The sequence below is a fragment of the Ursus maritimus genome, unplaced genomic scaffold (assembly GCF_017311325.1).
Source record: "Ursus maritimus isolate PB19 unplaced genomic scaffold, ASM1731132v1 scaffold_34, whole genome shotgun sequence".
Lineage (NCBI taxonomy): Eukaryota > Metazoa > Chordata > Mammalia > Carnivora > Ursidae > Ursus > Ursus maritimus.
The window spans coordinates 26086950-26159038 of NW_024426008.1; the positions used below are offsets into that span (position 1 = coordinate 26086950).

At 47.2% G+C, this 72089-nt stretch overlaps 1 long non-coding RNA gene across 2 annotated transcripts; it reads right to left on the minus strand.

Moving 5' to 3' along the window:
* Positions 1 to 30837: 30837 nt before the first annotated feature.
* On the minus strand, positions 30838 to 40425 carry LOC103663188. Of its 2 annotated transcripts, none has more exons than XR_568694.2 (3): positions 40272 to 40425; positions 32236 to 32433; positions 30838 to 31113 (listed from the first exon to the last, which is right to left on the minus strand). It is a non-coding gene; the product is annotated as an uncharacterized LOC103663188 (long non-coding RNA). The 2 variants fall into 2 exon arrangements; XR_568693.2 differs by having other exon boundaries at positions 32217 to 32433.
* Positions 40426 to 72089: the final 31664 nt, after the last annotated feature.

The following is a 72089-nucleotide window of genomic DNA, read 5'->3' on the forward strand; positions in this document are numbered from 1 at the left end:
AGTTAGAAATCCACATATATTCATCAGGGATCCTGGCCTATAGTTTTCTTGCTAGTGGTGTCCTTTTATGGCTTTGGGATCAGGATAACGGGGGCTTGTAAACCGGGTTTGAAAGTATTCCTTCCTCTTCAATTTTCTCATTGTGAGAGATTTGATTACTGATTCAATCGTTTTATTACTAATTGCTCTATTAAAGATTTTCTGTTTCTTCCTGATACACTCTTGGTAAGTTGTATGTTTCTAAGAATTTTTCCATTTCTTCTAGGTTATCGAGTTGTTGGCATAAAGTTGTGCATAGTGGCCTCTTATGGTCCTTTGAGTTTATGCTCTATCAGTTGTAATGCCTTCTTGTCCACTTACAATTTTGTTGAATTGGGTCCTTTCTCTTTTTTCCTTGGTTGGTCTAGTTAAGGGCTTGTCAAGTTTATCTTTTCAAAGAACCAACTCTTAGTTGGGTTAATATTTTCTACTGCCTTTCTGTTCCCTATTTTATTGATTTCTGTTCTGATCTCTATTATTTCCTTTCCTCTGCTAACTTTAGGCTTGGTTTTTTCTTCTTTTTCTTGTTCATTAAGGAGTAGAGTTACATTGTTAATTTGGGAGTTTTCTTGCTTCCTAACATAGGCATTTATGCTGTGAACTTCTCTCTGAGAACTGCTTTTCCTGCATCCCACGTGTTCGGTATGTGGGTCTCCGGATACTTTCCTATTTTCCATATAATTTCTTCTTTGATCCATTGGTGGTTTAGTTGAGTGTTTTTAAAATCTATTTATTTATTTAATTTTTTGGCTTTTGCTTCATTTCCATGTGTTTGAGGATTTTCCCATTTTCCTCTTTTTATTGATTCATACATTCATGCCATTGCGATCAGAGAAGGTACTGGCTATGATTTCGATCTCCTTGAATTTGCGAAAACTTGCTTTGTGGCCTAACGTATAGTCTCTTACAGAAAATGTTTCATGTGTGCTTGAGAGGAATGTGTATTCTGCCGCTGTGTAGAATGTTCTGTGTATGTCTGCTGGGTCCACGTGTTCTGTGGTGTAGTTCAAATCTGCTGTTTCTTTAATGATTCTCTCCCTGGATGATCTGTTCACTGTTGAGAGCGGGGTGTTAAAGCCCCCAGCTCTTACTGCATTCCTGTTTATTTCTCCTTCTAGCTCTGTTAGGTTTTGCTTTTTGACATTTAGAAGATCCAGTGTTGGGCACATAAACATTTTCAGTTGTTATATCTTCTTGGTGGATGGACTTCTTCATTATTATATAATGACCTTTTTTGTCTTTTTTTTTTTTTTTTTTTACCATTTTTAGTGTGAAGTCTGTTGGTCTGATGTAAGTATCTCTACCCATGCTGTTTTTTGGTTAGCATTTGCATGAAATGTCTTTTTCCATCCCTTCACTCTCAGTCTGCATGTGTCTTTAAGACTAAAGTTGAGTCTCTTATGGGCAGTGTATTTAGACCTTTTCAAATTATTCAGCCATTCTGTGTCTTTTAATTGGAGAATTTAATGTGTTTACTTTTAAAGTAGTTATTGATAGGTAAAGACTTACTGTTGCCCTTTTTGCTAATTGCTTTCTGCATGTTTTATTGATCTGGTGTTCTTTGTTTCTTATTCTCATGTCTTTTTTGGTGTTTTGATGTCTTTTGGTATCAATGTGCTTTGCCTTGTTTCTCGTGTTCTTTTGTACAGTTGCTCTAGGATTTTCCCTTGTGGTTAGCATGGGGCTTATATAAAATGTCTTAAACATACAACACCCTGTTTTAAACTGATAACAACTCGAATAGAATTTGTAAAATTTACACTTTTTCTTTTCCTTCTGCTCACATTTTAAGTTATTGCTGTTACAATTAGGTGTTTATATTGTACAACCAATAACAGGTTATTGTGGGTTATGGTTATTTTCTTTTTACCACTGGAGGAATGAGAGGCTCAGGTGAGACCTCATGGCGTGCTGCTGCGCTGGCCTGGGGGAGGGGCGATGTGGTCAGTGTGTAGCCATGCCTCTTGCCCTCCTGGTGCAGTCTGTCTTGGTCTCCATGGTGCAAGGGGTGCATCAGCCTCACCCCTATATCCTGATTCCTTCAGAGGTGTCTTGTTCTTGAATATTATTCATTGTTCTTGTGAGGGGGAGTGGGGTCAGGAATAATCTTTGTCACCATCTTGAGTCCCAAAGTCCAAATTAGACTACCTAGGTGGTAAGTATTAATAGGGAAAAGAGTAAGGACAAGGACAGGTCCCTAAATGATTGAAACATATCTAGACTGGGCACAGGAAGAGGATCCATAAAGATGGGGCAGTATTCTGTGGACAGGAGGAAATCCAGGAAGAACAACAGCCTAGTGAAGAACTCATTCCAAAGAGAACGTGACTCATTATGTCACATGCACCTGAGATGCTTGTTACCATGAGAACTGAGAAGCCGCCATTAAATTAAGCAGTTAAAACAAAATCTTTTCCCAAATCCAGTGCCACTGTTCTCCTAACCTTGAACTACAATCTGCCCGGGAAATGCCACCATTGCCATGGCCCGAAATTCTATCTACAGACTCGTGAACGTCAAGACCGTCTCTCCAGGGGCAGCCTCTCGTCAGCCTGAGCGTCTGTGCCTGGATATCCATCAGGTCTTCAAGCTTAGTTTCACCAGAACCATAACACCCTCTCTGTCTCGCTGCTTTTTATGCCCTCTCGTTCTTGACATCATTCAGCAGTAGGACCCTCTCTTTCCAGGTTAGAAAGCCCAGCATCGTTCTGACCCCCTTCTCTAATCCCCCTCCCAAGCCCAGCAGTTATTTAGCCCATCAGTCCTCCGCTTTCTATGTCATAAATCTTGGAAATAATTCCAAGCTTAAGTTCCAACATTTATCATCGCTTGCTTCTATTCTTATAAGAGGCTCTTCAGTGATTTCTCTATCACTATTCCCTTCGCACTCCGGTTTGCCTAATGCATTGATATCAGGGTAATACTGAGTACATTGAGAAGAGCAAAAACCTGGTGGATTTATAATTAAAATCTCCAGGATCAATCTTAATCCTTAAAAATTGTCTGTCTAAACAATTAAGTAACATTTTTAAAAGATAAATTTTGTGAAGGGTCACATTTTAAATCATGAGCTGGCTACACAGAGTGCTTTATGATCCGGCCTGTCTTCACACGAATCCCCTCTCCCGCCTCACCATCTCTTCTTCCCCACATGCCGTGACCCGCACCAGTTATGGAAAGAAAGAGGGGATCTTTTACTGTGCTCCTTTGCTTTAAAGTCAGTTCTCCTGAGTGCTCGGTAAATTGCTCCTGCTCCTTATAGACCCAGTTGAAGCAATACCTTGCTTGCCCTCCCCGGTGCTTCCAAGTAATTAATTACTCCATCCTTGTTGTTATGACAACTCCTTACTTTGACCACATTCACTTAAGAGTGCTCCGTAACACCCCTGGGCACCTCACCTTGTCCTCACTGGACCGCTGTAGTTTTGTATTATCTATGTTTGTTTCCCAGCGAGGGCTGCAAGTGCTCAGTACATATATATATATATATATATATTCAGTGAGTGTGACGCCACTGAATAATACATTGTCTGGTGAGTAATAACTACCAACATGATATTCCTAACGCAGCACCCACCAGTGGTTAAGAGCCCTGAGAGTGAAGTGTAGGAATTGACTTTTATACAAGCACGCCGTCCATCATTGCTCAACAACCGCTCACAAAAGCAGAAACAACAGCATGACCTACGCTGTCTTACCACCTTATTCTGTCTTTCTTCTCCACAGAGTCCAGGTCTGCCTGGAGATCTCACGTCAGTATCTTACTGGATGTCTGGACACTTGTTTTCCTTTTGAACGCTTTTATACTCTTAGGAAATCTGGCAAGGAGATGACAAAATTGTGCAGAGCTGCCACCGAACCGCTATTAGACTTGGACTCCATAGGTAGAAACTGGCCATGAGAAAGCCAGTATTCCTTCATGCAGGTTCCCACTCATTACCATGATTGCGAACGATATATTATAATACCACGGTAGAGTCAAAGTAAATAGACGTGCAAGGTTGGTCCTTTAATGACACGATCATTATCATTATGACTAATATATGCCAAACTAATTTTTGGCAGATTATTAATGTCTTGTTAATTCTTCCATTTAATCAAGTAACATTGTCTCTCTATGGTCTACTATCGCATACACACATGGAAACAGGAAGAAGAGTGCATGCATATTTCTGTCGATGGTCTGTTCTGTTCGCATCGATCCATATCTGAAATGAACGAACTGCAGCCTAGGAAGAGGTCTCTTCGGTAAGAACAGCAGTCAGCCTCGGGTAGAACATTTCCGCTAGAGCACAGAACTTACACGAAATAAGGAGAGGTTTAAAAAGATGTAAATGCAGATTTTACAAATGCAAAGAAATATGCAAATGGTTTCAGATACAGTGCTGTAGCATTTCTTGAAATTCAATCAGTATCTCAGCCCATCCCATGAAACAAACTGGGGGAAACTGTAGTTTCAACTAATATATGCTCAATTTAACTTTTAGATCTTGTTAATTCTTTGCTTAATCCTTTCATGTAATCAAATATGAATTGTGTAACTGCTGTAAGCCAGGCACTGAGGAAACAGAGATAACCTAATAGAAAATTCTGTTCCTGTCTCCACTGCTCCCACGTGCTGGTGAGACGGTCTCGACATATCAGCATATAAATGGATAATACATTAGAAGGTGGTAAGTGCTTTGAAGAACAATAGGAACTTAACCTGCGTGAGGCAGGACAGTGAATTCTCAAGGCTACTTGGCCCCAGCCTGGTCAGAGAGAGGATTAAACAGGTTCTTTGTAAAACCCGTGACCAGTATCAGGATGGGGAGGCAGAGGGGCAAGTGGGCACCTCACAGGGAGAAACTCACCTGTGTCTGTGTGGTCCACACGGAAGACAGTATGAAGTGGAGACGTGAGGATAGATCCCATTAGTCGGGAGAAGGGAATAGTGTGAGGACCCACACCACAGCCGAAGAAGTCCGTGGGGAGAGACTGGGCATCCAGGCTGAGCCGGACTGGGGTTGGTGATGTGGTGAGGTATTCTGCAGGTTTGGGTCCCCTTGAAGCTGCCTCCAAGAGGTGAGCACTGGAAGGAAGGCTGGCATGGAGCCACGTTCTGGGGGACAGCAGTGAAGGCTCGGGCTGCGTGGAGCGCCTCCCGGGGGGGGGGGCGTGCTGTGTGAGAGGAGAGCAACCAGCCAGCCGTCGAGTCACACTTGACGTGCCGAAAGAACAAGCGTAAGTGGGGGATTGTTAACGTTAAATACAAAATACAGACAGGACTTGACAATTCCCTGAGCAGACAAAACCATTTCAACCCCATGAACAAAACCAGATCTAACTTATTTCATGAACATATGGGAAACTTGGGTTATCTTTTGTAAATGCCTCTGAAATTGTAAGAGAAACTCCCTGAGTTTTGGACCAGCCTCTGGAATGGGCTCGTCCTTCTAGTCCTGGGCAACGTCAAGATGCCAGTGCTCAGTGTTCTTAATTGTAAAATGGGGAGGCTTGATGAGTTAATTGCTTAGTTCAAAATTCAAAGACGACGTCACCGTGTTAGGACACTCGACAGCATGACAGAACTGTTCAATCTTCTCAGAAGGATACACGAGAATCCATTGTTTGCATCTCAGACATGCTGTAAAAAATATTCTTCCAGAGAACTGGAGAGAAGACAAAATCGCATGTGTACATGTGTGTGTCGGTGTGTGTATGAGCGTGTGTGTCTGTGTGTTAGGAAAACACATTAGCGAGTATAGAGAAAGATCAAATTAAAATATGCAGAGACATTACCCACATAGAAACCTGATTTAGAATAAAATAAAGTAGCAAAATCGGTTACTGGGAAAATATTCCGATTTATATAATTTGCTTCACTTCTACCTATTTAAGGATATATCAGCACATAATGAGAAATATAATTACCAACTCACAGAAGTTTCTTAAAATATTATATGAATCTTCACCACGACAAAAAGTTACATGTAATAATTTAGCTGACTCTTCTAACAAAAAAAAAAAAGGCACAGCCTCCAGAATGTAGTGATAAGATGATACTTTAAGGTGTAATTTCTCATCCAAAATTTGTATAGTTTCGGCGTTGTAAATGCCCAGCATAGGTATTCAATAATTATTAAACTGTTATCACAACAAGGTGTTTGTAGCATAGACAAGAAGCTATTAATACGATCCAGATCTTCAGGATACGGAATTCTACAGACTAACCATGTTTTAATGGTTTGGGATAATTTTTATCAAAATAGCAGTGGCCACTGTAATGCTGTCACTTATTAGCAAGACCGTCTATTGACCTGGGGACCTGGAGAAAAGGCCAAACCTGTTCAAGAATCCCTCGGGTTCTGGGAAGCACGGGGTCAGCCCCACAGCCGTCAGGGCGGGGAGGAGCTCCCCTGGCAGCTGAGAGGCTGACTAGTGGTCCCCTGTGCTTGAGACCTGGGGGACAGTCCACCAGGAGAAGTGAGAATGGTCTGAGCAGCAATGGCAACTTGGGATTTCTCAGGTTCCAGATATAAGCCTAAATCTATCCATGTGTTATTGGAGAATAAGGTCTGACCCTGAATTCCAGTGCAATATTTGGGTCAGGGAGATACGTTTGGTTGTATGAGTCCCTCTTAAGTTCCTCTAGGGCTCGCAGAACGGTTAATCGAGAGTTTATGCCTTGGGGTTGCTTTTATGAACCATGGACGTGTAGGGCTCACGGGCTCTATGCTCTTAACCGCGGCTCCTGTGTTCCTCATTTGGTTATTGGGACTGATGTCTCCGTCGGCTGATTTCATCATCGAGCGAAATATTGAATGTGTGTTAATCACATTGTTCTGTGTCATTCAGCGTAGGGGAAATGAAGCTAGAAAGGGTGGCCACTTCCCAGGCCCTTGGGCGGATCAACAGAATTCCCACAGGGCCTGGCCCACGAAGGCCTCCACAAACGTTCGCCGCCTGGAAGGAGCAGGGCTTTGCGATGAGTTCTTCCTTTGTGGTTGGTGTGTTTGTTTTGCTCTGTTTGTTCTGTAGGGACTTATTAGTTGTTCTTTAAAAAAAAAAAAATTCCCAAATCGCAGGTGACTTGTGTGGGTGTGGGACCCTGGACATTGAAGAAACGTCCTGCTCTCCGAAGCCCGCACACATTTCTCTAACGTCAGCTGGCCCTGGGCCAGTGTTCGCGTCGCGCACTGAGACGGCGGCCCGCCTCTTACTTCCACGCTGGGGATTGTTCTGGGGCTGAAAGTTTAGTTTTGGTCGCCGTGAGCTGCAGGGAGTTAACCAGGTTATGTTGCAGGATTAATCTCTGTGTGAAAGAAAGATCTGGTTCCACAAACTCGGTGCTTCGAGGAAACTTTCTTGCTTTCCTTCTCCGTCAGCCGTGTTCTCTGTTTCACGGCCTCCTGTCCCTGACACGGGGCTGGTTCTGGTGTTTGGGGGCTCTTTCATTTCATTATCTTCCAAACTGCTTGACTTTCTGTCTTTTGCTTTCCTGCATGAGCGCATTCCCAGGAATGCTGGGTTTGCTCCTTGTGATTTTGCACACTGCTGGCGGTGTGTTTCCTTCGCTCTATCCTCCACGTTATTCTGCTCGCTGTCCCGTGGCCTGCAAGCCCGCCGTTCACTGCCTCGTCTCCGTCCTCGTGAGACTGTCTCCCAGGCTGGAGTACGACGGGGGATGTGCCTCTCTTGCTCGGGTTATGGCTTCTTCCACACGAAGCTCCTGAGCCCCACGCTCCTGTCCTGCTTCTCCACCTGGCCCTGGGGCTCTGTAGCCAGGACGTGCCTCTCTCGTGGGAGCCAGGCTGGGCCGTTCTGTCCACGTGAGGCCTGGGGCTCAGGTTGGCCCCCGCTTCCGTGGCTCCCTTCATGCTTTTCCCGCCGAGTTTCCCGTTCCAGATGCTTTTCTGTGGCCTGAGGAAATGGGGGCGGGGTGAGGGATGGGGGAGAGTGTATCGTGGGCCCAGCAGTCAGGGCCTTCCCGGCCCGTGAAGTGAATCTCCGGGTTCTAGAGAGTCGGCTGGAACCTTCATTCACAACAGACAGAGACATAACCACTCACAGCATTAACGTCCCCCACCCTGGACTCTTGCCAGAAAATATGCACATGGACATTCTTCCCAGATTCGGGCATGAGGGAGTCTTCCCTGAACGGTGTCTATGCCCCAGGCAGACAGAGTCAGGGCCAGGGTCTACACGAAGCTGCTGTGGACTGAATCGTGTCACCCCCGATTGACCCACGAAAATTGTGACCCCCCCATGTGGCTGTATTCATGCTAGTGCTTGTGGGGAGGTGAGTAAGGTTGAATGAGCATAAGGGAGGAGCCCCAATCCCGTAGGACGGGTGTCCCTATAGGAAGAGGAAGGTGTCCCTCTCTCCTCTGCACATGGACGGCCAGCAGGTGGCCGCGGGCTCTCCAGGAACGGAGTCTGCAGGGGCACCTTTGTCACCATTTCCAGCCTCCGGAACCGTGAGCACTGTGGTTTGAGGCGCCCAGGCTGTGGCAGAGTGTCACGGCAACTGAAGGGACAGCCAGCCTTGTCCCCTGGGCTCCATTTCAGGCCTGCACACAGAAGCAACCAGAAGGGGTGCAGCTCCTTCCTCCAGGCCGCGTTTTATATTTGGCTTTATATTTTTACTTCTGAAAAAGCTTGCTCATTTTAAAGGCGATGCTAAACGTCCTTGACCTGGAACATTGAGCTGTTATAATATGCCCAAGTCCAGATGAATTAAAAAGTGCAGGTGAGCATTTCTGCACTTCGCCAGGGGTTCACACCTGCCTGGGACCTGCAGGGCGAGCTGGTTCGCAGCTCAGGGACTCAAGGTGTCTGTCCGAGTGGACACAGCTTGGCGGCTCTCCACCTGTCACGGGGAGCGGAGAGGTGCTGCCAACCCCCTCCGTGGGCTCCATGGACGCGGGCGCTGGCAGGGCAGGGAGCTGGAGTCCTGCAGTTCCCATCATTGCCTCTGGTTCCTGATTTCAAGTTCCATATGCAGGCTGAGCAGGAACCCTGCCTCTGTCACCTGGCACTTGCCAGAGCTCTGAGTCAACCGTCTCCTAAATGTAAATAAGGCTGAAGTTTCAGCAGTATTTGCCTGTTAATGAGGGATAGGCTGGTGGAGAGAAATGTGTGCAGTTTCTGGTTCACAGAGAAGTGACTTCGTAGCAAGGACGGTTGAGGCCGTTGAAGATGCCAGCGAAGTTTTCAAAAGCCCCTCGCTTCCTTTTCAAAAACGTTGATGTAACTTTTTTAAAAGTTCCATTTCATATAGACTAAGTGCTTTTGTCTCTTACACGTACCTTTAGAGCTCTTGCCTTCTCATAGTGAAGCGGCTGCAGGAGTTCTGGAGAAAGGACTTTCCATGACTTCATGCACATTCTTGAGAGAAATCCTACTGGGCTCTCCATTTTAATGGAGCACATTTCTTTCAAATGATAGCCAGGATCTGCCAGGGTTAGAACAGAAATGCTATTTACATTTAAACAAAAAATGTGTAAAACTTAAGCAAATGTCATTTTAAAGAGTAATTGTAAAAAGTCCGCGGAGGGTAATCAGAGAGCTTTGGGGAAGGCAGTAGGTGGGGAGGGAAGGCTTAACTGCCGAAAGCACACAGGGGGGCCTGCTAAGGGGCCGTCCAGCCCCTGAACCCCAGGACCCTGCAGCGGCTGGAGGGTGTCCTCGTTGGCCACCGCCTTCCCCCATCGGCGCCTTGCCCCCAGCTCCCGGGTCTGCTTGCACCCAGCATGGGCAGCTCTCCCCACACCCGAGCACTCCACCCTGCTGGAGGGTGGCCTCAGGCCCCGGGACAGCACCCAGGAGATGTCCTCCAGCAGCAGGGACAGGACCTCCAGGGTGCTGGCGCCTGGCCTGACACTGTGGTCTTGCGTGTTCTCTGCTGTCCCCAGAGCCTGCGGGTAAGGAAGAGTGGGCTTTCTGCTCTCCTAGGCGACCCTCTTGGGCTCCCTGTCCAATACAGCTGCTGCTGCTGGCAGGGGGTTTTCCATGAAGCCTGGAGGCCAGGAAGGAGGCGCGCTCTGTGCATCGGAGGAACCAGGACCCCGTGATCCGGGCCACACAGCAAAATACTCCGGGACTCAGCCCGAACACCTGGGACTTGTGGCAACGAGGGGCTTTTGCTGCCCAGAGCTTTGGCAACCAGCTATGTCCATTCTTTGATTCTTTGATCCCAAACTCACAGTTTTGCGTGCCCAGGGCCTCCTGACAATGTTGGGTTGGTGACCAGAACTCCTGGCGAGTCTCCAGCTCCACAGACAGGGTGACCCTCCCCCCGCCCAGCGGCCTCCCTCCCGAGCCCGCGGCCCTTCGGCCTCCCTGGCCCCAGCCTGGTCTGCATTTGCCCTTCGGTTCTTTCATGAGAGCTTTCCTGTCCTTTCTCTGGCTCCCCTAACCCCTAACACAGGAGCCCTGACTCGGCCCACGCTGGCCCAGGGACTCCGTCACAGAGGACGGCAGGCCACTCAGCTCACAGTATGCATGCGTGCTAAAGATTCATGTCTGACACGCGGACTCCCGCAGAGAACCACGAAAACTGAAACAGTCCAGAGCTGAGGCTGAGAACAATACTTGCAAATAATATATAGGTAGTATCCCGTACCAGGTAGTGTCCTGTATCCAGGACCTCTGTACAAGCCAATCCTTTCCATCCATCGTACTCATTGCGAAGAGGCGTGTCCTCTCCCTTTCTCATTTGGGTGTGCATGAAAGCCAGAAGAGGTTATCCAGCCACAAAACACTCGGCAAACTCAATGGGGCAGAAAGCTGAGGTGTGTAAAGACAAGAAAATTCTCCAGGGGTGGAATATACAGACCAAGCTGCCATCGGCAGGAAATAAGCATGGACAGTGTGTTGCAGGGCACATGGGAGTCAGATTTCCTATTGCCTGATTGCACGAACTGCTGCAGTAGTTAATAAGAAACAGCAAGGGCTATAGGAAAAATAATACTTTGGAGACTTTTTTTTTTTAACCGAATGTATGGACCTTTAGGAATTACAGACAGAGCTACCAACACCAACTTGGAATAGATCTGAGAGCCCTGATATCACAAAGCACCAGGCACACCACAGAACCACAAGGACACGAGGTGTCTTCTTGACATTGAGCCTGGATGATGCTAGCAGCACAGGGACGGAAGTCTCCTCTGACCACACTCAGCTCGAGTGCCTTTTGCCACCGTCTTCGGTGAGGCAGGAAAAGTTAACCCCAGTTAATGACAAAATATTACATTTGTTTTATACATACTAATGCTTCTTTTATCTTTCTCATAAAGTGCATTTATAAAGTCCTCATTCCAAAATATAGGCTCAGCCCGTTCACTCTCCATTAGTATTTTTGTACAAGAATACTTTCAAACATTGTTAAGGGTCCCTATCCGAGACTCTGAGAGCAGAATTTTGTTTCTAATTCTGCCTTAACATTTTCATTTTAGCAGGGCGCGTGTCCCTAAATACACACATTCATGTGTGCATGTGTGCGTGTGTGTGTGTGCGAAGACACACACACACACATTTGTCTTATAGGATATGCGTCAGTTCTGTAAAGAGACTTTGCTGTTGGGTTTGCTGTTGTTGGAATTGCTTGGTTTGGTTTTTCTGGCTGAGGGACTCTGAACACAGCAGGGCTGCAAAGGCTCCTTCTTTGTCCCACTCGTGTTCCTCAGACCCTGCCCGTCACTCCATAGAAATCCTGCGGACAAGGCAGTGCAGGAGAGTCCTGTCGTACCCCCACGGCCGACTGGCTCACCCGGCCTTTGTGGACAGAGCTTCCCCAGCCCTGGATCTGCCCCCGGGCATTCTTTAATGCGAATCACACATCTGCGGCAGATTGTGAGCTGGAATCTGGATGTCCCTTTGGTCTTAGGAGCTCTTTTCAACAAACAGAGTCACCCATCCACTCATCTTAAGATGACCTCAGCAGTCAAGGACGGGAGAGGTGTGCCAGGAGGGGCATCTCTCCCAGGACCCGTTAGTAAAGGAGGCATGCAGGCAGCCGTTTGTGGGCGGGAAGCAGGGGTGACCCATGACTCTTGGGGACGTCACTTTACCAGAGTGCTGTCAGCCTCTGAGTAACGGGGACGATACTGATTTCTTCCACTTACAAATACATGAGGTTGCCAGTCTAAAAAGAAAGAATTCATAGCGGCGGGGCCACCATAGCCCAGTGGTGCTGTGGTCGGCTTGCGCCGGTCGGCTGAGTTGGTTCCTTCCTATCATACAGCCATCAGGAGCCTGATGTCGGCCACAGAGAATGACATCGTGAAAATCTAGAACTCTTTCAAATCACGCTTTTACCTTTATATTCTGCGCTGGAGAGAGGGTTTCCTGGGCAGCAACTGGCCCTGGCCTCCAGATGCCACACTTAGAGGTCACTACTCGGCCTCCCTGCACTTCTGCAGAGCCCAGGGCCGGGCGTTGCTGGTCCCACAGCACACACCCTCCCTGAGCCCGTCCCCCCGGCCACTCCCCAGGGCACCCAGGCCCCAGCCTTCTCAACCCAAAGACTCAAGCCCGCTTCCTGGCCCCACACAATCCCTCCCCTCTGTGGGTCCCTTGGAGGACTTGGGTCTACTCCCTAGGGGGGTTTTGGGCAGGGAGGCACCGCGGCTGGCATGCCCGCTGGAGGCTCTAGGGGGCACAGGGACAGGAAGCCTGGCGTGGAGGTGTGCTGAGTCTGCAGGGAGCACAGAGAGTCTGCAGCACGGGCTGCCTCCTCCCTGCTTCTCCCCACAGCCCGCGCCTGCCCCCCGACTGGACCATCACCCCTGCTTCCTCTCCACAGCGACCTAATGCTCCCTTCGCAGCTTCTTAGAATAAAGCAGGATGGTATTAGCTATCAGTGTCTCGAAGAAACATCTGCTTTTTCCTCAAATCCATATTTAATCCCAGGAGAAAGTCACACCTTTGAAAAGCTAAGAAAATGGTAAAATGTGAAAAATCACTTGCAACCACATTATTCTAACACAGAGCCTTAGTATTCCGGTTAACTCACTGCCAGGGGCATTGTTAATACCGTCATACAAAAATATAAACGCACGTGCACGTCCGTGAGTTCCTGTGGAAAGGATCCGTAGGGAGACTGCACGCCTGCGCACGTATGGGGTGTGGGGTGTCTGTTGTGAACGTGTGTCTGTGTGTGTGAATATAGACTCATACTCTGTTGCACAGTTCTGGTAAGTGATTTTTGTTTTTACTTTTTGGGGTTTAAATTTTGCTTATATCATGCAAGAGAGGTGCGTGTGTTGGTTTTTTTTTTTTTTTAAGTTTATTTATTTATTTTTAGTATTCTTTACACCCAACATGGGGCTCGAACTCACAACCCTGAGATCAAGAGTTGCACACTCCATCGACTGAGCCAGTCAGGCCCCCTGGTCCCTTTTTTTACTGTTAACTGAGCAAATCATTTAATGCCGGTACAAATGCCCGGCTTTAACACCAGCAGAGTCTGCGTGGTACGGCTAGACAGTGATGGTTAAAACCAGTAATATGCCCGTTTCCTTACGACCTTACAGCACCGGGTATAAATGATATATTCCCCAAGTGGAGCCCGGCATCCTATGCTACATTCCCCTGGAAGAGCTTTCCCCGCTGCGAATAAAGCCTCTGTTGCCAAGGGAACAATGTGCAGCTGAGAGTGGGGCTGGGGGGGGGGTAGGGCCACCCATTGGGAGGCCACCCTTTGCTTATCGGTAATGGTGAACTGAGAGACCAGAGGACCAGAGCCGTCCTTGCTGCCCTCAGTTGGAGCCTACCGCCCAACTTTTGGTTCTTCCAATTCCTGGAATCTTGAAATTTCCAGGTATCCCTCCAAGGTTCTGTCTGGGTCTTGTTCGATTTCAGCGGCCTGCCTGCCGTGGGTGACCCTCTCCTTCCCGCACTCCTTCTAGGGCATGGACCGAATACAGTCTTGACACACCATCCCTGCAAGTCTGCCACTCTCCGTTGAGGTTCCACTCACTAAGAGCTCCCTTCCAGAAGGTTCTGCATGTGATTAAAACGAAGAATGTGTGAGTGTGTTACACTCAGTTTCTCACAATAAACCGGTGGGGCATCCTGCGTGGCTCCCAAGGTCTCTGACCTACCTGTCACTCCTTGTGTTTCTTAGTTCCGCGATTCACCAGGCCGCTGTCGCCTCTTGCCCACTCCGGTTTGTTTTAATTTTGGTGATGCTTTAAGTAGCTGTCTCTTCTCAAATTCTTCCTTATTATTATTATTATGCGTCTTCCTCCTTTTCTTCTTTATTCCCCATGCCTGTCCCCCTTCCTTTTTTTGGTTTAATAGAGCAAAAGTGTTACGGTTTTCTTGGTCATACAGATCTGCCTTTCCCAGTTCTCAGGATGAAGAATTATGTCCACGTACGTACTAATTACTCAAGGCCGTTAACATGAATGCATGTTATCGCATTCGAGTTCTGCATGTGCAAAGGACACACAAATTCCATTTTAAAAGCAGAACAAACGTCAGTCCCTGTGCTAACACCTGGACCTGAATTCAATTTTCCAGGAAAAACGATCCATACTGTTCTTAATTACTGTGCTTTCTTCGGAGAGCGGTTCTCTGTGTTACCGCGTGCACCCTTCTGTTCTCTGTGTGTCGCCCGCGCCCGCCCATCGTTTTCGTATTCGAAGTTTCTACAGGTTGTTTGCTCTTTGACCCTGAGCCACACTCCCCATCGGGTGAAAAGTAAGCATTCCTCAGCCGTTGCCTGGATATTCTGATGCAGGTGGTCTGGGCCAGGGTTTGGCCCTGGGTTCTCTGATTGTCAGCGATGAAGAATCACCCCCGCCAACGCCCTTGGAAGTGACACGAAGGCCACCAGCATTAGCCTCTGAGGGAGGGACTGCATGCCTCCTGGTATGCCCGCGTCTCAGGACCCGTGACAAGGAAGGTGGCTCTGCTGTGCGAAGCTTGCTAAGGTTTGTTGTGTCACTATAATTACGGGGTGAACGCAGCGACACCCCCCCAGTGCAAATAAAGGCGTCAGAGCCCACTCTGCGGCAATTGTTCCCCATTAGGGAAATGTTAGGTTTCTTCTTCTGGTGAACGGCGTGACACAACGTGTAATTCCTGGGCTGTGATGTGAAGTTCCCAAACCAGAAGCGCCACCTCCCAGAGCCGGGTCTCCAGATCGAGAGTTTCCTCTCTACCTTTTGCTTATGTGAGGTCATGCTTCTTGCCAGGAAGCTGGACGAGGACAGTCCCCTGCCTCACCTTCTCCCTAACACTCGGTAACCTGTAAGTGGGAGGGTTACAAAGGCGTTAGACTTCATTAGTCCTAAAGAAAAATGTGGGTTTTTTTCCCCCCTTAATTGTTTTCCCTGAAACCTTTAAGTACTGTGGCTAATTCTAGCCCTAGAGGTTTTGTAGAAATGATCTGAAGATTTTCCATCTAAACCTTGGCGTTGATGGGTAATTACAGCTCTGCGGCTCTAGTGGAAACATTCACCTACACACAGCGCTTCTCTGCCTCTCTCTGCAGTTGCTGTTTTCCTACACACTCTCTTTCAGAGTTTTATCCCCCACAAAAATACAGGCCTATTAGCTTCACACAGATGCTTCCAAAAAATAACCAATCAAAATGCCGTCAAGCGTTCAGAAATAACGGAAGCAAAACCAGTGGATCATCGTGGTAGCAATTAATAAGAGTTTACCATGCACACACTCAGACAGTCCGCAAACCACGAGCACTCAAACCAGAGCACGGAGTGAGGCTCGGGGGTCGACGGTTATAAAGCAGCTCCTAGGGGGAGAAGTTGGTGACTGTATTCTTCCCCGGGATTGGTCATAATGCTAGAATGTTCTCAAGTGATAGGGAACTGGTCAGTGGTTACCTCCTACCAACCTTGGGAAGCAGTTCACGTTTTGCTTGTGATTTCCAGAGGCACAAGCGAGGGATGACCCAGGTCCAGTCAGTCTTGCAAAATAAGCTAGATTCAGTTTTGCCTGCATGACTAAACTGGTTCTGTCTGCTCAGGGACTTTTCTTTCTTTTTTTTTTTTTTAAGATTTTATTTATTTATTTGACAGAGAGAGAGAGACAGCCAGCAAGAGAAGGAACACAGCAGGGGGAGTGGGAGAGGAAGAAGCAGGCTCCCAGCGGAGGAGCCTGATGTGGGGCTCGATCCCAGAACGCCGGGATCACGCCCTGAGCCGAAGGCAGATGCCTAACGACTGCGCCGCCCAGGCGCCCCTGCCCAGGGACTTTTCAAGGCTGGTCTCCATTTGTCTTTTACTTTAACAATATAATGATAAATTCATGGGAACTTAAGTCAGCCTAAATGTGGGGAGATGCACAATTTTATGGTAGAATCCTAGTACATCCTTGCTTTATGTTTATGGTTAAACATGTACGAATAAGTGAAGAGGGACAGCAGCGGGAGTTGTAAGGTGGGGGTGGGAAATAGTAGGGCTCAGTGCCCCCACCCCTGGCTATGGCCAGCTGTCCACTCGGGTCACGTTTGTGTGAACCCCTGATTCTGACTGATGGGGACTTACCTCCCACTGAAACCAGATTTGCCATTTCACGACGTGGTGGTGCATGGGAATGAGAACAAGGGGTTGTTTGCCTCCAATTTGCGGAGAAAATTGTTTGGAAAGACCTTTACTGACTGTCTGAGAAATTGATTTCCAAGAGGATTGTCTTGTCATTCGACTGGGTAAGTGCGGGTTGGAGGTTGTCATTTGGAGCGTACAAAGAGTCTCTGCTGCTAAGATCGTTTCCCACCCCAAGCTTACATTGTTGCCAGGGCAATCAGTCCAAGGAAAGAGTCATTGCAAACAAAAGGTCTTTTAAGCAAACCCTTCTGAATACCGAGAGCAGAAAACTGGGGCGGGAGGCCCTGGAGGAGCAGCAGAAAGCCCGGGAATGGGGAGGCGCGGGGACATAGAAGAAAATGCTGATTTTGCTGCAAACAGCAGGGAGCCAGCTGGCTCTGGGGTCTTGCTTGGTCCCTCGCTGGCAGGTGATCATAAGGATTCTAAGAGTACCCAGGAAATACCCTCGGGGTTTCCAGAGCTATCTTAAGAGCTGCAATGCTCCTCCAAAGAGGCTGGGAGCGGAGCCAGAGATAGATTATTTCTACACACCATCTATAATGGTTTCTACATACCGAACTGCTATGTCATGAAAACTGTTTGCATATTTTAAAAAAGTAGATTTTCTACTTTGCATTAAGTACAAAAATTTCTGCAGGAAATAAAAGCTATTTGTGACATAATTACCAAGGGTCTTCTTATCTGTATTGGTGTGTTTGGAGCTTTAAAAACACCCTGTTAATTATTAAGAACCTGACTTTTATTCAGTTCTATTTTAGAACTCTTTTAAAATTACTTAATATAATTTACTACATTTGCAAAACATACATTTTGTTAGTACAAGGCAATATCAACACCTGAAAAAAGATTTATAACAAGGCAAAAAAAAAATCACATCTTCTATTAGCAGCGGACAAAGCATACGTTTCAGACTCGATGATTATTGAGTAACGCTCTTACCTCTCCTTCCCCCCCACCGCACACACAGATACGCACAGAGTTTGTTCAGTACCTGGGAAGACTTCAAGAACTTTCCCCAAACATTGTGTGTGTGCCTGTGAATCTTAGATTTTTCTTTCAAGTTCTTTTCCTCGGACACTGTGTTTCCTAAAAGAGTATCATGAACGACAGCAGTGCACAGGGTTGGCCTTGATGGACCCCAACTTCAGCACGCTCTTTGCTATAGGCCGTTTCTGTCCCTCCTCCCAAAAAAAATCCCATGTGTTGAAACGTAGCCCCAATGTGATGATAGAAGAGGTGGGCGGGGCCTTTGGCAGGTGCTTATGTCATGAGGGGGCAGCCGTCATGGATGGGATTAGTGCCCTTATAAGAGACCGTGGAGAGATCTTGCCCTATCTACCGCGTGAGGACACGGGGAGAAGACAGCCAGACACCGACTCTGCCCTTGCGTTGATCCTGGGCTTGCTAGCTTCCAGAACTGAGAAGTGAATTCCTGCAGTTTTTCAGCCACCTCATCTATGACGTCTGTTATCACAGCAGAGATGGACAAGGAGAGTTCCATTCCGGGCGTGGGGGCCCCGTTCTCTTCCCACCCTGCCCCTCCAGCTACCCCCCTTCAGTTTCTTTGGATGACTCTCTTCTTTGACTTCTGGGCCTCTAGAACCACGGCTCCAGTGCCCGGGACTGACTCTGCCTGTAATCTCCCAAAATAATCACATTCCTTCTTGTGGCCAGAAATGTTTTCTCTATGCTGACAACTTTTAAATTCATGAGAGTTATTCATGATTATATTAATCCGTTTAACAATTTTTTAAAAATGATATTTTAAGTACCGTTCCGGGGCGCTCCTTTTATAAACTTAGAATCTATAGGCAGACGTTAATCACAGTAACCCTAAATTAGATGGAGAACTGCCCGAGTGAGAAGCACTGTAATAGGAGGCCATGGGTCCTGAAGACACGTAAGCTGGGCATTTGATTCTAAAGAGCAGGTCAGGGAGGGCTTTCCTGAGGTTCTGATGGTGAATGTGGAATCTGAGGGATGAGACTGAATTAGCTGAGAGGCCCAGGGCCAAGCAGTCCCCTCTGAACGTGGGGGAAATGTCCCGTGTGCAGGCACGGTGGCTAGGGACGCTGGAGAAGGTTGGCAGGTGGGAGGGTGGTGTCCCATCTCGCTGGGATTTGGGGGCTGGCCCTGCACCGTCTGGTTGCCTGCGGCCGTGTTATATTCCCCGGAGAGCAACAGCCATAGGAAGCCATGGGTATTTCGATGGGAATGGCAGGAGGGCTGGGAAGCTGATAGAGCAGTGTTTGCATCCAGACAGCTCAGGGGGAAGGACGCAACACGTGTGAGCAGTAACACATCATGATGGACCCGTGGGTTGGACCAGGGAAGCAGCGGTGCTCAGTGAAAGTGAAATCCGCCCCTCTGCCTGCGGGTCCCCTCCAGGCCACCGCGTGAGCACCTCTCCCCAGCGCTCAAACCTTAGTACCAGTATGTGCACCTCAGAAAAGCCCCTGGTGACCCCTCTATAAATTGCTGTTTCCTCTTCATCGCCGTTGCGTGACCCTTGGCTCTGAATGTTTTATTCAGAACACTTTCTGCGATCTGAAATTCCAATGTGTTTATTGTTTCTGTTGGTTCATTTTTGTCTTCCTCCCTAGAAAACCATCATCGGGGAGACAGGCAGGAGTCTCACAGTGTCCCCAAGCACAGGTGACATCTGGGACCCGTGGACACTCGATGGTATTTATTCCATGAATGAGCAGAGACGGTAGCACCTTCTGGAGATGGGGGGGAGCTGGAACAGGTGCAAGTCAGTGATGGGTTGGCTGCAGCGGCAGAGGAAGGGGTCAGGGTACCTCTAGGCTTCTGGGTCCCAACACGGCAGAAAGGAAGTGAAAAGATCATTTGGGGCATAAAAGACGGAAGTGTTTGGATGAACACATGGATGAGCGGGTGAATAAGTGAATTAATTTTGTTCCTTACGGCAAAATACGGGTGGGTTAACATGTGTGAGCCCTGCTCCAGGCCAACGGTCTGGGGTTTGGGCATCACAACGTTCCAGTTTCAATCCACTCACCGAGCAAGACAAACAGAAAGGAGGCGAGGCGCGTCCCCGCTTTCTCGCTGGGTCCACTGCGCTCTTGCCAGGCCCCCGCGGCAAACGATCTGCACGGAGTGCTCTGTGTTCTCAGGAGCGAGGCCTCCGAAGCCACTGGATTCTGGAACATGTCACTCCGGCTGATTGAATCCTGCAGCCTGCAGAGAGCCCGGTTGTCTCTGGCCGAGTGCCTCCTGCAAATAAAATCGGGAAGAAGGGCTCAAGCAGAGCTCTTCAAGGAAGAAAATGCTCTGCTGTCCTACACCACGCGCGAGAGAAAACACTGCCGGGTCCCCGATAAATGAAAAGACGGAGTTGTTTTGATTCTCCCTCGGGGACTATTCACCAGATGAGTTTGCCTATTTTTTCCTCTCCTAAACAGCCAGTCTGCCTTGAGGGAAGCAGGAGGTCCTGCTCCCTTCTGCCAAGAGCTGTCTCGGTAACAAGCTGCTCTCTCTGCAAGCACATCGAGGATACGTGGCGACATTCTTCCGGAGGCGTTTGCTTTGTTGTCGTTAGAAATTGTGCAAAGTATGAAAAAATAAACCAGGAACCAATGGAATACTGAAGTTTTGCTGGTTTAAAAGCAAGGTCTTTAAAATTCTATGTATGCAATTGCAGGAGAAAGAGGAGAAGGAACTGATTGATATGCAAAGCTAATCCATGGTGAAAAAGAGCAGAAGAGGGGTCCTACTGGTGGTGGTTGGATGGCACCAGAGGGGCACGAGGGAACCTTCTGGAAGGATGTAAAGTTCTGAATGTGAATGGGGATTTGGGTTGTATAAGGTGTATCGTTTGTTGAAACATGAAATGGTCCCTGCAAGATTTGTGCTATGTAACTTTCACCAAAAAAACAGCAGATAACAAATAGTGAACTCAAGTCAATGACATGAGTGCCAACGTTTTTAGGGGTGAAGGGGAGTGATGCCTGCAACTTATTTTAGAATGCATAAAAAAATGTGGTGTACAGATGCTTGGATGAACAGGTACTCTCGAAAACAAGTCTAGTAACTGCTAACAGCAGAGCCTGGATGGGGGTGCATAGGTGGTCACCCTGCAATTCTTTTAACTTCTCTGTGTTTGGATATTTTCAAACTAAGGCAACGGGGGGAAATGTACTGTTTGGGATTGTGCCAAATGACTATTTCCTGTTCGTGTTAATCTCTCTTCCCTTCTCAGGAATGTGGGATTAGGATCACAAAAAGTCTTCCTCTTTAGGGGGCTGACCTACATAATGCGTATGTCCCCCACGAGCCCGCTGGCACGCTGCCAAGGGCAGGGGCAGGCTCTTATTGTGAAGGGACGTGAGGGTCACCTGGCCTCGTCTATAGTTGGTCTCTAGCAGCCCTCCGAATGCCAGCCAGCCCCTCCTTGCTCACCCTTTCCATTCTGTCCTGGCCCCTGACTGTGGCCGCCCTCACTCTAATACGAGCTCTCTAAGCACCTGCTCTGAATGGCCTGACCCAAGGCTTTATTTTAGTGAAGATATATTCCGAAGACTCGCGCACAGATCTGGCAGTTTGAAGACATTCTTTTGAATGTCTTCAGTCTAGATTCATTTACATAACTCAGCAGTAATCACGTTCACAATTAAGGGTAATGAAACTTTTCAACAGCAGAGCATGGATTACAAAGGTAGGTAAATATAATTACTATGTAGACATTCAGAGGCATGAATAGAATTCATGCATCTAATTTTACGTTTGCGACCCTGATTGGCCCAGAATAGCCCTAAAAAATCAACCTTTTCCCCCTGCCCTGCTTCCTAGGATGACTATTCTCTTGGTTCAGGTATCTCCCTGCCAGAAACCCAGGTTCTCAGCCACAGTGCGTGCAAACTGACTGCAAAGGAACAGCAATTACTGTGAGCAGTCATGGAGAGGATGTCTTTGCAGACGTTTGGGCCAAAGTATCTGGAATGAGAAAACCAGTAATGACCCCAGCAGCCAATGGGAGGAAGCCCACCATTCCACCAGCTGACATGGTAGGTGCTGGTGGTGAAGCATTGCAGTCAGCCCTTTGCATGCAACGAAGGAGGGGTGGTCCGATGGGAGCCACTCAAGCATCTGCCTAGTGCCCCAGAAGGATGTTCAAATATTCCGGTGCCCAGTTGGCACCCTCTGAATACAACCGGCGGAGGCAAGGATGGCTTCATGGGCCTGCAACAGGGCCAATGGTCCCGAGAGAGTCCCTAGGCTTGGCTGAATGTGTCACTGTTGTTACTTGATATAATTAATAATTTTTTCTTTGCACCTGTATCTTTTAGGTGAAGTACGGAGAAGACGTGTGAGCAGAGGATGGAGGCTGTGTTTATACGGGGGGCTGTGTGGGGTGCCTGGGGCTGGGATCCTGACTCCTTTGCCGGTAGTGATTGGCAGAGACCCTAGGCGTGAGGGGGGGTCCTCACGGGGGCGGTACAGGGAGCTGAATAGGAACTTCTCGGCTCAGCCTGTGGATTTCGTCAGGAAATTATTACAGATCCCAAGTATGCTCGTGGACATTGCAATAAAGCTTTCCAGGGAGTCCCAGGGTTTCTTCCAAGATTTCAGAATCCGTAGTCTGGAGAAGTGCTATAGCTTTGCACAGCAAACACCCAGTCTTAGAAATAGAGGTTAAATGTGAAGATTGTCACAAGGAAGGGACAACTGTCTTCATAAGGAGCTCCCACGGTACTGCTTATGAACAAGGACCACAGTTGTAGAATTCGCTTTTCCTTATAATGGAAGACACAGAGATAGAAGGCCCAAGCGGGCACTTGAATTATATACAGATCCGTGAAGCCACGTGGGCTATTTGCACGCCCTCCACTAGCTGCAGAGATGGTCTGAGAACACAGTAGAAGGGCTCTGCGTTCACACGTCACTGTGGACCACAGGGAGCATTGGCCCGGAGAGCTGCCCCGTTCAGAAGATGTGCCCTGTGATGTCATCAGCTCTAGATATAAATAAAAACATTACCAGAAATGCATCCCAATGTCGCTTCAGCCTGCAAAGCACTCAACAGCTGCACCACCATTTTTGTTAACATAAAGAGCGTCTTCAAGCGTAAATGATGATGGAAAATTATTTTGCTTCAGGGGCACCTGGGGGGCTCGGGGCGGGGGGGTGAGAGTCTGACTGTTGATGTCAGCTCAGCTCTTGATCTCACGGTCATGAGATCGAGCCCCACGTAGGACTCCACCCTGGGCATGGAGACTACTTGGAAAAAAAAAAAAGGAAAATAAAAAGAAAATTATTTTGCTTTTGGAAGTAGCGACTGAGCTTACTTTCCACTATATCGAGTGTCGTAAGTCGCTAGTTGTATACATTTTCATGAGACAATGAATTTCAGGAAAAAAGCAAGCCAGAAAAATCCTCTGATAAATCAATTTCCATTAATAAAATACTATTATTTATTGTGTTATATGAAATCAGGACACTAGTTCATGTATACTTACATCACACGTATCTTTAGGGCTAGGTTCGTAGTAAGTGTTTGTTGTTAACTTGTGTACCCTATCACCCGAGTGGGGGTTAATTTTAAGCGTCAACTTGACTGGACCATGGGGTGCCCAGATATTTGGTTAAACCCAATTCTGGGTGTGGCCGTGAGTGTGTTTTGGGGGCATTAAGATTTGAATGTGGACACTGAGTGAGGCCGACGGCCTCCCCACTGTGGGTGGGCCTCGTCCGGTCCACGGAGGCCTGAGTAGAGCACAGAGCCGAGGAGGAGAGCCCTGCCTCTCTGCTTGCCTGTCTCCGAGCTGGAATATTGGTCTTCTGTGGCCTTTGGGGGCGGACTCACACTGGAACCCACACCACTGACTCCCCTGGGTCTGTAGATGGAGGACTGTGGGACTTCTCATAACCGCACGGTTTTCTGAGAAACCCCTGCTCCATGACCCCCTTGACTTCTTCCCTTGACCCAGCCCTCCCTCCAGCTGCGCCCGGGCCTGGCCTCCACCTCTCTCCTGCCAAGTGTCTGGTATTCATCGTTGTCCGGTTACTTGCGGAGCTGGCCTGGGATGGGGCAGGGCACGTGGCACTCTGTGGCTGTGGAATGAGGGCAGAGGCCCTTGGTGTGGTTGCGCATCAGAGGACGACCTAAGACATTTACAGGAGAGGATTAAATTCTGGAAAGTTCTGTGCTACTGTGATGAAAGCATGCCCCGCCCCCTGCCTCGTAGTCTGCCTCCAGGGGCTTCATCAAAGACCTTTCTTTTCCCCTCAAACGTGTTTCCTTCCATCTCAACAGTCTCCGGATGCTCCCCTGGTCTGGAGAGGTCCGGGTGAGGAGCGCAGAACCCAAGAAAGATTGAACTATGACAGCTGTGCCGAGCTGGAAGACCTCTCCCTGGGACATAAGCAAAGCGACCCATTGCAACAAAGGCATTTCTTGGTTTTGAGACAGAGTGTCCACGAATGTCATTTCTAAGGATTCCCGGGTCTGCGTCATCTCGATGCCGGTGGTTCTCGTGGGCAAACCTCCCACCACATACAGCAGGTGCAGGGGTCAAATTTCTAAGTATCTTCAATCACTTTGTCCCAGGAAGACAGACACCTCCATTATCTTTACAATCATTCCCTTCTGTTGTTCAAATTCACCAGCACTGAGGGGTAGCATTTCCCAGCAGCACCCATTGTTTCCGAAGCTATTTTGGGGTGCTGTGCTGCTTTGTATAGCAGTCTGGTATTCTCAGGGCTTCCGGGGCACAGCCTTCGTGGCGGGCAAGTGGATCACAGCCATCCCTTCTCCAGGCTCGTCTCTGTCCGTCCTGAGCCCAGGCCTGGCAGCAGGAACAGGCTCAGGGTGACGGGATCCAAGACGACCCTCAGTGTGGCCTCTGCAGAAGGTTCCAGCCCTGGACTGTTTGGTTCGCTCTCATGGCCCAGCAAGGTCCACATTCATGTTAGGGAGGGTGGCCGTGAGGCACTCGCTCTCCGCCTGTAAGTGGCTCACCTCTGCTTCCGGGCCGCTCTGCCGGCTGACAGGCTTATTTCATGAGAGATTATCAGGGCTCTGGGCCAGACAGCCCCCAGCCAGCCATGGGCTCTCACTCTTGTCCCTCTATAATATACAGCAGCGGTTCTCAAAGTGGGGTCCCGAGGCCAGCAGCCATGGCATCACCTGGAATTTGTTAGAAAAGCAGACCCTTGGGCTCTCCCGCAGACCTGCTGAGCCAGAAGTCCTGGGGGTGCCGGCAGCCTGGCAAGCGTGCTTTAGCTCTGATATGCCCGGTGAAATTTGAGAAGCACTGATGTACATAGTACCTCTTTGGCTCATGACCACTGGAGGTCGGGCTGTGGCCAGAGTCCCCGGTGAGGTTGAGCTTGGTTCAGTTGGGGGCCCACCTCGGGCCCACCCTCACCCTGATGGGGTCTAACGTTCCTGAATTCCAGGCCAGGGGGAGTTACAGCATTGAGGAGGGGTGTCAGTTAGCTAGGGGCACCCAGGGCTGGATGGGTGGGGATGCGGGAACCTTAGTGTCCATAGCCCCTGGAGCGTTCCTCTGTGCCCAACCCAGCCTCTGTGGGCATTTCTGCACTCGGACCATGGCACAGACACACCCAGGGCACGCCACGTGCCCACAGTGTTAGTATCAGTGGCTTTGTCCTCCGTGAACAAATTAACCAGAGCAGGGACAATTCTGCTGGTCTTGAGGAGTGAGCGTGCAGCCTGATGCTGATCAAGACGGCTTGGCAGGAATCAGTCAAGATGTGCGTGGGCCGTCCTCCAGGACTGTGAGTCCTTTCTGCTCTGGCCTACGGCTGCCCGGTGGCCAAGAATGCGACAACCTTCCTGGACACCCTCTGTCCCTGCCTCACACAGTAAACAGGTGTTTCACCCTGGCCTGGGGCTCTAGAGAATGAGCCTGGCTCCCCAGCCTTCCCCTCCAGCTTCTCCTCCTCCCCACAGAGCCGGCCCATGCCTGTCCCGCTTGGGGGCCTGGAGCGAGGCCACCTCCCCGGCTTGTCGTCTGACCGTGGCCACCCCAGGTCCCAGCCGGCCCGGGGCCCTCTGTGGGCTCTGCACGGACGTCTCCTTCAGTGCTGTCTTCTCTGTACGTTGAGGTGGGATTATGGACCACCTCCCTTATGCTTCCTTATGAAATCTCACCCAGAATGTGGCTCAGTCAGCTCACGTCCCACAGAGCCCTGATCCTTGCTCAGCTGTGAACACGACTTCTCCCGCATTGGCTGCCCCAGCACCCCCGCGGGAACACCTCCATCCCCAGGGCATCCCCCTGCTCCCCCTCGAAGGGGGCAACAAGCCTCAGGACTGCTCTCTGGCAACATTGCTGCCCTCCCCGTGACATAACCCTCACCCCAGCACCGAGCTCAGGGTCACTCTGGGGTCCACGGGGCACGCCTGTGGACTGGCCTCAAGGCACGTTATTTCAGACGGCCAGCCTTTGACACGTCCCCGATTAATCTTTATCTTAGTCCTTTTTGTTCATTACTGTGCAGAGAGCAGGTCTCTGACCTCTGATGTGTGCCCGGAGTCCGGGGGCCTTGCAGCCGCTCGGACAATAGACACATTTTCACAAAGGGAGACAGATGCTCAGTGGAAAGGTCATAAAGATAATGATGCCCCCAGGCCAGGGGTTGCTCAGATTCCAGAGCGATCTGGGAATTTCCTGCATGGGAGGCGCTCCCCGAAGCAGCAGACACAGCTCGCCTCTGGCAGGCTGGTGACTAAGGGCGAGGGAGCCCATCCGGACGCCGGGGTCAGCGTGGCTAACTACCCTTTGATTAACGGGGACTTCCAGGCAAATAAATAACCAGAAAAGCCACTCGCAGTGATAATTACATGGGAGGAATTTTAACCCGTTACAGATGGGAGGCTGGAAAGGCCTGAGCAGGGCTTGCTGAGTCCCAGGAACGCAGGTGCCGACCCCTGGGGGAAGGAAGGGCGCTCCCTGCAGAAAGGGGAGCAGGCTGGCAGGTCCCCGATTTCTAAGGACGTGCAAATTATTGTCATAGAGGGATTTACTGTATGGCTCCTTTAGCCATTCCCTTTTGCCCATCAGTGTTTCCTGATAGATTATATCACTGATTTTCATGATATTTAAAGTAAATTAGTGCCTTTTCCCTCTAGAGGTAATCTTACAGAGTCCTTACAAATAAAGGCCTAAAACAGAGCTGCTGCTGGGAGCAGAAAGGGCTTTAGTGGGGGTGAGGGGGCTGAGTCTGCCCTGGACCCACAAGTAACCCCTAAGACTACAGGTGTGCGTGCGTGTGTGGCACGAGTGTGAGTTTGTGTTCATGTCTGAGTGCACGTGAGTGTGTGACTGCGGTGTGTATGACTGTGGGTAGGTGTATGGGTGTCTGCGTGAGTGTGTGTGCGTGTGAGTGTAGCTGTGTGCATGTCTCTGTGTGTGTGTATAAATTCTAGAATGAAATTTCATTAGCTAGTAAGCCCAATAGAAATTTCCATCTAGAGTGGGCTCACATCTGACACAGGAACTCCCCGTAAGGGAAAATCATGTGTGATCACGTTGTCACGGGCGGTCACTCGTCGGGGACAGGGAGGACGGGAAGCGCAGATCAGCTCTCTCCCCCCGGCCTGCAGAGCTGTTTTCTTCCCTCCTGTGTGTGAACAGCTCCCCTTCCTCCTTTGACTACCAGTAACCGGTGAGCATGTTTTTAGGGCCCACGCTGGAGGAAAATCAGACATTCTGAAAGTGTGGGGGGAAATCCTTTTTCCCTCACTCTTCTAAGTCTTTCCAGCAGGAGCCCTGAAATTTATACCAACGCAGGTCGATGAGCAGGAGAAGAATGAGCAGTTTACGAACGCGCGTGCCGCACACTTACGTGGGGGAAGTCGGTGACAACTTACCGCAGACGAGTCGTTAGAACTCGGGCTTAGACGGCATCTCAACCAGGGACAACACAGTTGTAGAGAAATATCACGCACAGGAAAGGGGTCTGAGGCTTTTAGATGTGCATGACTCACCCTGAGGAGGAAGCTCGCAAACTCACAGATGAACCGAATTCTTTTTTTTTTTTTTAAAGATTTTATTTATTTATTCGACAGAGAGAGACAGCCAGCGAGAGAGGGAACACAAGCAGGGGAAGTGGGAGAGGAAGAAGCAGGCTCATAGCGGAAGAGCCTGATGTGGGACTCGATCCCGTAACGCCGGGATCACACACTGAGCCGAAGGCAGACGATTAACCACTGTGCCACCCAGGCGCCCCCAACCTAATTCTGATTCACCACTTCTGAAGACAGCATTTGTCCGAGAGCCCTTCAAAAGCGGGTGTGAATTTGTGAGTCTGTATGTCCTGTCTTCTCGAGTTCCCGCACGCTTCCGTGGGCGCCCCTGGACGACGGGCGGGGCGGGTGAGGGTTGCACTCTAACCAGCGTCCTGAGAAGCCCCCAGAGAGGCTCAGGAGAGCCTCGGTGGCTGAGTGTCTGTACAACATCTTTGGCTTTTTAGGTACCTTGGTGTCTCATCAGGGGACGTGGGTGGGCTGTTGGCCTTCACTTGGCATTTCCAAAGCAGACAAGGCTCGATCCTGGCAGATTTCACTGAGGTTACGTCGGACAAGCTCCCCTTCAGGTCTTCCTGAATTGAACAACGGTGATGCTGAGCCACGCGTACTCCGTCTGAGCGGCAATGCGGGGCGTTGCACGAAGTGGCAAGGCTGGTGCAACACCTGAGCCTGCAGGGGTGTCGGATGCGAAGGGGGCTTTGCAGTGTCTTCGAACAACAGACCGCTGAATTCCACGCCACCTACAGATGAGCTAAAGCCCACAGCATTTCGCTGTGGCTGTAACGTTTACACGTAGTTAACCAAAGTGAACGGGACCAAGCAAGCACTCCCGTCACTGCTGGTCCTGTGCTCGCCTTGCAGCCCTCCTCTGTACCTAAGGCAGCACCTGGCCTCCTGCCAGCCCCCTCGGACACCAACTCTACCTGCACAGCTCTCTAGAGGAACACGGTGCACCCACTTTTCGTTGCTTAATTCCATCAACGTCACATTACTCGGGGTGGGGGGGGAGCTGAAACCCCTGTGATCTCCCGGGGCACAGAGGGGAGTCTTCTCAATGGAGTGAGCATCCTGTGGTCCCGAGCAGGTGTTGGGCTGAGGGGAAGTAGAGGTTGTCCATCAACAGAAGTTGGCTTGTTAGCCACGTCTGTTGAGCCCGTGCTGAAAAATCGGAGGCATCATTCTGGCTTGAAATATCTGTTCTTATTTCTGCCACTATCAGCTCCACATGTCCAGCAGGTGCCAAGGCTTTGCAATACTTTGCCTTGAGAAGTTACTCTTGTTTGAGAGGCAGCTTTGGCGGCCGACCTTGGGCATAAGCTGTGGCCGCAGAGGAGACGATGGGAGCAAGGTGTTCTGCACGGGCCAGGCCAGGGGGAGGGGGATGAGAAGCAGAGAGGGACGTGGGGACCCTCTCTGGGGACCCTCCAGCATTGAGGATGCTTGCAAATTCCACAGCATCTCTTGGAAGAGAAGGTGAGGTCTGAGAGATGCTGCTGGTCTGGTGGCCCTGGGGCCTCTGGGCACAAACACTGGGGTTCCCAGGCTCAGCAAAGATTATAATGGCCCATAAACCTCACACACAGAGAAGAGCTCTGCATCAGAGGGAACCAAGATATACGGAGGTATATACGGTGGCAAGAAGCCCTCTCTGCATTTGCAGGCACCAAGGAAATTTCCAGGATTCTCATGTGTCCCTGGGAGAGGCGGTGAGAACGGACCCCGCTTGTTATGTACCCAGAAATTTCCTGTGAGTCTGCTGGGACCTGGTGTTGCAGCGTTAGCTGCTGTGGGCAGTAAAAGGAAGGGGTCTGACTCAGAACCACCCGTGCCCGCCTCACCACTTTTGAAGAGCTACTCTTTTTGGAATTCAAAGAGCTGACTCTAACCACCCCGTTTCCAAAGCGTTCCTCCAGCTTTCGCTCCCAGGGCTTCTGGTAGGTGTATTCAACCGCAGTTGATTCTCTTTCTGAGTCAGACTGGGGTTGAAGTGCTCTTTGACCACAAGCAAAACCAAAGAGTGAAGACCCGGGGGGACCCCTTCAAATAACCAGATCTGGTCTGACGCTGCTGCGGCCGAGGGGGAGCTCCAGGCACCCGGGGAGCATGGTTCAGGCCTTGGATTTTGCAAAGGATACCTGGGCTGTCTAAAGGGCCTTGGCTTAATCTCTCATCTCCTGGTGAACACCTGAATGAAGGAAAACCGTGACGCTGTGGGGTGCCTGTCAGGTGGCCGTGCTTCTGAGCTTCTCGCAGGGCAGGGAGAAGAGATGGCTAAGCCGCAGGGAGCAGCCTCCACCCAAACACAGAATCTGACGGCCCGTGACATGGATCAAGTCCCCGCGGCCCAGCCGGGCTCCCCATGCACTCGGCCTGCCTTCAGCAAGACTCCCGGGAGGCCTGTGTACCCAGGGCACCGGTCCTCTCAGTGGTTTTCCAGCCCTTGGAACTCCCTCCCCATACTGAGGCACCTTCTCTCCTTTTGCAACAGTTCTTGAATAAAATCAGAGGAGCCCGACTACAGTTTCATCAAAGAGGGAATCTCTGTCTATTAATTCTTTGTTTGCAGACCTGATAGGTTTCCTCGTGGAGCCAATTTCACTCAGGCCCCTGAGCTCTTTCTCAGTGAGGCCCGTCTTGGGACTTCCGAGTTCCAGTCTACGTCACTCAATTTCAGAGAGACCCCCAAGCCAGGTGCCGTGGAATCCCCCAAACTCCACATCTGATGACACTCGCTACCACCGCCACTGCCCCCCTCCCTCAAGGTCTGATCCCCCAGACCCACAGTTTGGCTCTGAATCAACGAAATTCAGACCGTGGGAGGCTGCCGATCAGGTGGCCTGAATTTTGCAACAGATAAACTGTAAGAATGACAAGTTTGGTTGGAAGAGACTGAGGAAAGAGAGACTCCCAACGGGTCAACTGAAGGGTAGCGTGCAGGGAGGCACACCCAGGTGCTAAAGCCAAACACGCGGGCGTCTGCTGCCCTTTTAGATGTTCACGCACCTTCTCCTTCGCCCGGAGCCCAGCTGACACGGTCCTCGGAGTCTCTGGCAGCCTCCCGGCACTCCCACGTGACAGCATGCTCCGTGCCAGCCCCAACGTGTCCCGCCCTAGTCTTGGAATCCGCCCGGTTCCTCTGGGCTGGCCATGTGGGTGACGTAGCTTGGGAATGTGAGTGTCCAGAGCCGACAGCCAAGGAAGAAGTCGTGAGACGTCTTAGGTGTGCAAAGGCGGTTTTATGAAAGCCCAGGGACAGGACCCGTGCACTGGGGTTGTGAGGGGGACTGATTCTATACCGGGGAGCAGGGGGAGGTAAGGACTGAGGGAGGCGTCCAAAAGGACTTTCACGTGCTCAAGAAGGCTCTCAGGACACTGGAGGCCTGGCCATTGCCCAGTTAAGGCTGTTTTTCCTCCGGTAAGACACGAACATGAAGACAGTTGGGAGCTTCCTGGGGGAACCTTACACTCGGCCTCTCTCGGGTCCTTGTCGGTGGGCTGCAGGTCGTAAAGAAACAATTTTATTTTCCCTTCTGCCTCTGTTTCCCACATTACTCATGGAGGGGAGGGTGATATTGGGGCTTGAGGAAATCAAGTTATGGGGCTCTGGAAGTCAGGCTATTGATAAGAATGCCTTTTCCTTGTAAATCGCCAAGACATTGGTAAACTGAGGGAGACTCGTGTCCTGCAGGACTGTGATCTCTGTCAGTGAACCGTTCGTGTTCCCTCCCCTTAGTCCTACGGCGGCCGGAGGGCCTGAGGAACGTTCCACCTGGGAGTGTGGGGGTGGTGGGTGTCAGCGGTGCTTTGTCCTCAGCCCGCCATCCGCTCCCTCATCACTAGTTCAGGACCACAATCGAGGTGGTAGGTTCTAGATGCTTTCTGTGACTCGAGTTAGGATTCTCTTTTTTAAGGTAAAATACATTGTGAGTTCATACTCATAACTTTAGTTCAAATTCAGGACTGCAGGTTTCTTGTGTCCTCTCGTCTGTCTGATATTTGTATCTGGAATCGTACCTTTATCATAGCGCTGGTGGAAGGAGTAACATCAGTCTGGGAAACACATGACTACCGTGAGGGCGTCTGGGAGCGGCGGGCAGCGGGGCTTAGAGCGGCACCCGGTCGGGCTTGCCCTGGACCGCGCTTTTCAACGTGAAGTTGTTACCAGTGATTCCCTTGCAAACGGGCACCCTGGGGTTAGCTTGGAACGTCTGACGTGATAGAACACAACTCCTATGACGTACCTCCTGATTCTGCTGTTCTGCCGATTTCAGATAAACTGCAGCAGAATCAAACCATGTGAATTATACAATAATGTCACTGTTCTTAAAATGGTCAGGACGGTAAAATTCTATGCTATAGTTACCACAGTTCACACACACACACACACACACACACACACACACGAATGAAACCAGAGAATGAGAAATGTTTTAGTGATGGGAAACCCTGACCAACAAAATGAAAGGCAACTTTCAACCGTTTCTTTAAAAAATGTGAACGTCAATAGTTACCGGATGCAAACAGAAAGGAGAGCCAAGGATGAAAAAATAGGGCAAAGACATTAAACTTTTAACAAGAGAAGAATGATATGAATTTACGTTGGGTTAATGAATTAACCTCAGCCGGCTCTTGTCTCCGTCTTTGTCCGGCGTAAAACACGGCGAGGCATGCTCTGTGTTCTGGTTGGCATTTCCCAGATGGAGGAGTGGTAACGTGGACCAGCATTTGTTTCTGAGTGTCCGTGGCTACGCCAAGCAGACTTTGCCGCAGGTGAGAACAGCCGCCCTCCGCGCTCCATTCACAGAACGACCGAGCCTATGGAGAGACCAGAATGCTGTTTCCATCCGCCATCCTCTAGGGGACGCGAACACTCTGGGAAGAAGGTTGGGGCTCTCACGTTCTGCTAATGCCAAGCTTATTTCCTTAAGGAACTCCATTCCCAGAAGGCATCATGAGCTCAGCCTTGGGAAAAGGTCCAGCAGGCGGCAGTACTCCTTAGCCCTGGGGCAATTTGGGGGGCGGCCCGTAGGCCATTGGTTATTACGAGACCAAAATGGTAGTCACTGGGTGATCAGAAGCCACACTTCTTTTGTTTCCATTTTAAGGAACATCCTGTGTGTTGTTTCTCGGTGGTTCTCAGCCCCAGGTGCCCCAAGAGCATGAAGAAGTGGGGGTTGAGATTTTGGTTTCCACGGGGACTGGCGGGGACCTAGTGGCCTTCTCTGGGTGGTGGACTCATTGTGGCAGTGTGCTGAGCAAGGAAGTGTTCTCCTGCAAAAGGAAGACCGTGTCACCCAAATGTCCCCAAGACAAACTTGATGTGTGACCACAATTTGGATTTCTGTTACTCGACACAGACCCTTGATCTTTATATGTTCTTCCCTGCTGTCGGTGTTTCTGAAATCCCAGAGGATGGAGAGTGTTTATAGGAGTGCTTAATTTCAGGCAGGTCAGGAGGGCAGCCCTGAGCCGGCGCCCGTGGGAGCCACAGGCCTGGCGCCTCCGCAGTCAAGAGGCCCTGGACCCAGCGGAAGCAGGAAATTATACTAATGATTTCCTCTTCCATCTTCATTTCATAAAAAATTTAAATGGACAGAGGCAGTTTTCAGAAATTTTGTGCAGATGTGTTGAGTGCCACACATTGACCTTAGAAATCCTCAAATACTATCCATCGTCACCGTGCACACTGCAAATACATTAGTCAGTGTCTTTGTGCTAAGACTCAGTCCAACGAAGGGACTGGCTATCAGGAGGCATTCCATTGCTTTTCGCATCTGAGAAATCAAATGTTCGCACTAAGCCTAGGAATGGAGTTTGGGGAAGATGAATCATTTCGTGTGTGTTCCTGCATTTGTTTTTTTTTTTCCCTGATTATGACAATTTCTTTACGTATCTCTCCTACTATTTTTGAATGTCTATGAGCTTTTTGTTAGTGTGTAGTGCATTTTTATGCGTGGATAAGCATATAATACTATTCCTTGGAGATGAAGGATTGTATCAGCTTTGTTCATAAAACTCCCAGGCCTTTCAAATGCTCTCTGAGCTCCGAAGTTGAGCTCTGTGTGAACCACTCCCACTCTGGGCCCGTTCCCAGCGCGCTATCGTGCTTAAGCTCTGCATGGGCCCTTCGGAACAATGTAACCCATGTATTTCTCGCTGTGTGTTTGACAGTGTTGGGTCTGCATGCAAAGGGCGGTTTACCCCAACTACTGCATTTCCAACTTCCTAACTGATAACTTGAAGGAAGCAGAAGGAGACACAACGCAGCAGATGTGGCTGTTGCCGGCCACACGCTGAGTCTGCCCGCACCCTTCCTGGCTACCAGAGGCTTGCAGTCCAACAGGGAAAGCCTGAATCACTCCACACAATGCAGCCGAGAAAGCAAGGAGTCCCCCAGAAGGGAAGGGCCGTTCAGAATGGGAGGAGGCCGTTTCTAGGTGGAGGCACTGAGGAAGGGTTTGTCACGGCATTCCCGATACATGGTGGAGTCCAGGGTTTTGAGAAGTTGGCGTAGACACTGCGGGGAGAAGAAAGGTCAGGGAGCTCTGGAGGCCTCTAACATATCGTATGTCTCGGTATTCCCACCTCCCCTGGACTCTGATCCCACCTCATGACCTGCTAGCACGTGGCAGAGATGACTGTGCCCGTTGCAGGTGTAAGTCGGCTGCTGGAGGTCCCTGGCCAAAGCTGGTCACCACGTACGAAATCTGATGTCCTGAGACCACCGTCCTGTAAGGAAGCCCATGCAGACCACGCGGAAGAGCCACAGGCAGGATCCCAGCTGACAGTGACAGCACCAGGTCCCTGCGGGGCAGTGCCACCAGCCTGCCGCCTTTCCCGCTGCCCCCGCTGATGCCATATGAGACAGAGAACTGCCCCCACATGGCCCGTTCACGGTCCTGATCCACGAATGAAGAGCGAATACAGTGACTGTGGTTTCAAGCCGTCGAGCTTCCCGTGCTTTGTCATGCGGAGACAGAAAACTAAAAACGTATAAGACACAGTCAGGGAGCAGGGCATGCTTGAGTTTGGGGGGACACACTTCCTACAGGTAAGGGGTTGAAATGCACAGGGCACTAACTGTGCGGGCATTGGCCTGAGTCCAAGGCAGAGAAGGTACAGGCTGCTTCTTGACGTTTCTCTAGGTCCTTAGGTGAGAAGGGGCACGTTCCTCTACAAACAGGAACTGACCATGTGGGATCCAGCCAGAGAGTGCCAACGAAGCCCTGTGCTCGGCCTTGGGGATGATGGCACACCCAGCCTTCCTTGGAGCCCCCTCAGCTCAGCAGGACCACCCCACTTCCCCGGCACTGGCTCTCAGGGTGAAGGAAAGAGCCTCAGATTTGCCGGAGATGAGGCACAGACACCCATTTTGCTCTTTTGTGATGATTTGGTAGCAAAGGGCTGTGACGAGCGATCACCAGACACAGCTAAGGTGCAAACAGGAGTCTGGGAGAGGGTAGAGGTGGGGACTGACCCTTGTGTTTTCTTTTGCTAAAGGACACATGCTTTGGACATTGGTAGCAAGACAGATGGGAGAGTCCTCAACAACGACTTTAGAACCAGAAGGTCTCCATGACCTGAGCCGAAACCAAGCGTCAGGTGTCTAATTGACTGAGCCCCCAGGTGCCCTGTGTAAGTCTCTTTTCTCTTAGGATCATTTTTATATTGTTGACTTGCATGGCTTTTAGAATATAAATTTCTCATGAGGTTATACATCTTATAGGTCCTTGTTTTTCCCATAATGCTTAGCACTTGACTATTCACAGAATTTCTACTTGTATCTCTTCAATAAATGCATCAAAATCTAAAATTAACAACTATTTTAGAATTTCACTGACTATTTACATTTGATGACACTGATTTATTTTAAACTTTTTTTTCTTAAAGATTTTATTTATTTATTTGACAGAGACAGCCAGTGAGAGAGGGAACACAAGCAGGGGGAGTGGGAGAGGAAGAAGCAGGCTCATAGCGGATGAGCCTGATGTGGGGCTCGATCCCATAACGCCGGGATCACGCCCTGAGCCAAAGGCAGATGCTTAACGACTGAGCCACCCAGGCGCCCCGACGCTGATTTATTTTAATGTCTCAAAATCATTCCGATCTTGACTTTAAGATTTTCTTCATCTTTTTTTCAAATTATTGATAAGATTATTTTAACCTAAGTCTTGCTACTGTGAGATTTTTGTGTAAATAATATATTTTATGTATCTTAAAAATATTTTTATGGCATAAACTTTGATTTATTTCTGTGAAATTACCTGAATAATCAGGCTGGGAAACAGGGAACATTAAATACATCCTTTTACTCATCAAAAAAAAAAAAAAAAAGAAAAAGAAAAACGAAACGAAAACCCGGGGCTCTTGCTGACAGAGCGAGGATCTGTCACAGACATTGTCCCCATACTGCAGGACGAGACCATGTCCTAAGTCTGTGCAGATCAGTGAGTGTGTTTGCGTGCCTTTGACTCGTGCGTGTGCAAATCAAGGGGTGATATCCTCTTTCATAGCTACCCGCCCCTGCCCGAGGCCTGTCTTGCTAATGCAAACGTCACGGAGACAACTTGCTCACAGGGAAGATGGCTCAGGGCAGCGCCCCCCGCCCCCCATCCACCCACTCAGCTTCTCCCTCTGCAGATAAAAATCTTAAACCTCAAAGTGGAGAGTCTTCAGTCTCAAGACAGAAATGATTCTATTTCGTGTCTTTCCTGACCACGGAGCTCCTGAACCCAGAAGGGAGCTTGTATTAGCAAATCAGCGGGACTGAGGCAGAGAGAGAAAGCGCAAAGCAGGGACCCAGCCCTGAGGCTTCCATTTATCCAGGCCGTGGGAACGAATAGCAGGGAGTATTCACTCAAAGCCTGGCATTTCTTTTTAATTAAAAAATCCAGCTTGAAGCAACATAATAGGATTGTTTGATGGGCTGCGGGTACACGCACACGTTTTGTGATTTTATCTTTCATGCCCAAATCGCTGTATGGCGAATTAGTTACATGGCAGAGACTTGTGGCCAATGTGCGCGTGGCAACAGGGCCTGGAAGCAGGGCCGTTAGTGATGATGACGATGATGACCATGACAGTGGTGACTAGTATTCTGATGCCCACTCAGACTGTGAAGACTTGACCGTGTGGAAGTCCCACCTTTCCTGGAAACACGGTGACTTTTCACTGCCATGAACTGGAGCCAAATTCCCACCGAGAAGCCCTGATTTCATTTCAGGGAGGAGAAGATTACAGATAGAAACCGGGGCTCACGAGGGTGGGGGGGTTAGGGCAAGACCTCCGCTCACTGCAGCCCTTCTGTTTGGGCTCCTTTTTTTGTCACTGAGTTGGAAACAGTTCACGTAGGTTTTCTGTACACATTGTATTTAAATAATACAGCCCATTTATGGGAGAGAATAAATGTCTTCGTCCGTGACTAAGACTGCTCTGCGGACCCCCGGGGCGCTATCGCTCCCCTCTTCCTCTGTGTTTAGGGAGAGAGGGGAAAGAGAGAGGCACGCCCACACGCAGGCACACTCCTCCATGTACGCGTTCGAGAACGTTTTACTCCTCTTGCTGCGGCCCGGGCCCTGGGTAAAGGAGCCACGAGGTCATCGATGCAGGGATGAAGCATCATGAGGTTAGGTACTTACTCTGCGTGAGGTGGGAAGACCCTGGCGCGGTTTGGACGGAGCAACGACTTGCGGAGTGAGACGGCGACCATCCGAGCTCTACTGCCCCGGGAAGCTGGCCCGTTGTCCCGACACGGTGTGATCTGCCCGTGCTCACGGAGGCTCAGCCGGCGACCGCTCCCAGCAAAGCCAGCAGCCAGGAGCTCCCCGTGCCGGCTTCCCGGGCCCGAACCACGGCCAGGTCCATGCCACACGCACGGGCAGGGGTGCGTCCTGAGAGCAGGCCCCTGTGAGCCTCTAGACGTCTAGAGGGCGCTCCGTGTGCTATTTCGCCTTTCCTCCCTCCCACAGGAGAGGTTACTTATTACCGTCGAAGGTAAGCAGATACCTCGGGGAAGCAAAGGCGAGGCGGTGGGCTTCTAAACCTACCTGCCGGGGTCCGTGTAGGGTCAAAGGCTGTGCGCCGTCAAACCTGTTCCGAAGGCCTACACTTGGCAGAAGCACAGGAAAATCCAGGACAACGGTTTCCGGCAGGGATGTGACCTGACTTAGGGTTTTGCTTCTGAGTGTCTGGGTTTTGCTCTCAGCTGTGTGGAGCTGTGACTGACAGCTACCGGTCGCCCGGAGTTCATGAGGACGACGCGATGCTCAGATCCACGCGCGTTGCGAACCCATCACTACAATCAGGCTCGTCAATGCGCCCGTCACCGCGGACAGCGGCTTGCTGTCGTTGTCAGTAGTGGCGGGGACACTTGCGAGCCGCTGTTCTAAGCCTCAGCGCAGAGCACGTTTACTCACCGTGATCTTCGCGCCGAACAGGAGACCCCAGAACTTTATCGCTGAATTTCGTGCCCTCTGACTCGCCCCCGGTGACTGTTCTCTTTCCTAGGAGTTTGACGTTGTCGGATTCTGCCTGGGGTGAGACCGAATGCACTGTTGTCTTTCTCCCCCCGGCTTGTGTCCCCCAGCGTCATGTTCTCCAGGTCCGTGCATGTGGCCACAAGCAGGCAGTCCTCCTGTTTTAAGACTAATAGTCCTCACATGTTCTCACACACTCAATATAGATCCCACATGGTCAGAGACATCTCCTTAGACAGCGGCTGTATTTCCTTTGGATAAATACCCAGAAGTGGGATTGAGGGATCACATGGTCGTTCCAGTTTTAATTTTTTGAGGAGCCCCCAGCTTCTCCACATCCCTCCCAGCCCTTGTTACCTTGACTTGTGGACACCAGCCATTCGAACGGGTGCAAGGTGACACGTTACCATAGCTTTGATGTGTTTTAACAGCAACCTCGCTGCTAGGTTGAGATTAGCCCAGTGGGGAGCGGGGAAACCGGTTAGGACGTCATTACGATATCCCAAAGCAGGGGCGATGGCCTCTTCCAGCTTTTCTAGCATTTCTGCGAGATTTGCTGTGCGACTAAACACCTTTGGGCCTCAGTGTCCTTCTCTGCGGATATGAGTGACTACACCCCAGGGCTGCTGCAGGTAACACATAAAGAATTTGAAGGGACCCCACTTGGTAACCTTGCATCTGCTACGTACTGTTGCTGTTCTTACCCACTGAGAGGGATTACTAGAACCACCGTTTCTTTTTTGGAAAATGATTCACATGAGAAACACTTGAGTTGAAAGTTAGTCCTCCTAGTAACTCGAGCATCGTATTAAACAAACAACACTAGATCTACACATAATTACCTGATAAATCTTAGCCATAATTATGATACTCAAAACGTTGAAATTCTTAAATCTTTATGAAGAGTAATTTAAGCAATTTTTCTGCAAAAATAATTTTATTTCTATCCTTCTTTACCGGAATCATGTTCAAGAAAGATGAATAAAAATGATAAACTCATCAAAAAAAATTTCTCTTGCATTTCTAGGATTTAAAATACATGAGATCTCACAGGTTTATTTAAAATAGTGGAGTGGAAATGACTCAGCCGTCCTACACTTGGAAAGCAACAAATCACAACCAGACATCGTAACCACAGAGGGGTTACGTATTAGAGAAAGGCTTAGTTGTGCAAGGGAAACAAGTTCTAGAGATCCGTCATATGATACAATACAGTGCCTGTGGGTAACAGTACTCTTCTGTAGACTGAAAAGTCTGTCAAGAGAGCAGATTTCAAATTAAATTCTCTCACCCCCAAAAATTAAATAATAAATAAAAAAGAGGGGTAAGCAGGAGGAAACTTTGGGAGGTGATGAGTATGTTTCTTAGCTTGATTGTGGTAATGGTTTTGCAGGGATGTGTTATACATTCAAGGCAATCGGATTGCATACCATAACTAAGTGTGGTTTTTTAAATATATCGATTATACTTCAATAAAGCTATGGCTTTTTTCAAATAAATACTTCAGTTCACAATAAAGCAAACAAAAAACCCAGTAAGGTAGAAAACAGGTAAAACACAAGCCCCAGATATAAAGAGTAGAGAATGCCTGTCCAACATGAACCTTGACCCAAATTTCAAACCAAATGGGGGCCCCAGTGGACAGAATGTTCTGAACCCTCCCAGGGGCCACCCAGGCTGCCTGCTCCCTGCACCCCACTTTACTACTGGAGTTGCAGGTCCTGACAGCCTTCCACCTGGCCTGTGAGGGCCTAGGGCAAAAACCACCGTGGGCCAGAGGCCACCATTGGCCCTTCAGACCCATCGGCTCCTGGAATCCGTTAACAAGTAGACACTCTTTGAGAGACAGTTATCGGCCTATTGTTGGCCTTTAGTAAGTGCTGAGCGTGGGATCCACAGCCCTAAGACAGTCTATAAAATAAGACCTCAAACTCAATTATGATGTGAGTCTGAACAGACGTCTCAGGTGGCTGAGTGGAGACAGCTCAGGAATATTTCAGTAGGAAGTAGTAAAAATGGTGCTTTTAGCAGCAGGAAAGACCCAGCCTGGGTGGGCAAGGTCTCAGGGTCCCTGATGCCTCCCCTGCACCTTGCCTAAGGAGCCGTGGTCCCCAGTGCGGTGGGGGGCTGGGGCATACACGGTCCTGGTTCACCGATGGCTCCCCGCACCCCCATTACCTTCTGCCGTCCATCCTGACAGCGACCTGTCTGTGACCCAGTGCGGTAGGGGCGCCCTGCTCCACGGCACCGATGGCTGTCCAGCCCGCCCAGCAACGTGGCTCTGCTGTATTCTCGGACCGTGCTGTCCAGGCCCTCCAAGACCACATGTGTTTCCTGTTCAAGTTTCCTGAACACATGGCCTCTGATAACGGCCCCGTCATGCTCCGTATCACCTGCAAGCAGCTGGGGTCATTGTGTGAGTTCAGCAACAACGACACGGTTTTTAGTGGGTGATAAAAAAAAAAAAAAAGACAAAATAACCCCAACCCAGGCTGTACATCTCCGGTGACCAGACTGGGGACTCAGCACGACAGTTCCCCCGAAAGGGACTTCCTGCTAACGCCGTGTGCTTGCTCAGACCGCCTGCCCCTCCTGTTGCCTGCCCTTCGTACACGGTTACTGACACCTTGGTCTCCGTGGGGGGGAGGGAGGGTGCAATGGCCTTCCAGCCCCTTCCAGGCCTTTCTAAGGACTCGAACAGATAGGAAACCCGATGGCCACGAAACAAGAAAATCTGAGTTTGAGGAAACCCATTTTAAAATCTTTTTAGCATTCAAAATGTGGTGCTAAGCAATTATTAAACATGATGCTTTTTTCTGGTTAAGTTATATTAACATGTTTTTCTATAAAAATACTTTTGTCCTGGGGCACTTGGGTGGCTTAGTCGTTACACTTCTGCCTTCAGCTCAGGTCATGATCCTGGGGTCCTGGGATCGAGTCCTGCCTTGGGCTCCCTGCTCAGCGGGGAGCCTGCTTCTCCCTCTGCCTGCTGCTCCCCCTGCTTGTGCTGTCTCTCTCTATCTCTCTAATAAATAAATAAAATCTTAAAAAAATACTTTTGTCCTTCTTACATAGAACCCTTCCAGACAAGAAACCTAAATAAAATTTAAAAAATGAATTAGGAAACTTATTAAAGTTTTGGTTGCTAAATCGGACACAGCGATAACAGGGACATCACAACAGACCCGACACCGAGGAAAGCGAGGAGGGACACAGCAGATATTAATGATCTTTGGTTTTTTTTCAAAACTGTTCCTGAAAGCTTTCCCCTCTTCCCTGCTGCCAGAGGGCTGAGCCTGTGATCCCTCTCGGTAACACGGCTGATGGGACACAGAGGAGCCCAGCCCCTGCTCTCCCCGCACAGAACACCGTCAATGCCACCTACACTTGGCAGGTGCAGAAACTGACGTCACAGACAAGCAACACAGGTGCACCCTGCCTGCCTCAGGCAGCGCCTCTAAATCCAGAGCCTCAGTTTTTCAGGCTGGACCGAAAGGCCTGGAGGAGAGTTCCCGCTGTTAACCCGCCTCCAGTGACTACAGGCCTACCTCGGGTGCCCTGACATTACAGACTCTTCCCAAGACGGGTCGCGCGGGTGCCCTCCGGGGTTGGCTCCTGTGTGTGGAGCTAAGGACATCACCTCCGCTGGGAGACATTTGAGGATTACGACGAGCATCTCAATTTCCAACAATCTTGTTTTCAATAATGCCAACTTAATATCACTATATACTAGCGTCACCCCTGTGTATACTGTTCTCTTCTGTTTCTTTGTGCTACTGTAATTACACAAATGAGCTCTTTGTACGTCATGAGTTTATCAACACAGTTTTATAATCTTCTCCTTCGATTGTCTTTTAAATCAAGTAGGAAAAAAAAGTTACAAACAAAATATGCCTATACTGTCTTTTGTATTTACCTACACAGTTATCTTTTTTCTTTTTTTTTAAGATTTTATTTATTTATTTGACAGAGAGAGAGAGAGCCCACGAGAGAGGGAACACAAGCAGGGGGAGTGGGAGAGGAAGAAGCAGGCTCCCAGCGGGGGAGCCTGATGTGGGGCTCGATCCCGGAACGCCGGGATCACGCCCTGAGCCAAAGGCAGACGCTTAACGACTGCGCCACCCAGGCGGCCCAACCTACACAGTTATCTTTACCAGTGTTCTGTATTTCTTCATGTGGATTTGAGTTACTAGCTAGGGCCCTTTCATTTGAGCATGAAGGATTTTCTTTTATTTTTTGTAAAGCAGATTGTCTATGATGAGTTTCCTCAATATTTATCTGGGAATGTCTTAAATTCTCATTTTAGGATATTTTTGGTGAATATAGAATTCACGGCTGACTTGTCCTTTCAGCACTTTGCACCCACCATGCATTGCTTCCCCGCTTCCATAGTTTCCCGTGAGTCATCAGTGACTAGCCTTATCAAGGCTCCTCTGTGTGGTGGGCCACTTCTCTCCTGCTGCTTTTAAGATTCTCTCTTTTCATGGTCTTTAAGCTGTTTGATTATGCTGTGTCTTTCCACCAGTCTCTGAGTTTATCCTACTTAGAGTTCACTGAGCTTCCTAGATTTTAGATGAATGTTTTTCATCCAATGTAAGAAGTTTTCAGCCATTTTTTCAGATATTCCGTCTGTTCCTTTCCCCCCTCCTTTCATTCTGAGACGCGCATTATGTGAATGTTGGTGCACTTGACAGTGTCCCACCAGTCTCTGACCTTCTTTTTATTTTCATTTTTCTCTTTTTGTTTCTAGAATGTATAATCTCAATTACCTTATCTTTAAGTTTGCTTATTCTTTCTTCCATCAGCTCAAACCTGCTATTAATCCTCTCTACAATTTTTATATAAATGTTTTTAATTTCTCTTTATTGATGTTCTCTGTTTGGTGAGACTGTTCTTACACTTTTCTTTAGTTCTTGGGATATTGTCTCTTTTAGTTCTTTAAAAATGTTTATAATAGCTAATTTAAAGTTTTAATAAGTTCGACATCTGGGCATCCCAAACGGCAGTTTACTGCCTTTTTCCTGAAAATGGGCAATACTTTGCACATTTCATCATTTTTAGTTGAAAATTGGCCATATTAAATAATGGAATGTGACAAATCTGGGAATCAGATCTCTCGCCTGCCTAGGGTTTCTTGTCACTGCTGTTTCAATGTTATTGTTTGTTTACTAACTTTTCTGAACAAATTCTGTAAAGTCTGTCCTTGTTTTGTGTGGCCACTGAAGTCTCTGGACAGTTAGTTTAGTGATAAGCTAATAATTGAACAGAAATTTTCTTAAGCGCCTTTTACAAAATTAAGTTTTTGGACTTTGCTGGTCTGTGTGTGTTATATCAGGACTTTCTCAGGTCTTCCCTGGGCACGCACACGGTGCTACGTACACACATGACTTTCTAGATGCTCAGGAATATGTTGACGTTTTTCAGAACACCCCATTTCCAGGTGTCCTTTATATGTTTTTTTGTCAGCTGCTTGCTTGTCCTATTGCTACCATTGCCCCTGTTAGCTGTGACGTCACACAGTCACTGATCGTTCTGACAAACTCTCCTGGGAAGAAAAGGCAATTTTCCCTGAACGGACTCTGAGCCAGGTAAAGCCCAGCCCTCTGAATGAGGATTTCTAAGGAAATGCCATATGGGTCAAGTTATGAGAATTTCCTGCAGATGGGCTTTTGGGGAACTCCCAACCCAATCTGCCTCCTTCAGTGGTTACTAGGCTTTTTCTTTATGGCTACCATGATTGCAAGACTGTTGGCTTTCAAGGCTACAGTTAAACTAGAAAGAAGGAGATTAGAATTGAATAAGTTAAAACACCATGAAGCTCACTAACCCTATCTCTAACCCAAACCTTAACCCTGACAAATGTATCACTCATGAATTGCTGATGGGAAGATAAAACTTTATAACCACTCTGAAACCACTTTGGAAGTTTCTTATAAAATTAAACATTTAATTATTATATGACCCAAAATTTGCATTCTTTGGGATTTATTTCAAAGTAAGTAAAACTTGTATTCACAGTAAAACCAGTACACGAATGTTTATAGAAGCTTTATTCATAATAGCTAAAACTATGAATGACCAGATCTCCTTCCATGGGTAAATGGTCAAACTGTAATGCCTCCGTCCCTGGGAATTCTACTCAGGAATAAGAAGAAACAAACTATTATACATGCAACAACTTAGATGAATCTCCCGGGAATTATGTTGAGTAAAAGAAAATACAATCCTGAGAAGTTATATACTGTATGATTCCATTTACATAATATTTCTGGAATGATAAAATTTTATAGAAAATAGATAAGTGATTCGCAAGGTTTAGAGATGGAGTGGAGCAAACACAGGGAAGCAAGAAATCCTCATGTCGTTGGAACTGCACTATATTACGACAATGGTAGCAGATACACAAACCCACACATGGGGTCAAATTGCATAGAACAACACACACAGGAGTGTGCACACACACCCATATGGATAATTACAGATGAAATTGAGGACATCTCTATAAGACCAGTGGATTGAATCAATGTCAATATCCTGTTTGTGAGAATGAGCTTTGATTTTGCAAGATGCTAACATTGGGGGAAATTGGGTAAAAAAATACATGGGATCTCTCATTATTCTTTCTCATCACTCCATGTGAATCTACAGTTGCCTGAAAATAAGTTTAATTACAAAAGAAAACTTGGCATAATGTATGATTTGTTCACATAATATTATTGGGGATACAGTGAGGAGAACGATCAGTTGTTGCCAATATGAAGATTGGGCATAGGTGTGAACATTAAATGATAAAATGAGGGGGTTTTTGAGTTGATGGAACGGTGTCCCAATTGCAGTGATCGTGAATCCGCACGAGCTATAAAGTTTCACACACTCTTCTCCCCAACAAATTGCACCTGTAAAAACTAGTAAAATGTGACTAAGACCTGTATTGGACTCCATTCTATTTCACTAATATCAACTTAGTTTAACAATATGCTGCAGTTATGAATACAGTACCATTGGGGGAAGTGGAGTGAATGGTGCAGGGAACTCTCTACTATTTTTATAAATGTTTGTGAGTTTAAACCTATTAAAAATAAAAAGTATTAAAAGAAACAAGTAGTATTGACATATGAATGGACTGGAGGATTAATCTAACTGAAAGTCCGGAAATACAAAAAGATTTAAAGATTTGTACAGAAATTTAGTATACAATGAAAGTATCATTTCAAATCACGGATGGACAGAAAAAATGGATTTCTTGACAAATAGTGCTGACATAGTTGCATAACTACTCTGGGGAAAAGCACAAAGGTTGTGTTCATTCTTTATACCTACATGCGGAACTGTGCAGGCTTTCTTTTCTTTCTTTCTTTTTCTTTTTTTTTTTTTTTTGACAGACTAGACTAGCTTTAATTATAAGTTTAATGGCACAGCATTCACTGAAGATACACGTCACTTTTATACAGTCTTATAAATAGAAACATACATTGATGCACAAAAATATGGTATTTTGATATCAAATTCAAATAATCGAACTCCAAAGAGAATATAGGTTATTTTTTTCAATTACTAAAGATGGTTCTTGCCTCTTGCACACTCTACCATGTGTATGTTTAATTGTGCATTATGTTTAAGGCCAATGGGATCTGCAGCTAATTAGTCGTTTGGTTCTTGAAAAAGTGAAACATATGAATAATGTCTTCTCTTTGACTACATAATAGACCATAAAAAATGCTGCCTGACACGTAGCTGTAAAATTATGATTTACTCCGCTGATGTCTTACGGCAACTTTAGAGGGGATTGCTTATGATTAGGACCCTGCCCTTGTCATGTTTGAATCTTTTCCTCATTAGAATATAAAATCCAACCTCACCAGGACTCGATGACTCTTTCATTGAAAGGATAGAAGTATGTAAGATTTTGGTATTAGTAATCACAGCTAAGTTTTTTAAGGGAGCAATGGGAGGGAAGTGGCAAAAACCCAGGATAGATACTTAATAAAAAGCCATTTGAAAACTATCATGGAAAAGTACTTACTTTCTATCATAGCTGTATTTTTCTTTCTACTTTGAGTCCTTCCAAACATTTGCCACCAAGAACATTTATTTTCATTTTTGTTTAACAGTGAGTGGAAGCACCTGGCTGGTTCAGTTGTTGAAGCATGCAACTCTTGATCTCAGGGTTGTGAGTTTGAGCCCCACGTTGGGCATAGAATTTGTGTTAAAAAAAAAATAAGTCAATCAATGTGTGACAAAGGAGCAAATGCCATACAATAAAACAAAGATTATTTAAAAAAAAATCACAGTGAGTGGTATTTCTTCCTGAAAAACCATTAAGCTCTTTGGAAATTTTAATCTACTTTATTTAAACCACTTTAAGAAATAAGAATTTTCCTCTTTGACCTTTATAAAAACCTGCCACGAAGTATATTTTAAAACTACCTTTAATTTAATATGAAGACACTTTGGCAATGCAAGGAATCCAAGTCCTTGGCAAGACCCGGCAAGTACAATAAATGCCCATGATCTCAATAAAAAACAGAGGCTGCGGAAGACTTCATTTTTCTTCTGTTGAGCTAGAGTATAAATGTAACTGCTTAAACACAAACATCTTTCTTGTGCCAAATAGCAATAAACATTCTATGTAATTAAAAATTAATTCCTTCAATTCCACCAAAGTAAAAAAGAAAACCAGTTGCAAATATCTGCAATACACAGTGTGGTGGTTAAGACAAAAGATAGTACTTCACAAATTGACTAAAACTGCAGTCTGAGCATGCCAGACCAGCATTTAAATAAGAAGAAAGACAAGCGAAATGTTTACTTATCACAAATAAGCATAAACACAAACTAGGCTCACATGTGGCCAGCACGTAGGCCAAGTCCAAGTGCACAGATCACGCTGAAGTCAAGCCATGGACATCAAATTCCCCGACCCTTCAATCAACCCCTCCGAGCCCGGCAGCGGCTCATACTACCTGAAGCTACCCCGTCCTCACCCTCAGGCCCTTTCCGACCGACAGGAGGCACCACGAGTATACAGTCGGTCAAATCCATTTCCTCCAGCGTCTATAGGCACAACCATAATGCATCCTCTGTTCATCTTAAAGAAAATGCGTCTGTAGATTAATGCTCGAGGACGTTGAACGGATGTTTGTGTATATTTTTGTTTAACGCTCAAGTGGTTAAGATGGCGTTTTGGAAGGTCTCCTCCAATACAAGCTGGATTGATAAATCTGGGTTAAAGACTGATAGTTTTATAATTGAATCTAAGAGTTTGAGTGTCAGAATCTGGGCTGATCTATGGTAAGGCAGGTGATGATATCTTTAGATTCCACATAATAAATGCACTCTTCTGTGGCTGCAAAATCCTAAATTCTGGAATCACCTACTGCCATAGGCTAAGGTTTTTCAAGGCCCTTTTGGCTACATGAAATATTTCTCCTCTCCCGTTGAATCTTAAATATTTACAAAGCTTGTGCAGATTTTTTTTTAAATTTAAGATTGGGTCCATTCTAAGTATGAAAATGACCTAGACGTTATAACATAGAAGAAAATAAATTTGACTGCATCATACTCACAGATTTCTCCATAGCATGCCCTATTTAGTTTTTACGAGACCATTAAAATAGAACACTTTTAAAAAAACACAGTTTCGATGAAAACCCATGTTTGGTAAAATGGGTAATTGTCTAAGAAGTCACCTGATTTCATTATCCTCATTCCTTCCTAAAACGCGAGGTTCCGTAACACAGGAAAAGTAAGGCGTTGTGATTACAAACGTGATTTTGTCTTTGCCCAGTTCTGTCCAAACTCCTAGCATAATTGGGGCATCCCACTCTCCTTAGACAAGGTAATTTCCCAAAGCCTCTTGAGTTCTGGTTCTGATTGTCAATGGGATAAGATCAAACTGGCATTCGGGTGATTGATTTTAACTTTCCAGGAAAGAAATAATATATCCAAGATAATCACTTTTTTTAAGTTAATTAATGTTTTAAACACACACGTACCCACCAGCAAATACTTCCTATGTGAGTAGCTTATTTCTATAGGTTTTAGTTTTTTTCAAATGACACATTTCGTAGTCATATTTAAGCCAATCCTAGAGAGTTCATTTGACTGCACCACCTGTCCATACAGCCCTCAATAAAATCCACTTGCTTGAAATATCTTTGAATATGAATTATTGTAAACACAGATTGTTCCCCTGGTGTCCCACTGGTAGCAACGAGGAATCATAGCATATTCTCCTGTAACACTTCCGGGATCAGGAAAGTGTGATCCCCCCCCCCCCCCAGTATTTTACTTTCCTCCAGATGCTGCGTAGATGGAGGGAGTATGTTTTATTTGCAGCTCACGGAAAGCTCTGAGGCAAAGGCCTGCATGGCCTTGTGCAGCGGGGCAGACAGATGACAAGTCTGATGGTCAAGATGCACCAAGAACAGCAGTGAGGAAGCTTGGGTCACACCCCCGAGAAAATGCTCCAGCGGGATTTCTCCCCTTGTGTAGCAGAAAGTCTAGGAGCCAAATTAATCATTTCCTTCCCTGCGGCGCCGAGATGGGTGTTGGAGGAAACAGTGGGAGGGATTTCCAGATCTATCCTACTGCAGTTAATTGCATGATACTGGGCCAAGTATTCAGTCTTGCTTTCAAAGATTAAATAAAAAAGGAGAACTTCCAGCGAGTAACCTAAGAACAGTACTGTCGTCCAAACGAAGACGAGTTGAAACAGCCCCAAGGAGCCAGATAACCACAGCAGCAGCAGTAAAAAGTGAGCGAACGGGCTCTGTGGACCACTACCAAGTGCCGTTTGGGGGAATAAAGCAAGCGCGTTCGGAGACCACGTGCTTCCCTGAACAAGAGGGTGCACTTCGTGGAAACCCAGCCGCAGATCCAGGGGTGCCATGGATCCGTTCGACGTCAGGGCTGAGCAAAGCCCCTGTTGGAGGAATGAGCAACAGCCCGCGAGCGGTCAGCGCGGTGGGAATGACGGGCGCGTGCTGATCAGGGGCTTGGGGTTTCTGGTGGGACGTGCAAGCTGCTGTCCCTCCCTGACCCCGACCCGCCTCCCTGTCAAAGGGCTGCTTCTCTGTGTCTGTCTTTATTCTGCTGTTTCTCTTTGGTCTTTAGTTCTGTTTCATGAGTCTGCGTGGGGCTTCTTGTGCCGGCACGCCAGCCTCACGTCACCCCTTCTTCACTGGTAAGGAAATCCTCTTCATTTGCAAGAGTTTTCTATTTCTTCCCCGCCTCATCCTGCCTCCACTCCAGGCTTGTTTATTTGGGTGAACTTCAGAATGAAGGCTCTGCCAGGGCCAGATAAATCCCTTTGGGACTTTGATTGGAATGTTATTGGACTTTCAGACTAATTTAGGGAGCAATAATATCATTGGGATAATGAATCCTCCTATTAGAAGGAAACTAACAGTTATTCATTGTTCATGTATTTTACGTATCTTCATTTACCTGATATTCTTTTTTTTAAATTTTTTTTATTATATTATGTTAGTCACCATACAGTATATCCCCGGTTTCCGATATAAAGTTCGATGATTCATTAGTTGGGTATAACACCCAGTGCACCATGCAATACGTGCCCTCCTTACTACCCATCACCAGCCTATCCCATTCCCCCACCCCCTCCCCTCTGTAGCCCTCAGTTTGTTTCTCTGAGTCCATAGTCTCTCATGGTTCATTCCCCCTTCTGATTACCCCCCTTTCTTTATTCCTTTCTTCCCCTACCGATCTTCCTAGTTCTTATGTTCCATAGATGAGAGAAATCATATGATAGTTGTCTTTCTCTGCTTGACTTATTTCACTTAGCATTATCTCCTCCAGTCCCATCCATGTTGTAGCAAATGTTGAGAACTCGTTCTTTCTGATAGCTGAGTAATATTCCATTGTATATATGGACCACAACTTCTTAATCCAGTCGTCTGGTGAAGGGCATCTCGGTTCCTTCCACGCTTTGGCTATTGTGGACATTGCTGCTATGAACATTGGGGATTTACCTGAATATTCACAGCGCTAATCGGTTCTGTGCAGAGTTGAATTTCTTTCTACGTATTTTCTTAAGCTCTGTTGTTACCTTAACTGAATCTTATTTTCTTTTCTAACTGTATTGGTGATAGGTAAGGAACTTGGAGTTTTCTATGTAAATGTCTTGTTATAAAGTAATGTTGGGTTTATCACTCTCAGCGATTTGTCCTGGACTGTTTCCCCAGGCACCCCATCCCCTCATTTGCAAATAATGGCCACCCTCCTACCTTCTTTCTAATAATACTCCATCTTATTTTAGTCTCGCTAGATTCCACTGGCACGTGGTTGGGGAATCCGCGTGGTTACCGATGACACTGGAAGGGCGTCTAAATGCTGCATCGTTAATTAAGCACAGGGCCGGCTGTCAGTTTGTTCTGAGAGTCTTTAAAAATCACTTTACAAGTGCAGTGCTCTATTCCTCTCTCAGTGCGTGAGGGAAATGCTGGGGGACAGACCTTCAGATCACAGACTCTGGAGGCCTTTGCACAGCACTCAAGTCCACACTCTGTTCCTTCAACTCCGTGGCATCACAGAAACTACCTGAACTCTGTGCCTCAGTTTCTCATCGGCAAAATGGGGGCAGTGACACTTATCTGTGAGGGTTCTCATAAATCGGGTTGTGTAAAACCCATAAACAATCCCCGACACATAACAGGTATGGGAGAGGTGTTTGCTCTCATTCTAACCTTCTAGCTTTCTACTTGTGATCTGTGTTTTCTTCTGATTAGTGCTGCTATCTGTTTAATTGTATTATGAAGTTTTCAGGAAGAGAAGCTCTGACGTGTTTATCAAACTTCTTTTCTCCGCTGTTTAATTAATTTCTGCTCAGTTTCTTCCTACTTTTGATGATATGCAGAATATACACATATATCTATATTAATGAGTGCAATCAGATTTCGTAGAGCAAGCTAACAGAACCCAGAAGAAAGATGCTGAAGAGTGGAAACTCCCCCTTCAGCTCCTGCCTCACTGGCCGGGGATTTTCCGGGCCCTGGGTTCGGCTGGCCTGCCTCCCCTCCCTGTTCATATGTGTGCGCGTAAAAATGTGTTTATACAGGAACGGACGCTGGTTCTGCCTCTCGCTGACGCTGTTTTACAGTGTGTCTTAGAGAGCTTCTCAGTCCAGTATGAAACAGCAGCCCCCTTGGACCACACTCCGCAGACGAGGGGCAAGGCCTGCTCTGCGAGCACCTCCTCGTGGACAGATGTGGGCGAGACCCACGTGGACGCTTCCGTGACTCCTGTGCACTACTGGGAAGGAAAACTCTGGAAGTGGAACTGCTCTCTCAAAAGGCAAGCCTGTTCTTAAATTTGATGCATGCAATAAGGCTGTTTTCGGACGAGGTGTCTGCTGTTCACAGGACCCGTGACACTTTCTGAAGACGGGGCCAGCGTCCCGTCCTTGCTGTGACGACAACTCATTACTGATGCTGGTTTTTGCCAAGAGAATGGTGGGGGAATGTCTTCTTCTTCGTTAGTTTGCATTCTCTAAACACCAGTGGCTCTGAACACCTTTTCATAGACTCATTTGCATTTGGATATGGGTTGTCTTTCGTCCCCCATTTCCAGTTGAGTGGCTTGGGTTGGTAAAATTTGGTTCTGAGCGATTGTGGGCAGTTGACAGGAATTCTGCTTACTGGGTCACGGAGAGCGGGCTTCCCCGGGTCTGCCTCCAGTCAGCAGCTGGCTGGTTGGCTTGGCTCCAACCTCTCTCTCTTTTTGAATGTAGGGGGACAGAGCAGACTTGACGTAGCTCCTTGCATGGCCTCTCCCCTGAGCCCCTCTTTGGGGGTCGGAACGAAGGGGGACCCCTCGGTCGGCGCCTGCTCTCTGCTCCTGTAAGGCATCTGTGCGCCGCGGCCGGGCTGGTGGATGACTTTCAGAGATTCCTCAGGCTTAGGGCTGCCGTGCAAACCATGCTTGGCATCACAAGGACTTAATCAGCTCTGAGCGGTTCCTTCCAATTTGTTCCAGAATGTTACTGTGGCAGGTGCAGTGTGCTCTGAACTTGTCAGGATGAGGTTAGAGTCATTTTCTAGCTAAAATAGGGGAAATTATCTTCTCCAAAATTCATTTAAGGAAATTTGTAAATGGATATCGGTGCTCATATCCTTCCTGGAAGTCTGAAGTCACTTCTTTATCGCAGGCCGTCATGACTCTTTATCGTAGCGGGCTCTAGGTGAATGGATTTTCCAGTAGTGCTACTGTGTATCAGTGCTGGGATTATTTGTTCTGTCAGTCAAAATCAGGCCTAAAATGGGATGGGTTTTCAATTATCCTATGGTTAATGGAGGAATCTATAAATTTGCAAGTTTCTGCGTTAGCAAGATGATCCTGGGATCTCCCGAGGGACTTAGGCGATGAGCCGCCTGAGTGAATCCAGTCTGGGCCGGCGATCCAAGAGAATGTGTGCCCGCAGGCAAAGCTAGGGAAAGCCCAGGAAGGTGGGGAGGCAGCCAGGCGCTGACGGGGGGGACAGGGTAGGCAGGGGCCAGAAGGAGAGGCCAACTCCACAGGAAGGAGAGACACACAGGACCTGGGGAGTCAGAGGGGTGAAGAAGAGGGGAGGCATCTACAGCAATGGGGGGCTGTGTGAGATTAAAGCACAGCCTGGGAAGAAGGACATGGAGACAAGGGACAAGAACAAGGGATTTAGTGAGGGAGGGGAGCTAGATCAGGGCATGGGGTGGGGGGGGAATTTGGGCTGCCACTAGAATATTCTCTTCAAGCACACCTCCCTCCAAGAGGAAACTGCTCGCTGTTTCAGGGTATACTGAGCCCCCATTAAAACTTCAAGTCGATACTGGGGCAGTAAATAATCTGACCCCAAAGTGTCTTAAACCAGGAGGGGTAAAGCATACTAAAAGTTAGTAATGAGTGGGTTGGATGAAACAAAACAAAACAAACAAAACAAAAACCAAATCTACTGTGGTCTTATGTTTTTAAAATAATTTATCTTTAATTCATAAGGAAAATATAAGGATAACCTACGTAGTTAATAAGTAGTATTTTAGTCAGTTTCTATGAAATGTTGCTAAGAAACCTAAGCACCTGGGATGCTCAGTCGCCCACTGGGAAGACCTCGTCCCCGCGCAAGACAGGATCAGCTGGGGGTGGAAGATTCCGCAGCCAGTTCTCTCAGGCACGGGCACGGTCCCTCTCCCTTCCGCGCCCTCTAAGCGGCCGGACACAGGAGGCAGCTCCTGGAGAGTGGTGGAGGGAAGCCCCAAGTCAGCCAGCCTCAATTCAGTTCCGCCCAGAGGCAAGCCTTCCCAAACGCAGTGGGCAGCTGGCCGAGGGGCGGGCGGCTCAGGCAGGCCGAGCACGAACCACCTGGGTCTCAGCCAGTCAAGACTCTGGAGGCTGGCTCACCTTGCCAAGTTGGACTGAGGGCAGGAAGTAGCTGCCTTGGGCTCGGTTGAGGGGGAGTTGAAGGCCAAGTCAGAGCCCAAAGAGTGTGACCATCGGTCCATGATGTATGTCATGGGCTTTATGGGCCTCGTGTCAAGACACCTGCCTCTTTGTCTTAACTTTGTGAAATGCTTCTAATGACAATCAAATTACATTGAGGTGGATAGATACAGTGAGTATAAGAAAAGTGATTTAAAACTTGAGCTTAAAGTGTCTGTACCAACTTGCATTCCCACCAACAGTAGTGAAGAGAAGGGCCATTTGCACCCCAATGTTCATAGCAGCAATGTCCACAATAGCTAAATCGTGGAAGGAGCCGAGATGCCCTTCAACAGGTGACTGGATAAAGAAGATGTGGTCCATATATACAATGGAATATTACTCAGCCATCAGAAAGAACGATTACCCAACATTTGCAGCAACATGGACAGGACTGGAAGAGATTATGCTAAGTGAAATAAGTCAAGCAGAGAAGGACAATTATCATATGGTTTCACTCATTTATGGAACATAAGGAATAGCAGGAAGATCGGTAGGAGAAGGAAGGGAAGAAGGAAGGGGGGGCAAACAGAAGGGGGAATGAACCATGAGAGACTATGGACTCTGGGAAACAAACTGAGGGCTTCAGAGGGGAGGGGGGTGGAGGACTGGGATAGGCCGGTGACGGGTAGTAAGGAGGGCACGTATTGCATGGAGCACTGGGTGTTATACGCAAGTAATGAATCGTGGAACATTGCATCAAAAACTAAGGATGGAGGCGCCTGGGTGGTGCAGCGGTTAAGCGTCTGCCTTTGGCTCAGGGCGTGATCCCGGCGTTATGGGATCGAGCCCCACATCAGGCTCCTCCGCTATGAGCCTGCTTCTTCCTCTCCCACTCCCCCTGCCTGTGTTCCCTCTCTCGCTGGCTGTCTCTCTCTCTGTCAAATAAATAAATAAAAATCTTTAAAAAAAAAAAAAAACTAAGGATGTACTGTATGGTGACTAACATAACATAATAAAAAATTAAAAACAAAACAAAACAAAACTTGAGCTTAAGGTAAAAACACGAGGGTGAGTCTCTCTATCCACTTGGAGGCAGTTTTCACAGGCCGAGCCAGGGGCTACCTGGGGAGTGGGCTTTGGTCACCACTAGCTGATGGTCACAGACTTAATGAAGCCCCTGTTCTCTTGCATATTTCTGACCCCTGGAGAGGCACGCGGTCTGTCTGGGAGAGATCATGACCCCCAGGAGCACCGTTGACTGACCAGCAGGGTGTTAAGCAGTTTTATATCTAACACAGCATCTCAGACCCACTACCTTTGCCAAATTGCCTATGAAAAGCCTGTTCTTCAAGAGGAAGCTGGGTCTTGGAACCAGCGCTGCAGTCTTACCAGCTCCCTCATTAGCAGGTGGAAGGAAGTCTTTGATATGCACTCATTTTATGTTTGCACGATGGTCAGTTACGTTTTCACTTTTGCAGTTTCATCTTTAACATCGATGAGGTATCTAATTGCGCCTGTGTGTTTGCGATCCTCTGAATCTCCTTTAAAACCCCACGTAAGCACTTGCAAAGGCTCAGAGAATTGGTAAATATTTTAGTAATTTCATCTTTCAGCTGAAGCATAAGAATTTATTTAAATAAAAAAGTCTCCTTTATTCCAGTGCTCCTAGGAGAAGCCTGGGTGCTGATGGCGTGGTTCTAAGGACACATTTAAGGGAAAATAAGAGGTAGTTTTTAATAAATGGCCTTATAAACATCACAAAAAAATGGCCGAACACTTGTTGGTGGGATTACTGGTATGTAAACTAAAATGTGAAAGGCATATTTTTTTTAAGGAAGTTGAAATATTTTAGTTCCAGAAATGCGTTCGTCGTGCTTCTGGTGGCGGATAAGCTATCTTGTCATTGCCGCTCGGATGGCCGTGAACGTTCAAAGTGTCCTTGAACCCAGAGCTCTACTCTGCCCGATGGGTCTCAGCCTCTGGGAGACGCTGGAATTGCTGGGAGGACTTTGGAAATGCTGATTCCTGGGTCCCCTTTCCTGAAATTGTAGTTTAACTGGTTTGGTGTGGGGCCTGACCATTGGTCCTTCTAAGTGCTAGCCAGGAAACACCGAGGCCGGGGACCGCTGCCTGACCTTGACGATCATTGATCACCCAGCCCTCATTCACAATAAAAATTCCTGGTTCCCGCCACTCAGAGGTTCTGATGCAGACGGTCTGAAGTGGGGACAGAGCCCTGAGTGAACGCTGACCTGCACCAGGTCTGGGAACCGGTGGCTAGACGCATTTATTTTAGTAATAATTGGTAAGACAGCTGCATTGATCAGAAACTCTTAATCATTGTTCTGAGCTGGCTGTACTCCTTCACGTGTTTGTGATGAAGGGTTTTTGGGTTTTGTTTCTTTTTTTAAGATTCATTTATTTTTTTCTTTGAGCAAGAAGAGAGAGAGAGAGCTCAAACAGAGGGAGGGGCAGAGGGAGAGGGAGAAACAGGCTCCCCGCTGAGCAGGGAGCCCGATGTGGGACTTGATCCTGGGACCCTGAGATCATGACCTGAGCCAAAGGCAGACGATTAACCAACCGAGTCACGAGGTGCCCCTACTTTTTAATATGTAGTGGGGAAATCTTGTTCTGAGAAGGAACAAGGTTCAACTTTGAAGAGAGCCAAGGCACTGTCACAAGGGGCAATACAATTCATTCTGTGACTGGGGTGTGAAAGCTGCATCTTATTAAACTTCCGTGATATTCACTAATATTTGTCAGTTAGGGACACATTGAATTGCAAGTGGAGAAAAATCATTTCTCAGTGTTCTAAATTGAAACCTGCCCGAAATACTGGAGCCCGAGGAAACCTTGGCCCCAGGACACTGTCACGATGCAGCGTGGAGCTGCTGCCCTAACTCGGGAAAATTATAAATATCTCCCTGAAATGCACATACGACTCTCAATGAAGGAACTTGCCTGGGCTCTAGATCGGGCGGCGAGAGGAGCCCCGCGGCCGGCGGTGAGAGGAGCCCTGCAGCCGGCGGGAGGTGGGCCCGGTCTGGCTCTCTCCCCACCTGCACCCCACCTCCCCGCCACTGACCAGCCAGACGGTGAACAGCAAACGCTCCCGTCAGAGCCAGTCAGCACTGATTGCACTTGCTCCCCTTATTAATGTTACGCTCTCGTAAGGACTGAAAAGAGCCTTGTGCTTGCATATGCTGACAGAGAGTCTGGCCAGAAAATCTGCCGCGAAGATCCCGGCAGAGGATCTGGACTTTTCAAGCTGACGGGACCTGTCTTTCCTTAGTTCTGGAAACTTTTCTGATATTATTGCTTGAAATATTGCTTTCTCCCAGCTGGAGCCATGCTGCACCTTCGGTTCTATCCCCTGAGCCTCCTGACTTTCATCGTTTATAATTCGTCTCTGTGATGAGTCCTGGGCGGTTTTTACAGATCAGTTTGTCATTCCACGAATTCCTGCTTCGGGGACGCGTAAGGGGCTATCTGGTGGATCCATTTCCTATTTAAACTTCATCATTTGTGTTTTTCTGGCCAGAAAAGACCACCGGACTCTGATTTTTCTCACACTGGCCTCATCCAGTGCAATAGGGCGATGGGGCTGGGGGGAAGGGGATGCGGCGGGTGGTCCCTGCACCAAGGCCAGTGAGGGAGGGCCTGCCAGAGAGGGGACATCTGGAGCCCTGTGTGTGGCCTGTCGCACCAGACGAGGCCAGTGACAGGAAATCAGGAAAATAAAATAAACAGAAAAAAGGAGAATAAATACTTACTACAGATGGCCAAAAATAATGAAATAGTAGGGAAAATGAGGATAGTTTATATTAAAAATATAAAGTTTATTTGTTTGAAATAGTCAATTACAAAGAGGAAACCTTTGACAAGCCATTTAAAAATGAAAGAAAAAACTTCAGAAATAATAAAGGTCATGATTTATGGTGTAACAAAATGATTGAACAATGAGATTTTTTGATAACTGTAACAATCAACTTGCATATCTATGAGAAATCAATGTTTACTAACAAAGCGTGCTGTCCAAATTAACTCAAAGACAGAAAGGATGATATAATTTATGTAGACACAAGCTGGTCAATGCAGGTAAAGTTCATGATGCAAGAAAGGGGGAAAGGAAGGGAGGGGTCCCCTGTGGAGAGAGAGGGGCCAGGAGTGGGGTTGGCTAAGTGACGTCACCAGCAGTAACTGCATGGTCTCTAAGGGAAAGCATGGGGAGCTGCAAGACCGCTCCCGCCGTTCTGGCTCTGGGAGGGCTGGGGCTACGGACATCCGTGTCATCATTCCTGTAAGTCCCCTCAGCCCCAACTCCATGCGGAGTTCGAAAGAAGCCACGTGAAGTTTCTATAAAGATGTGAAAACCATTTGCTAAGATCCAGTGTCCCTTTAACACAAACCGTTATTAGCTGGGTGACAGAACGAGATCTTTTCAAGAAGAGAGCTTTGTCTTACTAGGCAGATCATAGAAATAGTCCCAGCAAAATAAGAAACAGGATGTCTAATGTCACCACTTTGATGTTAGCTTTTACTTAGTTCTCAGGAAGGCTCAAGAGCCCTGCAGATTTGGAAGAATTCTGCTACAACTTTCCTTAAGATGATTTTACCGAAACTGGTCCAAACCTACAGAGCCCAAGAACAGTGATATTTAAGCACATCCTGAAATGCAAGCCCGTGCTGTTCTCTCCCTCCTCCTGCTTATTTTTTTTTTCTTGATAGTTACGGATTCTTCTTTCTTACAGCCTAGTGACACAGTGAAGTTGATGGTAAAGAAAAACGTTGCAACAAATCTGAGATATTAACAGATCTGTAGATCAGGGATAAGAATAGTACTCCAAACAATGAGAGCTTCCGCTGGGGGTAAAGATCACAAAGTTCTGCATGGATGGATTAATTGTCATTGTTACGACTCCAGTAATTAAGAGTCGGGGAGTAATTTTATGTTAACAAACTGGTGAATGAGCAAAGTCAGTGAATATTTGGGGAGCGTGCGTCCAGAGATTTGTCAAGGATATGGCTTTCTGCAAGAGGATTTCATAGCAGGAAAAGAAAGCAGCAAAAGCAGCAGGGAATACAACCATGATTTAATGTGTGAGGCGGACAACGCGTGACAGATTCTCATTCTCGCAAAAAATACGTGAACGAATTCTTCTATTATTCCCGTTCTCCAGATGAAGCCGTTGAGGCACAGGGAGATTAAAGCTGGTGCAAGTTCTCACAGATACGAAGTAGCAGGTCTTGGGTTCAACTCCAGGGATACACTATCATTATACATCCAGTGTCCTGAAACAGGTACTATTCAGTAACTGCGACCGTGCGACTCAGGATGCCAGTCCGCGCACAAGACATCCGTCCGAATCAGGGCACCGCCTCGCTTGCGGGAAGGGAGAGTCGGGTCAGCGAGAGCGGCAGAGTTCTGAGTCCATACACCGTGTTCCCGCAGGCGGGGGGGCTCTGCAGAACGCACAGGCTGTGTGTTTGAAAGGGCATTTCTTTGGTCTCCAGCCAGTGTTATTTCTGCTTCGCTCATCCCAGGGAACGGAACTGTGTGCACGTGAGGCTCTATCTGTGCAGTTAGCAACGACACTTGTGATTAGTGAGGACGTACAAGGGAAATGCTGGGTCTGTGATATGTTAGAATAGAAAATTGCTCTTCCCCGTTCCGGGTCCAAAAATAAGCCTCAGGTGCGAGTCGATGCCCAGGCCGGCTCACACAGAATTCCACACCGTGAAGAGCAAACCCCACCGCAAGCGTTTTTGAGACGATGCCTACTTGTCCTGCTGCGATCAGGATGCTTGAGAAGTCCCAGGACATGTGTGGGGTTCCTCGCTCACTCCTGCCCCCGCATTCTGACAAGTGAACAAACGTGCAAATGTCAAGGATTAAAATATCCACTTCACTGCTGATAAAGCTGAGCCGGAGAACTCACTTTGGATCCAATAAAAAAAAAAAAAATGAGATTCTTTCTATTCTCCACGTGCGTTGGCCTTCCAGGGCAGAGATAGGGGTCCTGCCGGGTGAGCCGGTCACACTCAGCCACAGCCCGAAGCCGGGGAGGCCAGGGAGAGGACCGGTTCCCTCACATCGGCCCCCTCAGCAGGTGAAGAGCCACGGCGGGAGGGGCGGCCACGGCTTCCCCTCTGTGGTGGGCGGGTGCGAATTCCAGCTTTGTGGGAGGACAAGCTTCTCCTGTAGAATATGAAGCCCCAGTCCTAAAGCAGACAGATCAGCCGCTGGGGCAAAGCGTTCGATACTGTCTCTCTGCCTCTCCTATGTGTGGCCTCATGATGGCCGAAAACATGGCCCTTCTTCCGAGACCTTTGCCACTCCGACAGGGAAACATGGGGACACACACACACGCATTTGACTCAACACTCAAATAACAACACGGTAAGCGGTACCACAACACACCAGCTGCTCCCGAAAAGCAGGCAGATTCCGCTGCGTCTGAATAATGAGCAGCTTATGAATTCTCAGGAAGAGGACACCATCGGTGAGCGGAGGAGTCAGCCTTCGTGGGCAAGTGCCTCCCAGAGAAGCCTGTTCTGGAAGGGCGGGCAAGGCCGTCCCGAGGGGCCGTGGGGCCGGCGGAGAGGAAGGGGCCGGAGGGGCGTGTGCGTGTAGGGGGAGTGAGTGCCACGCAGAGAGAGACCGAGGCAGGCTGGAACGAGGTTTTATGGAGTCTTTGCGGAAAATGACAAGAATGGAGCATTTTAAAGCTACAGGTGATGCCTCGGGGAGGTCTTGCAAGCCTGGGCTTCGTGAGCTGGCGGAGAGAGAGCCAACCGGGGGCTCGAGGGACACAGCCCGCGCGGGAGGTGGCCACGCGGAACTACCGCAGAAGAACCAAGAGTAGAACCCAAGGAGCAGAGGTGAGAAGTGTCACCCGGGGGCTTCTCGGAGCTTCCGTTCCCTTCAGGTGCTGACACAAACGGAGATGATTAACAATAAAGTGATGAAGGGGCCCACGGACACAGCCTCTCTGCCCCAGAGGATGGCGCACTGCAGCCTCCGAGTTTCTGCCCAAGCTCGGTGCCCCCACTGTTGGCTGGAATTTGGTCTGGTTCTGACGACCGAACCCGTTTGGGCCGAGGGAGGCTAGCCTGGATGACCTCCGGGGTTGGGGCAGGGGCCCTCAGGAAAGGCCAGAGCAGCGTGCCGCACACAGAAAGGGGATTCCACAGTCACGGAACGCCAAAGGCATGCAATGCGGGGGCGGGATGTCCACATCAGAGAATTCGGGGGTCACGTCTTGGCTTCAACACCCCGCAATTAGGTCACCATAGAAAGAAAATACCATTTCCGTGAGTTTGGGAAACGGGGAAAATAATTCTCTCACTGAGTGGTGTTGAAAAACAAATAATGTAATGCCAGTGCCTGGACTGAAGTGTCGCTCAATTATTATGCAGAAAGGATGGGTGACTCCTGAATAGCTTTTCTGCAGGTGCCTCGAGTGGATGCTACTTTCAGTCCCCGTGACCTTGAGCGTCTCATCCGTGAAATCCCTTCATCTCTGGGCGTTTCTGTTCGGTCTAGATAATCACGTGTACTGAAGTCTCGCAAGATGTCAGGTGTAGTGCCATGTACCCGGCTCATAGAGCAGAGGACAATACAAAGCAGGTTGCTCGAGAGAAGATGGGGGACGGCTATACCTGTTCCAGATAGATGCGCAGGGTGGCGTGGCCTTCGCTGACCCCCACCACTTCCATTTCTGTACGAGGTGCCCTCCGAAGACAAGCCCAGTGGTAAAAGTCAAAGCAAAGAGTATTGGCAGTGAGCCCTGGGTCAGGAGCTGTGTTAGATGCTTGATGCCTGGCTTTGTTTAATTGTCATTGAAAGGAAGGGAAACTGATTCAGAGAGGTGAAGTGAGTTAGCCACTGCTATGTAAACAGTAAAGGTTAGGACAAGTGTTTTGGTCCATGCGTTAGGGGTCCACGTCCAGAACGCTTCCACAGGCTTAGCTCATGGGTGGTGGGCGGCTCCAGTGAGAAAATTTCTCTAAGCGGGCCTGCAAAGCTGTAATGTATCTTAGCTTTGCTGCTAAGATGTGGGTTTTATGTTAATGTAGTTTTTGAAATTTAAACAGTACACGTACTGTTCTGTGCTCTTTTATGAGACGCCATGAGGGGAGATACAGGACAGACTCAGGAAAACACAGTTGATTATGCTCCCAGGCCCCAGAGACAGGAGGCAAGGCACACAGGGCCACGTGGGGAGGCACCAGCCTCNGGGGGGGGGGGGGGAGGGCAGGACTGAGGGGAGAGCCCAGACCATGGCTTTTATGGAGTTCCCATGGGAAAGGCAAGGTGGGGCACGGTGAACAGTTTAGGACTAGCTAGCCTGAATAACTTTGGTGGGATCTAAGCCATCGGGGTGTCCCTAGCTGCCTGACACCTGGCCCTGGCATGATTAAGACAGAAAAGCATTGCCTCCAGGGGCGCATAGTGCTGGGCCCTTCAGTGCCTATAAGAATTGGCTAGCTTAGGACGGAGCAATCTCTCTGCAGCAAAAAGGTTTTTTTTTTTTTGTAAAGATATCAAACATCATAATACACAAAAAATAAAAAATATATATATAAACAACACGCATACCCCCAAATCCGCCCATATGTGTCCACCTCAATGATTTTCCTTAGTTTGGCTTGTACAGTCAACATCACAATCCAGTTTTAGATATGTAAACGTCTAAAATGTTCCCCACAGCCATTTCAGTCCATCTCTGCTCCCACCCCAACCCAAGTAACCACTGGTCTGCTTTCCGTATCTACAAATTTGCTTTTTATAAATATTTCATAAAAATGGGACCACGGAATAGGTACACCTTTCCACTGAGGTTTGCTCAGCGTCCTGTGAGTGTGGATTAATGCGTTCATCAAAACTGAGAACTGGCCAATCATCATGTCTTCAAACGCTTTTTTTTTTTCCTCTCTCTTTTTTCCGGGATTCTCAGTACACTTGAGTTGGTATAGTTGACATTCTCCTGTAGGTCATTGAGACAATGTTCAGTTTTTTCCAATCTCTCTTTTTTTCTCTCTGATCTTCGTATTAAATAAAGTCAACTAATCCGACTCTACTTCCTCATTATTTCTTCTACTATCTCAGATCTTCTCTCCTGAGCTCCTCTAGTGAATTTTTCATTTCAAGTTATTTTACTTTTCGACTCCAGAATTTCCATTTGGTCCTTTTTAATAATTCCTTTAGCTTTATGAGATCTCTATTTTGTTGATTCATTGTTGTTATACTTTCCTTTAATTCTATGAAGTTGATTTCCTTTACTCTGTGAATATATTCATAATAGCTACTCTGAAATCTTTGTTTACTGGCTCCAACAATGGCTTTTGTCATGCAGAGACCGGTTCCATTGACTGTCCACCACCACCACCTTGGTTAAACATCTCAATTTCTTTTCATATCTTGTACTTTTTCATTGAAAAGTAGACATTTTAGACAACATCTTGGACCAGCTCTGGATTTTCCTGAAGGTCGTTTCTGATACTGTTTATTTGTTTAGTAACTTTCCTGGGTCAACCTAATCTGGGTCCCCTGTGGTGTGCAGCTGCTGGGAGTGGGGACTGGGAGCACATTCAAAGTTCAAGCCATTTTCAAGTCAGCTTGGGTTTTACTTCCCATGGGGCCTTCTGGAATCTCCCATGTACAAGTGTGTAGCCCCAGGGTCAGCCAGAAATGTGTGACTACCTTACGTTCTCTGGTCTCCAAGGCATAAATACACAGACTGGACCAGAAATATGTGTTTCCCAACCATGAATTCAACCTCAGGCTCAGAGAGAAAACAGTTGGCCCCCCTCCACTCATCCGCCTCTGAAAGGTTATTTCCACCCCAATGCCCCTGCCCATGGGATCTTCCTCTCCATGGCAGAGAAGCTGTGGACCCTTATGGACAGTCCTGCCCTAGCAGAACCTCCATGATCTGGATTTGAGAGATCAGAGCACCCGCAGGCCAAAATGCCACTGATTACCCCCGTTCTTCCTCAAAATTGAGCACCTTGTCAATTTCCAGAGCTCCAAAATGGTGGTTTGTGAGGATTTTTTCTTTAACCTTACATTTGCTTTTGGAGGAGAGAATTAGCTGATGCTCACACTGGGCTGTGACCATTCTGTACTATCTTTGTAACTGATCTGTAAGTCTAAAATTATCTCAAAATAAAAATTAATTAATTATAACATTCTTTCTTACTTTTTTTGTAGGGGGTCATGAAATCCTAGAACTGAGATCCGCTTGGGTTAATAACTATAAAATTATCCTCTGCAGGTGTGAATCGTGTCTAATTTTAATACATACATTAATCCGGGAATAATAATACTCATGTATTATTCTAATAAAGTTCTTATTTTGGAGGTTTTAAGAGTAGGTATGAGGAGGCCTGTCACGTCCTGAAGATAAATGTCCCGTTTCAGGGACGTGCTGGTAGCCCAGAATTCAACACTCTGAAGGGAGAGAAGGGTCTGCAGTGCAGAAAGCGTTGGTGAAACAGCACAGAACCACCTCCCGTCTCCTAGGAGATGGGTCCCTCTCTAGCCTGTAATGAGATGGAGATGAGGAGAGCTGCTGAATAATGAAGAAACACTAAAATGAAGCAGATTCGGATTATGGGAATGGGCCAGCGACAGTGGGGACACAGAGGGTAGTAGGCAGGGGGTAAATGTGTCACACAACCCAGCCCTTTAGGTGCAAAAGCTCTGGAACCTTGTTACTGGCTTCAAAATAAGTTTGCTTTTTTACTGGCTATGTGATTCTGAGAAAGTTCCTTAGGCTCTCGTCTAAGTTTTTGTATCCTGAAAATGGGAATAAAAATGGTGCTTTTGTCATGGGGTTGTTCTGCCGATTAATAACTTAGTACAGGTAATGCTCTTAGAGTTAGGGCCTATCACATAGTAAATGTTCAGTAATGTTGGCCATTATTTTTCTAAAGACTTATTTATTTGAAAGAGAGAGAGAGATCTCGAGAGAGCATGTGCAAGTGGGGGGAGGGGCAGAGGGAGAGAGTGAATCTCAAGCAGGCTGCCCAATGAGCACAGACCTGACATGGGACTCAATCCCACGACCCTGAGATCATGAGCTGAGCCAAAACCAAGAGTTGGATGCCTAACGTACTGAGCCACCCAGGCGCCCCAATGCTCGCCATCATTACTGTGAAGCCAGCCGCCTTGTATGTGGTGCCCATACCCTCAATCAGAACTTATATTCAAGTCATGGGGAGAGCTAACAGACACACCTGGGGCATAAGCTCAGGCAGTGGCACGCGCCGTGGCTTTGTTTCCCAGAGCTGCCATAACAAAGCTCCAAAGACTCAGTGGCTTAAAATAGCAGAAATGTGTTGTCTTACAATTCTGGAGGCTAGGAGTCTGAAATCAGGCTGTTGGCAGGACAAGTTGGTGTCCTCCGAAAGGGAATCCTTCCTTGTATCTTCCAGCTACGGTAGTTTGTGGGCAATCTTCGGTGTCCCTTGTCTGTTCCATAACTTCAATCTCTACTTCGTGACCACGTGGCATTCTTCCGTGGCTCTCTGTCCTCACGTGGCCATTTCCGTACGAGGACTCTACTTGCATCGGATGTGGGGCCCACCCTACTCATCATGACCTCATCCTCACTAACTACATCTGCAACAACTCTATTTCCAAATAAAGTCCCATTCTCAGGCCCCGGGGGGTTGGGACTTTTCAGTGAATCTTTTGCTGGGGTGTGTGTGTGAGGGTGGGACACACAGTGAAATCCAAAACACGCTCTTGAGGGGACCAACGATCTTTACAGCAGGTGCAGAAGCAAGTCTTCTCTGAGCTTCCCTTATCTCACTAGAGCAGGGTCTCTAGAGAATTCAGCTGCCAAAAAACCCCCTCTGACGGGATTTCCAGACAGGGAAGGGACTGACCTTTGACACCATAATACTCCAAGAAAATTGTGCAAACAGGATTCATCAGAACCCTCCATCCTTTCCCACCGAGGCCCTAAACCTTCCCGCTTTTATCAAGCTGGTATATTAGCCTTGGCTGTTCAAGAGCCACTTCTTTTGTGAGCTCCCGCACTTATGTGAATAGACCGTTGTCACCTCACCTGCTAAGCCATCTGGTGTCAGCTCAACCTCGTGCCCCTGATCATTAGGCATAAGTCGATAGAGGAAAAATTTTCCTCCCAAAGCTGTAAAGGTAAAGAAAGCAGAGTGGGACCAGGGTGACAAAGGAGACATTTGGGCAGAACCCGGAACGAAAGGTTACTTGTCTATAAAGATATAGTCTCACTGATGCTCTGAACTTTGTGCCCAGACTTGTAATTCATCATGGGTTCCTCAGGTTAGAAAAATCCATACTAGTAGAACTAATATGGAGGCTAAGAGACTGAAGCTGCCGCAGACATTTTGCTTGTCCCCAGCCGGCTGGAAGAATCTGATCGAGAACAAATATTGAAATAAAGACTTGACAGTATTGATCCTTCCCAACATTTCAGATGTATCGACCATGTTTTGGTGTACAACAAAGCATCCTGTAACTCACAAGGTTAAAAGCAATGCATTTTTATCACTGCCCATGGGGTTCTGGGACAGCAGGAAGTCCCCTGCTCGCCACTGGTCTCACTGTGGTTAGCCGTGGGTGTGCTGAGTTGGGATGGTGGGTGGTTCTGCTGAAATAGGCTGGAATTTCTGATGTGTCCGGAGGTCAACTGTCAGTGGGCTGGGGTTCTTGACTGTTCCTCTTTTCTCACCGTCCAGTAGGCTGGCCCAGGCTCATTCTTACAGGTTCCAAGAAAAGGAGCCATTGGGCAAGGCCTCTCGAATTACAGGTTCAGAACTGACATTCCGCCACTTCACCACATTCTAGGGCCAAGCCAAGCACAAGACCAGCCCAGACTTTAGAGGGTGGGAAAGAAACCCCACTTCTTGATAGGAGAGTCACGAATGCACCCTGAAAAGGCAAGACCATGGGAAAAGAATTGGAGCTACCTTAGCAATTATTCCATACCAACATTTTATTGCTTCAAGTGTGCATTAGGCGTTGACGAGTGTTTTCTGGAAAGGTCCAAATAGTAAAGATTTTAGGCTTTGTGGGTCACATACGTTCTCTGTTGTTTCTTCCTTATTCCCCCCAACAATTCTATAGGCTATGCTGTGCACTAGTGCCCCTACCATCTGTCACCAAACAACCCGATGATAATACCATTGACTGTACACTCCTGATGCTGTACCTTTTATTCCTGACTTACTCATTCCATCACTGGAGGCCTGTATCTCCCACTGCCCTTCACCCATTTTGCCCATCCCCCCACCCCCTCTGGCAGCCATCAGTGTATATAGGTCTGTTTCCACTTATCGATTTTTGTTCATTTATTTGGTTTTTTAGATTCCACATATAAGTGAAATCATATGGTATTTGTCTTTCTCTGTCTGACTTATTTCACTTAGCAATATACCCTCTAGATCCAACCATGTCATTGCAAATGCAAGATTTCATTCTTTTTCATGCCTGAGTAATACTCCATTGTATGTATGCAGCACATCTTCTATATCCATTCATCTATCGATGGACACTTGGGTTACTTCCACGTCTTGTCTATATTAAATAATGCTGCAATAAACACAGGGGTGCATGTGTCTTTTCTAATCAGTGTTTTTTTCTTATAATTATCTTCATCCTCATCTTCATCTTCTTTTCAATCCTTTAAACATCTCAAAGTATTCTTTGCTCGATGGCTGTACAAATACAGGCTGCAGGCCAAGTTTGGCCTATAGACCCTAGTTTGTCAACTCTTGTTGTAGATCATCAAGAAGGTAACTAGTAACTAGCAAGACAACAAAGGCTAGTTCTTTATATATTTAATAATTATGTGGTGATATTGGTACACACGAAAGCAAGAATATTCTGTTATTTTTTCTCTAATATGTGCTTATATTCAGCTGAGGGGAAAATACTTATATGTATAAACATATACCATGGAATTTTAATATATAACATGCTTATTTATAAAACTTCAATTAAAGAATTATCATATAGATAACACCTGAAGAAGGCCACTGGAAGTTCCTTGTTCTGAAAAGAATTAGGGTCATTTAAGTAAGCATGTTGATTTCTGTAGCTTTACTGCAAGTTTTGAAATCCAGAGATGTGAGCCTTCCAAATTTTTTCTTTTTTCAGGATTGTATTGGCTGCTCTGGGTCCTTTGGATTTCCATAGGAATTTTAGGATCATCTTGTCAGTTTTTGTAGTGTCCAGCTTAGATTTTGTTAGGGGTTTTGTCAAGTGTGTGTATCTATTTGAAAAGTATTGCCTTTTTAGCAATATTGTCTTCCAATCCATGAACATAGGATGTCCATTTATTTAGATATTCTTTAATTTCTTTAAATAACATTTTATACTTTTCAGAGTTTCCTTGGCTTCCTGCTCTTCTGTTGTTAAATTTATTCCTAAGTATATTATTCTTTTTGATGCCACTATAAATGGAATTTTTCTCTTAATTTTATTTTCAGAGGGTTTACTGCTAGCATATAGCAATAAAATTGATTTTTACATATCAGTATTTTATATTTCAACCTTGCTTGAGGTTGTTTACTATTTATAATAACTTTCAATATTCCCCTGGATTTTCTAGAAAAACAATATATGTCATCTATAAAGAGTGATAGCTTCTTTTTCTGTCTGGCTTTCTTTAATTTTCTTGTCCAATTAATCTGGCTAGAATACTCACTACAACATTGAATAGAAATGGCAAGAGTGGACATCCATGCCTTGTTTCCAATTGCAGGGTAAATATTCAGACTCTCATTATTAAATATATTATGTTAGTTGTAGGTTTTTTGTTGATACTCTTTCTAAGGGTGAGAATGTTCTCTTTAACTCCTGTTTCTTTCTTTCTTCTTTCTTTCTTTCTTTCTTTCTTTCTTTCTTTCTTTCTTTCTTTCTTTTTTAAAGATTTTATTTATTTATTTATTTGACAGAGAGAGAGAGTGAGAGAAGGAACACAAGTGGGGGAGTGGGAGCAGGAGAAGCAGGCTTCTGGCTGAGCGGGGAGCTTGATGTGGGGCTCGATCCCAGGACCCCGGGATCATGACCTGAGCCAAAGGCAGACACTTAATGACTGAGCCACCCAGGCACCCCTTAACTCCTGTTTCTTAAGTGTCTTTATCATGAGAGGGGTGTTGGATATTCTAAAATGCTGTTTCTATGTCTACTGAGATAATTACGTAGTTTTTGTCTTTTATTCAATTTTTATGGTATATTGTACTGATTTTTAAATGTTAAACTTATCCTGTATTCCTGGGATGAATCCTACACGGCCATGGTTTATGTTGCTTGATTCTGTTCACTAGTATTTTGTTGTGGATTTTGGGGGTTGTGCATCTATAAAAAAATATTGCTCTGTAATTTTTTGTGTGATTTCTGTCTTTTTTTAAATCTGGGCAATACTGGTTTTGGAGAATGAATTAGGACATGATCCCATCTCATTTTGGAGAAGCATTTATGAAGAATTGGTATTATTTCTTTTTTAAAAATGCCTTTAATATTTTATAGCAGTTTTAGGTTCACAGCAAAAAATTGAGAGGCACTTATGAATTTGTTTTAACCTCTTGTCCGCCTCCCCAAACCTGTGCATACCCTCCCCCATTATCAGCATCCCCCATCAGAGTGGTATATTTGTTACAACTGTTAAACCTACATTGACATAAAATCAATAGCTTACATTAGGGTTCCCTCTTGACGTTGCATATTCTATGAGTTTGGACAAATGTATAAGGACATGTCCCTGTTAGTATAGTATTGTACAAAGTAGTTTTATTACCCTAAAAATTCTCTGGGTCCTGCTTATCCCTCCCAATCCTTGGCAACCAGTGACTTTTTTTTTTTTTTTTTACTGACCCCCAGAGTTATGCCATTTCCAGAATGTCATATACTTGGAATCATACAGTATGTAGCCTTCTTAGCCTGGGTTTGTTTACTTAGTAATATGCACTTAGGTTTTCTCCATGTCTTTCAATGCCTCATTTCTTTTTAGTGCTGAGTAATATTTCATTTTCTGGATGGGCCGAAATTTATTTATCTACTGAAAGACATCCTGGCTGCTTTCACGTTTTGGCAGTTATGAATAAAGATGCTAAAAGCATCTGTATGTATGTTTTTGTGTGGATATAAATTTCCAGCTCTTTTTTTTTTTAATATTTATTTATTTGACAGAGAGAGAGAGAGAGAGAGCACAAGTAGGGGGAGCAGCAGAGGGAGAAGCAGGCTCCCCTCTGAGCAGGGAGCCTGACATCAGATTCAATCTCAAGACCCTGGGATCATGACCTGAGCCAAAGGCAGATGCTCAACCGACTGAGTGACCCAGGCGCCCCAAATTTCCTGCTCTTTTGGGTAAATACCAGGGAGCATGAATCCTAAATTGTGTGGTAAGAGTACACTTAATTTTGGAAGGAACTGCCAAGGTCGATGCATTATTTTGCATTCCTACTATTAGTGAATCAGAGTTCCTATTGCTTCTTATCCTTGTCAACATTTGGTGTTGTCAGTGTTCCAAATGCTGGCCATCGCTGTGTAGTGGTTTCTGATTGTTGTTTTAATTTGCATTTCCCAGACGACAGATACTGTTGAGTATCTTTTCGTGTGCACTGCGTGTAGGAAGAAAGCCCTGACCTCTCGGGCACACTTGCTTGGAATTTATCCTCCAGAACATTTTGCTGAGAGGAATGAGAAAGGCAGTTGGCCTGCACCTGCAAAGAAGACATTGCGGCCCTGGACTGGCAACTAGCAGGAGAAGGAGCCCCATCTTTCCACCCATGCCTGCTCAGATTGGAACTTCCATATGCTGAACTGGGGGGCAGAGGTGGGAGGGAACAGTCACAGCTAACATGCTACAGACCTTGCTGCTCCTACTAGAAATCTAATAGATTTTCTTGAATAAACCTGTTGTGTTTTGCATGCAGTGTTGGCTGGAAGACAATTTTCAGAGACCTGAAATCATTTTTAAAAAATAGTTTCCACCAGTTTTAGTTGACTTGGTTGAGAGAAGGTCCATGGCGTCCTTCACACTGGCGTTCCGTAAGCTGTCCTCCGTCCATAAGCATTTTAAAGCGGCAGAGTGGAGGGGGGGCCACAGCGTGCCGTTCACTTGCTTATACGTACAGTTGTCTTGGCACTAAACGGGATTGGGAAATTCTGGTAACTGACACTGTGCCTAATAAGGACTCATGGAATGAGACATTGCCTCTTAGGCAACATATGTGCCTGCGTGCGTGTAGGACAAGAGTGACAGGGAAGCTCTGGGAACAGCTGGAGTGAATTATTTAGCCAGAATTTGCATGTTTTGTAAAAGCCTGAGGTTGGCAGGGAAGCATCCTTTAAAGAAGTCTAGGACCAAGAATTCCAGAAAGGGCAAGCAAAGTTATTGAGCACCTGGTAGGAGTGAAGCCGTGTGGTACATATTTACATTTTAATGATGTCAGCTCCCTGGCTCACATTCCTGTTTTATACTCACATGCCTATTTCTTTTTAATATTTGCATTTTTTATTCATACTCCACGGCGCTCTTTGATTTGGAATGTTTCCTTAGAAACATCTTAATATAGATGAAAGTATGGAGACTTTATAGCAATCATCCTTATGCCGACCACCTAGAATTATTTGCTTTAGGTTGTTTTTATTTTATTTTATTTTATTGATTTGTCTTAGGTTGTTACTTTATTAAAAGAATGTGTTATGATAAATACACTTTAAATGCTTTTTCTGGGCTGCCTGGGGGGCTCAGTCAGTTAAGTGTCTGCTTTCTGCTCAGGTCATGATCCCAGGGTCCCGGGACGGAGCCCCGCATCAGGCTCCCTGCTCAGCGAGGAGCCTGCTTCTCCCTCTGCCTGCCACTCCCCCTGCTTGTGTGCTCTTGCTCTCTCTGACAAATAAATAAACAAAATCTTTAAAACAAATTAAATTCTTTTGTTTTTGTCTGCCATCCAGTTTCTTTCCCTAGGGGAAAAATTAGCATCATAAGTTTGATACGTGTCCTTTCTCTCTGTGCACATCCGCACACACACACACACACACGCACACAAGTAAACACACATACACGTACACGCACAGGTAAATATATAGGTTTACTTGTTCCCAGCAGGCCCTTTTCTCTTCTTGAGTGAATGAAATGTCAAAGACAGTTCCCAGAAGCTGGCACGTGTCATCGTTAGAGGGCAATACCACCATCACGGGTGGCAATTATGATGCGAAGACACTTTTGGAAGGAAGATACTGGGCCCTATCTTTGAGGTTTTAATGCTTATTCTAAGGATTCAGCCGGTAACGATCTATGCACACCACACATGTTTAAGTCTGGGGAAAGAGGCCTGTTGCCTGAGCTTCGATGTTGGAGACAAAAGAATGAATGATTATGAAAATAAATAGAGTGAATGAAAAGAGGAATGGAGATTTCCTAAATCTCAAAAATGTTTACACCAGTTGCCTACAGCAACTGAAGTGGGAACAGGAAAGGGTTAAAGGCATTCCTAATAAAAAGGAATATAATATAATTAATACGATATGATATGACATGATGTGACATAACATAATTAAATGGAATCCTTTACTTAACG